Raw genomic sequence first — 72,089 nt, 5'->3', positions numbered from 1 at the left:
GGAACATGGATCTGCATATCTATGCAAGTTTACTTCTAAGGAGCTATATTCCCTTTGTGTACAATCAGTGACCCCCTGTCTCAAGTTCTGATTCTTTCCTTTATTCTCCAGCCAAGTCCAACTATATAACTCAGGTGCATTAACTCAACATGAATTAATCACCTCAAAATTTAATGTTAAAATGCAACTATTACCCAGTAAAGAAAGTTTAAACCTCATCAGAGAGAACATCAAGACCAGAACAAAGAGTTTAACTTTAACAAGCATTTAACCTTGTCAAAAGAATTGAACTTCAATGTTTTATCACTCACAAGTCTACAATATTTAAAATTTTGACATGTAAGCTGACATTCCTCTTTATCAATGTACATAATTCACATTGAGTTTATTTGTTTTGCTTATACACATATTCGTTGTTTCTTGGAACTTTGTTCTTTTCTCAGTTGTACCACTAACTAGGTGGATGAGTTTGGAGAAGTCATGTAAATCACCTCACTTCTCTGGAAGATAGAACCTACTTTTTAAAATAAGAGATAAATAAAGTAATCCAAGGTATCTTCTAGCTCCAAAATGCTATCTCCCTATTGCCAGATAATATTTTTCCCTTTATTTTGAATTGCCATAGTTGTAAGATTGAAATTTTAGATTCTCTGAGAACTAAAAAATTCTGACAAGTGTTTTATTTAGAGTGAACAAGTCTCTTTTATAAGGTTTTCCAATTATATATAAATACATAATAGCTCTATTGGAAAAAAGTAGGCTAAAAAACAACACATTCTACTACAACATCCATCACCAACGAATATATAATCATTGAAATGATACATTGTATTAGCACTTTCTCAAGGGGGAAAAAGATCTGTCTTAGAGAAAAATCTGTCATATGGAAGATAACATGGTGTAATGACTAGAGAACTGGTCTCAGCATCAAGAAGGCCTGGGTTCAAGCTCCACTTCTGACATATACCAGCTCTGTGACATCAGGACTCTCCCTGAAGTTGCCCTAGGAGACTCTAAGACTGTAAGCTGCAAAACAGTTAATGATCCTTATTGATAAAGATAGCATCCCATCGAAGAGTTCACTATAACCAAGATAACTATAAGTTTAAAAAAGGGAGTGTTCAAAGTGATACAAATCTGATGTCTCCTGCCCCATTTGATCCTTTTTTTAGGAAACAACAAATGAACAATTCAGCCAAAAGTATCCTTTCTTAAAAAAATAGTCATACTAAACACTTTTACATCTTTAAGGAGAGATGAAATATAACCAAGGTAAATTTTGTATTTGTATGTTTATTTTTTAATAAAAGTAAAAGCCAGATTTGGAAATCAGGACTGACACCTGAACTCCTATTTTTATATTGGACCTACTTGGTGGAATTCAGACTTGGAGACCCTGATAAATTATCTGAGAAGCATTCTTCCCAATGTTTTGTTGATTAAATAGAAGTGTTCTTTGTCCAATTGGGATGATTCCCTGTATTACCATGCTTTTCCAGTTCTGCTTCTAACTAGCCACATAACCTAGAAAATTTTTTTTCTCTCTTTAGAGCCTGATTTTTCTCATGTAAAAGGAAAGACTTGTATTAGATAGTTCTCAGGTGCTTGCAAGGTCTAACATTTTGTGATTATATATTTTATTTTTGTTTATGACCTCTGACTTGGATTTTAGGTATTGACTCTCTTAATTCTATGACTTCTGCTTTGATTGATTTTTTTTGATGAGGCAATCAAGGTCAAGTGACTTGCCCAGGGTCACACAGCTAGTAAATGTCAAGTGTCTGAGGTCATTTTTAAACTCAGGTCCTCCTAACTCCAAGGCCAAAGCTCTATCCACTGCGCCATCTAGCTGCCCCAGATTCCTGCTTTGAGAAGAGGCTAAATTCATTCATACCTAACTGATACCTCATTTGGTTCCCTTATTTCTAACATTTTTGTCCTGACTTTATAATCTAGACATATTCAAGTCTGTCTGTTTATCTCTCTGTCTCTCCTCCTTTTCCTCTTCCTCTTCCTTTTTCCTCTCCTCCTTCTCCTCTTCTTTCTTCTTGTTCCCACAATCTGTAAAAGAACATTTTTTTTTTTTACCAATAATTTGACAAAAATTAAGCTTGGGTTTTCAGTCTCAGGTTACACATTTCCGAAAATATGCTGTCTTTGTAAAAGTTGCTCCATTTGAAGACAGACAGAATTTAAACCAACTGGTATCCATCTATAAGTGTTATGTTGAAACTCCAATTAAATCTATTTTATTCAAAGGAATGCTAGACTCTCATGGAGTTGAACTGCAAAGGCAGGCCTTTCTTGAACCATTCCCACTGGGATCAATTATGCTACTTTATCCTAAAAAGTTCCTTTCTATCTAAGAAGATTCAGTAGGCTGGTGTAATACTCACAAATGTTCCTAAGAAGCATGTTTATAGCAAATTACTGTAGTTCATACCAATATTTTTAGCTGAGCAGCTGCATGCAGTCTTCAGTGGTGAGAAGAACTGTCAGATTTGATTCTTCCCTCCCCTTTTTTCATTTTTTCATATTATTCATAACATGATGAATGCTTGTTGAATTGAATTACTATTAAGTTTGTTCTACAAGATTAAATATTAACATTCCTTTTAGTTTTAGGCATTCTAGGCACGAATAGTAAAATATCAGCCATGGTGACAGATGAGTCTTTTTTGTTACTGTTTTTAATTTAGTCTGACCTCTAGGTTCATATGATTTAAAGTACCAGGAAGATTGAGAAAAGCAAACATTACATAAAGATACTGAATAAGGGATAAACCACAAATAACATAGCCAGAATGTAACTGATACCTTCTTTCCATTAGTTATTATTAGCTATAAATAAAGAGTAACAATTTAGATCTATCTGTCCCTCTGATGCTTATAAATTCCTCAAGTGGAAAATAGAAGTGGTATTTTTTTGCCATTTCATGGAATAAATTCTTCAAGTGGATAGTATAAGTGGTATTATTTCCATTTTAGAGATGAGTGAAACAAAGCTCAGAATTGTTTACTGATTTGTTTGTGATCAAGAAGTAGTAACAGTACTAGGATGCAAAAAACCTAGGTATCATAACAGAATTTCACAGCTAGAAGAGACCTCTAGTGGTCATGTGAATAAAGAAACTATAGAAGTTAACATAACACATGGAATATAATGAAAAATGTTGTTAATATAAAAAGTTGAAGAGACTTTAAGTTTCATGTGTTCCACCTCCACCCTCATTTTAAAAATGAAGAAAAAAAAACTGAGGTTCATAGGCATTGAATGGCTTGCCCAAAGCTTATAGTAAAGATGAAACTGAAACCTAGAATCTCATCTTCTCAATACAGAGCTCTTTCTGTTTTAACTCACTGGAGATAATATGATTATAATTTTTAACTCACAAATTATATTAATGCATTTGGCTTTAAGATTTGTGTCCTTTAGGGTAATGCAAAATGACCCAATGGCAGATTTACTAGAGTTTTACTATTCTGTTTGTCCATTGAGGGCACATTGCATTATTAAGTCCCTTCTTGTAATTCAATAACTGTACCCTTTGGATGTCCAGGATGGATCTGCGTTTCTTTTTTTTTAATTTTGCATTTTTTCCAATTACATGTAAACAATTTTTAGATTTTTTTTAATTTTTGAGATCCATCTTCTCTCTCTTCCTGTCTCCCCTTGCTGCTCCCTGAGAAAGCAAATAATTTGATATAGACTACATGTTCAGGAGGGTGGAGCCAAGATGGTAGAGTGCAAGCAGGGACTCGACTGAGCTCTCCCCAAATCTCTTCAAATGCCTCTAAAAAGCGACTTTGAACAAACTCTAGTGTGGGAAAACCCACAGAGGTACAGAGTGAGGCAGATTTCCAGCCTAAGACAATCTGGAAGGTCAACAGGAAAGGTCTGTTGCACCAGCCTGAGAGAGGAGCATCTAGTGCACAGAGTGCAGCACAAACCTGGCCTAATCAAAGCAGGAGCAAGCTTCAGGGGACTGAATTACCAGCAGCAGTGGCAGGTTCCAGTCTTCTTGGCCCACAGATACCACAGACAACTTAGAAGGTCAGTAGGAGGGGTTTGTCTGAACTGGGTGAGAGAGAAGTACAGTCCAGCACAGGTCTGCAGGGTGTGCCAATACAGCACTGGCACCAGTAAACCAGGAACAGGCCTTGGGAATGACTGAATCAGCAGCAGTACCAGGAGCAGTGGAAGTAGCAGAGGCAGCACTGCTCCTGGAGCTATTAGCCCATAGACTGAATGTTTGAAAGTCACCTATTTAGACTTCCATCCCAAATTGAAAATACCAAAATGAGATATTGTAACCAAATTCCAGAATTATCAGGTCAAGGAGAAAATCCTGTAAGCAGCCAGGAAGAAGTGATTCAAATATCATGGAGCCACAGTCAGGATTACACAGGACCTTGCAACTACTACATTAAAAGATCAGAGGGCTTGGAATATGATATTCTGTAAGGCAAAGGAAAGTATTTTATAGATATAGATTCTGAGGAAAATGGGGTTAAGTAACTTGATCAGGATCACACAGTTAGCGGGCATCTAAAACTGAATTTGAACTCATGAAGGTGAGTCTTCCTGACTTCAAGCCCAACACACTATTTATGGTATTACCTAGCTACCTTTCTTGAAGGTCAATAGAATTTTTCATAATATGTCCTTTGAAATTGTCTTGGATCAATGTATTGCTAAGTAAGAATAGCTAAATCATACACAGTTAATTATCATATAATATTGTTATTACTATGTACAATGTTTTCCTGGTTCTTCTCACTTCATTTGCATTAGTCCATATAAGTCTTTCCAGGTTTTCCTGAAACCTGCTCATCAATGCACAATGCACAATAGCATTCAATCACAATTATATGTCACAACTTGTTAAGCCAATCCTCAATTGATGGGCATCCTTTCACTTTCCAATTATTTGTCACCACAAAAAAAGAGCTGCTATAAGTATATTTGTATATATAGGTCCTTTTCCTTTTATTTTAATTTCTTTGGGATACAGGCCTAGTAATAGGGCATACAGATTTTTATAGCCATTTGAGCATAGTTCCAAATTAATAGTTGGATTAGTTTACAGTGATCCAATAGTGTCCCAATTTTTAGACATTCCTTCCTCTGTCTTATAGACCAAACTGATAAGTCTGAGGTGCTACCTCAGAGATGTTTTAATTTGCATTTCTCTAATTAATAGTGATTTAGGGTACTTTTTTCTCATGTGACTATGAGTAGTTTTGATTTTTTTCAATTGGGGAATGACTCATATTCTTATAGATTAGACTCAGTTCTCTATGTATTTGAGAAATGAGACCTTTATCAGAGAAATTTACAGTGAAATAATTTTTTTTCAGTTTTCTGCTTTCCTTCTAATATTAGTTGCATTGGATTTGTTCGTGAAAAACCTGTTTTATTTAATGTAATCAAAATTACCTATTTTGCTTCTCATAATGGTCTCTAGCTCTTTTTTGTCATAAATTCTTCCATAAACCTGACAAGTATGATATTCCATGGACTCCAAATTTGCTTATATCACCATTTCTGTCTAAAACATATACCTATTTTGATTTATCTTACTATATGGTGTGAAATGTTGGTCTATAACAAGTTTTTGACAAATTACTCTCCAATTTTCCCAGCAATTTCTGTCAAACAGTAAGTTCTTGTCCTCAAAGCATATATCTTTGTGTTTCTACCACTAGATTAATGTGGTCATTTGCTATTGTATATTGTGTGCCTAATTTATTCCACTGATCCACCACCCTATTTCTTAGCTACTACCAGATTGTGTTGATGATGACTGCTTTGTAATAGTTTGAGATCTAACACTGCTAAGACATCTTCCTTCATGTTTTTATTAATTCCCTTGATATTCTTGAGCTTTTGTTCTTTCAAATGAATTTTACTACTCTTTGTTCTATCTCCAATATATGGTTTTGGTAGTTTATTTGGTTTGGTAGTGAATAAGTAAATTAATTTAAGTAGAATTATAATTTTCATTATACTGCTCAGCCTACTCATGAACAATTAACATTTCTCCAATTGTTTAGATGTGATGTTATTTCTGTGAAGTGTTTTGCATTTTTTATAGTTCCTGAGATTGTCTCAGTAGGTACACTTCCAAGTATTTTATATAATTTATAGTTATTTTAAATAGAATTTATCTTTCTATATATTGGTTGGATTTTAAAAAAAAGAAATGATGATGATTTATGCGGTTTTATTTTGTAATCTGCAAATTTGCTGAAGTTATTAATCATTTCAACTAATTTTTAGTTGAATCTCTAGGATTTTCTAAATATACCATCCATCTGGAAAGGATGATAGTTTTGTTTCCTTATTGCATATTCTAACTCATTCAATTTATTTATTTTCTCTAATTGCTAAAGCTAGAATATCTATCACACCTCCTTCTCTTACCTGTCTTTCTCCTTACTTCCCTATGGGACAAAATATTTTTCTATACCCAACTGATAGGTATGTTATTCCCTCTTTGAGACAGTTCTGATGACAGTAAGGTTAAAGCATTACTTGACAGTCTCCACCCCTCAATCTTGCATTAATCTTATTTTTTTTTCAAATTTTTCCTTTAATGCTCTTATTTGATTTTTAAAATTAGTTTTGAGTTCTTTTACAAATTCTTTTTGGGCCTGTGACCAACTCCTATTTTTCCCTTGCAGCTTTGAATGAATTTTTACTTCATTGTCTTTTTCTCTGTGCCTTGATCTTCCCTGTCACTACAGTAACTTTCTATGGTAGGTTCTCTTTTTGTAGTTTGCTTATTGTATAGACTATTTCTTAACTTATAACTTTATATTAACATTTTTCTCTGCTCATTGCATAGATGTCATAAGTTTTAGGATTTTTATACTGCTTTCAGAGCTGGCTCTGGAGTCTGTAAGGAGAAGTGTGTTCTCTACTCTCTTAGCCTGTGTTCTGCACTATGAGTGACCAAAATCACTTTTTTCTACCCCAGATCTGTGGCCATGGCCCCTGGAACCCTCCCACTGCAACCACTAGTGAGATATTGCCCCTCTTAGCTCTGAGACTACAACCTGGAAGTGTTTATAAGCAATGCAACAGAGTCCTGCACCCAGTACCAGCAAAGGAATCTCTATAATCTCTTTTTGACCAGTTGCTTGACCCCCTTATTTTCTGTGGTTTGAAAACTCCCAAAGCTTATGCTTCTGCCATTGATGAATTGCCTCCAAAGCCTGTGGTTGGCACCCTGGTTCTTGGTCTGCACTGAGTTCCAAGTCTGACCATCATCCTAGTAAGACAGACCTATTTTCCTGACCTACTAAGGTGTTCTAGGCTGAAAAACTGTTTCGCTCTGAGTTTTTCTTGGTTCTACTACTTTACAATTCAATTTGAGGTATTATTTGAAATATGGAGGGAGATTTGGAAGAGCTGAGGTGAGCCTGTGCTTTAATTTCACCATTTTGGCTCTTCACCAGATCTATGTTTCTTGATATCTTTATCAAAGTTTGGTTAAGTTTTATTGTATTTTAAAATCCAAAGATATGCATTGGTTCTAAAGAAATAAATATATATACTGATATCCCTGATTCTCCAAAGCTTATCCAGGCAAACTGTCTTAACTATCCAGAATACAGCCCAGAATTCGTATATCTTTATTCTAGCTCCTTTAGCATAACAATCAAGAGCAAATAATTCGGCATACCTCAATGACTTTGGAAGGCATTACTATACTAATAATCCCTTCATTGAATGGTAGAATCATAGACTTTAGAGTTGGAAAGTGTCAGAAATGTCATTAGGTCCAACATCCTCAATTTACAGAAGAAATTAAACCCACAGCAGTGTAGTAAGTCACCTAAGCTCCCACAGATAATAAAATGAAAGCCCAGTGCCATAGAGATCAATATTTTATAGGAACCTGGAATACAAGATCTTCAAATCAAGGTAGGCTAGATGTGGTAAAGCTGGACATGGTAAGATTAAACATCAACATCTTCAGTGTTAGTGAACTTAAATGGATGGGAATGGGTGACTAATTTAGGTGATCATTATATATACTGCTATGGGCAAAAGTGGAGCAGCTCTCAGTCTAGAAAAGTGCATGAAAATCAGTACTGGGGTATAATCTCAGAAATAACAGGAATAAATCTGTTCTAATCCAAGACAAGCCATTTGACATCATGCTTACAAGTTAAAGCTCTGATGCCAAAGACGCCAAAGTTACTCAGTTCTATGAAGATGTACAATACCTTTTAGAAATAACATAAAAAGGGTCAGAGCCAAGATGGTGGAATGAAAGCAGTGACTTGCTTGAGCTCTCCCCCAAACCCCTCCAAATACCCATAAAAATGACTCTAACCAAATTCTAAAGCAGCAGAACCCACAAAAAGACAGTGAAACAAATTTCCAGCTCAAGACAACCTGGATGGTTGATCAGAAAGGTATATCGTGCTGGGTGGGGAGAGGAGCACAGTTTGGAGTGGGCACACAGGCCTCAGCAAACCTGGAGCAGGCCTCAGAGGACTAAATTGTGGGCAGCTCTGGTGGTTTCCAGACCTCTCAACCCACGAACACCAAAGACAACTTAGAAGGTCAGTGGGAAAGTCTGTTTCTGCAGTGAGAGAGAAGCTAGCTCTCAGCCCCAGTTCCTGAGCCTGGCCCTGGCATGGCAGCTGCCTCCTGAGCCTCTGGCCCACCAGTGGCTGATAAAAGGGGGATTGCAGGAATCTCTTTGCCAGTGCAGGAGCAGGAATCTCTTGCTTTGATTGTGCTTGGATCTGGATCACAGTTCTGAGTGGTGGTCCTGGGGCAAGGAAGAGTGCTGGCACGATGAGCTTGTAGTGGTGGTGGAGACAGAATCCTCCTCACAGTTCCAAGACAGAAAAGAGTGTTTGTGGTCACTCATAGACAAGAGCACAGGCCAGGAAAGGAGTAACACCTCACCCCTTATCATACCAGCTTGGAAGAAATGAAAATTTACAGGTCCCTAGAAGGATCTCTGAAAACAGCTGTACAAACCCCCAAAGCTTGGGACAATACATTCTCCACATTGGAAGCAGACTTCTACTTAATAAAGAGTTTATTATAACTCAAGTAATTGACTGGAATCAAACCTCACAAGACATGTCAGACCATAGAATCTTTTTTTGGTAACAAAGAAGATCAAAATATACAACCAGAAGAAGATGACAAAGTCAAAGCTTCTACATCCAAAACCTCCAAGAAAAATATGAATCAGTCCCAGGCCTTGGAAGAGCTCAAAAAGATTTTGAGAAGCAAGTAAGAGAAGTAGAGGAAAAACTGGGAAGAGAAATGAGAGTGATGTAAGAAAAGCATGAAAAACAAGTCAGCAGCTTGCTAAAGGAGATGCAAAAAAATCCTGAAGAAAATAACACCTTAAAAAATACCTTAACCCAAATGACAAAAGAGGTCCAAAAAGTCAATGAGGAGAAGAATGCCCTAAAAAACAAAATTGGCCAAATGGAAAAGGAAGTCCAAAGATTACTGAAGAAAATACTTCCTTAGAAATTAGAATACAGCAATTGGAAGCTAGTGACTTTATGAGAAATCAAGACACTGTAAAACAAATTCAAAAGAATGAAAAATTAGAAAACAATGTGAAATAGCTCATTGGAAAAACAACTGACCCGGAAAATAGATCCAGGAGAAAGAATTTAAAAATTATTGGACTATCTGAAAGCCATGATCAAAGAAAGAGCCTAGACATCATCTTTCAAGAAATTATCAAGGAAAACTGCCCTGATATATTAGAACCAGAGGGCAAAATAAAAATTGAAAGAATCCACCAATTTCCTCCTGAAAGAGATCCCCAAAGGAAAACTTCTAGGAACATTGTAGCCAAATTCCAGAGTTCCCAGGTCAAGGAGAAAATATTGCAAGCAGCCAGAAAGAAACAATTCAAGTATTGTGGAAACACAATGAGGATAACACAAGATTTAGCTGTTTCTACATTAAGGGACCGCAAGGCATGGAATATAATATTCTGGAGGACAAAGGAAATAGGATTGCAACCAAGAATCACCTACCCAGCAAAACTGAGTATAATCCTTCAGGGGAAAAAATGATCATTCAGTGAAATAGGGGACTTTCAAGAATTCTTGATGAAAAGACCAGAGCTGAATAGAAAATTTGACTTTCCAATACAAGACTCAAGTGGAACAAGAAGAGGTAAACAGGAAAGAGAAATCATAAGAGACTTATTAAGGTTGAACTGTTTACATTCCTGCATGGATAGATGATATTTTTAACTCATGAGACCTTTGTCAGTATTAGAGTAGTTGGAGGGAAAAAATTATATGTATGTATATCTATCTATCTATCTATCTATCTATCTATCTATCTGTATCTACATATAGATATAGATATAGATATAGATATAAATATAGATAGACAGCACAGGGTGAATTGAAGATAAAGGGGTCATATCTGGAGAATAAAATTAAGGGGTGAGAGAAGATTATACTGGGAGAAGGAGAAAGGGAGAGGTGGAACAGGGTAAATTATCTCACAGAAATAAAAACAGAAAAGAAAAGGCTCTTACAGTGGAGGGGAAAGTGGAAGTTGAGAGAGAATGAGTGAATCTTATTCTCACAGGAATTGACTTAAGGAAGGAATAACATAGACAACTCAATTGGGTATGAAAATCTGTCTTACCTTACAGGAAAATAGGGGGAGAAGGGTACAAGACAGCAGGGGAATGATAGAGAGGAGGGCAGATTGGGAAAGGGGTAATCAGAAGCAAACCCTTCTGAGGAGGGTCAGGGTCAAAAGAAAGAATAGAATAAATGGGGGGGATGGGATAGGATTAAGGGAAATAGAGTTAGTTTTTTCACAACATGACTACTATGGAAGTGTTTTCCATAACTGCACATGTATAACCTGTCATTGAGTTGCTTGTCTTTTTAATGAGGGTGGGTGGGCAGGGAGGAAGGGAGAAAATTTGGAACCCAAAGTTTTAAAAACACATGTTTAAAAAATTGTTGTCACATGCAGCTGGGAAATAAGAAATAAAGGAAATGGGATACAGAAATCCATCCTGCCCTACAGGAAAATTGAAGGGGAAGGGGATAAGAGAAGGGTGGAGAGATATAAGGGAAGGCAGACTAGGGGAAGGGATATTCAGAATGCATGCCATCTTGGGGTGGGGGAGGAGTGAAATGGGGTGAAAATTTGGAACTCAAAATCTTGTGGAAGTAAATGTTAAAAATTAAAAATAAATAAATTTAAAAAAAGAAATCACATAGAAAAGATATAACATTCATCCTAAAGGATTGAAATGCTAAAGTAGAAATCAAAAGATAATTGGAATAATAAACAAGTTTGGTCTTGGAATACAAAATGAAGCATGACAGAAACAAATAGAGTTCTGTCAAGATAACTTGCTGGTTATAGCAAACATTCTCTTTCAATAACACAAAAGATAACTTTACACATAGAGGTCACCGGATGATCAATACAGACTTCACATTGTCAGATATATATTTTGCAGACAGAAGTGGAGAAACTCTATGTAGTCAGTTAAAACAAGGACTGAAACTGATTGTGGCTCAGATCATGAGCTTTTTAATGAAAATTTCAGTCTTAAACTGAAGAAAGTAGGGAAAAATCATCAGATTACATAAATATGACATAAATAACATCCCTAATAAGTGGAAGTTATGAATAGATTTAAGGAATTACATCTGGTAGATTGCCTGAAGAATTTAGAAGTTTGCAATATTGTACAGGAAGCAAAAATAACAACTAAAACTATTCCAAAGAAAAAAGAAGAGCAAGAAAGCAAAATGGCTATCTGTTGAGGCTTTACAAATAGTTGAGGAAAGAAGAAAAGTGAAATGTAAAGATGAACAGGACAGATACACCAAACTGAATGCAGAATTCCAGAAAGTAGCAAGAAGAACCAAGGTTCTTAAATAGGCAATGCAAGGAAATAGAATATAACAATAGATCTCTTTAAGATAATTAGAAATATTAAGGGAATATTTCATGCAAAAATGTCAGTGATAAAAAAAATAGTAAGGATATAACAAAAGTAGAATAGATTAAGAAGAGATGGCAAGAATATACAAAAGAACCATACAAGGAATATTGTAACATCACTGATAACCATGATGGTGTGGTTATTGATCTAGAGCCACACATCCTGAAGAATGAAGTCAAGTGGACCTTAGAAATCATTGCTAACAATAAGCAAGTGGAGGTAATGGAATTCCAACTGAGCTATTTAAAATCCTGAAAGATGAGGCTGTTAAAGTGTAGCACTCAATCTGCTGTCAAATTAGGAATACTCAAGAGTGAACACTGGATTGCAAAGATCAGCATATGTTCCAATTCTAAACAAGGGCAATGGAAAGAAATGTTCAAATTACCAAGCAATTGCACTCATTTCACTTGCCAGAAAAGTGATGTTTAAGATTCTATAAACTAGGCTTCAGTTATATGTAAAACTAAACTTATAAGAAGTACAGGCTGATTTTTCAAAGAGGGAGAGGAGATAGAGACCAAATTACCAACATTTGGTAGATTATGGAGAAAGCAAAGGAGTTCCAGAAAAAAAGAAAAAGAAAAAAAACTATTTCTGCCTTACTGAATTCATCAAAGCCTTTGACTGTCTAAATAACAAAAAATGTGAAAAGTCATCAAAGAGATTATCTTATTTGTCTCTTGAGGAACCTGTATGCTAGTCAGGAAGCAACTATAGATAGAACTAAGCATGGAACAATTGATTGGTTTAAAATTGGGAAAGGAGTACAACAAGGCTGTATGTTGTCACCTTATTTATTTAGCTTAAGTGCAGAGTACATCATGAGAAATGCTGGCCCAAATGAAACAAAAGCCAGAAGTAAGGTTGCCAGGATAAATATCAACAGTCTCAGATTTATAGATGATAGCACTCTGAGGCCAGAAAGTGAAGATTTAATAAGTCTCTTGGTGAGGGTGAAATATTAGAGGGTAAAAGCTGGCTTGAAAGTAAAAAAAAAAAATTCTAAGATCATGGCAACTGGATCCTCACTTCCAGGAAAAGAGAGGGAGAAGAAAGGGAAGTAGTGTCTGATTTTATATTCTTGGCCTTAAAGATCATTGCAGGCAGTGACTGTGGCCATGAAATCAAAAGACATTCACTTCTCAAAAGGAAAGCTATGGCAAACCTGGACAGCACTAAAAAGAAGAGAAATTACCTTGCTGAAAAAGGTCCATAAAGTCAAAGCTATGGTTATTCCAATAGTAATGTATGGCTATAAGAGTTGGACAATAAAAAAAAAAGCTGAGTACCATAGAATTGACACTTTCAAGCTGTGGTGCTGGAAAAGATTTTTGAGACTCCCTTGGACAGCAAGGAGATTGAATCAGACAATACTTAAAAAAATTAGTTCATATTACTCATTGGAAGGACAAATACTGAATCTGAAGCTTAAATACATTGGCCACGTAATAAGAAGACAAGCTCATTAGAAAAGACCCTGATGTCAACAATGATTGAAAGTGAAAGGAGAAGGGACATGAGAGGATAAGATGGATAGATAGTGCCATGCAAGTAATGAACATGAGCTTGGAAAGACTTTGAAATACAGTGAAAGATAGAACAGCCTAGTGTGTAATGGTCCTCGGGGTCACAAGGTCACAAAGATTCAGACAAAACTAAACGAATGAAAAACAACAATCCTGAAACATTAGATTGAAGTGCTAATGGTTTTCAATGTTTGCTTACTTTTTTTGAATGGCCCCATCAAATATGCTTCAAATGGTTCATTTTCTTTTCAGCAAGAGGCTAGCAAACACATAATTATAATTTCAAACAAGTTCTTAACAAATTCAATCATTTTTATACATGTTTCAAGCAATGTATCATACCTGTCTGAAGAGAGTATGCATCTTCTTATAAAGGGAAAGAGCATTATTTCTTATCAGGCTCTCAATCACATAATGGTAAACAGCTGGTGATGCATAACCATTATACACATTTTAAACCAGGGCCCTATTCTCCTTAGCTTTATTAAGGAGCTTTAAAAGCAAGTCAAGATATTTTTAAGGTCGAAATTTTGTGAGCATGTGGAAATTTGACCAAAAAATTGTAGGAAAATGATACTATAATTTCAAATGAGGACTATGCTTATGCACCACCAGATGTTTATAGTTTATTGATTGAGCATCTAATTGACAAGGAATCATTACTGCTTCTCTAAAAAGGATGAAGCATACACTTTAGAACTGGTAGAAGGCCAAATGGGGATACTCCCAAATGTATCACAGAACTAATTTGGCCCTTTCCTTCTCTCTCTCTCTCTCTGTCTCTCTCTGTCTCTCTCTCTCTCTTTCTCTTCCTCTGTCTTTCTCTCCCACATTTTTATAATATACATAATTAAATATACATAATTAAATGCAAATGTTATCATCATCATTTTATAATATTTGTAGATTTCATCATTAAATGATCTCTTAAGTTTTACTGAAGGTTTTTTTTTCCTTTAAAATAGATGTTATTGCTGACTGCTGGTAAGATTGTTAAGTCAGTTTTCATGTATAAGCCAATGTCATCCTCTTCATCTTAAAGCACAAAAAAAATGCCCTAAAGTAAGTATGCAGCAAAAAACAGAGTAAATGAAAGAAATTTTTGAAAGGAAATCCTTACTGAAGAAACATGAGAATAATTAAAGAAACAGGTAAAAAAAAAGGGGTCCCCAGATATGATAAGGAAACATTTAGAGTAAATAAAAAAGATAACATCTCCAGAGAAAAAGAATAAATCTCCAAACAATAATTAGTATCCCAGAAATGAAACCAGAATACAAAACAACCCAATGAACAAATAAACATTGGTATAGATCTGAAGCTTACTAATATAACAAAAGGAATATTTATTGAAGACAATTTTAAATCATATCTGAAAGGCCTACATGCCTTTTAAAGAAGGATTTGAAAAGACTCACACTAGAATCAGTAATTTATAACAGAAGATGGTAAACTGAAGTAAAGCATTGGTTATTCTGAAAAAAGAGAATGACAGAGACAGAATAAAAATGCAGAGACACGATAAAAAATTATTAAGCAAAGTGAAACAAACAAACAAACAAACACAATAGACAAACTCTTGAGGTTTCTACCAACCAAAGTAACTATCCTTGAAGGCAGAGATCAGCCAGTCAATTTAAGGCTCTTTGGACTGTGGTGGTGGAGAAGGAGGTAAGGGGGAAAAAAAAACAAGTCTATTTCAGTGAATCATTAAAAAAATAGTCTTGAAATATTTTAGATTGTCATGTGCAGATTCACAGTATCCTTGGGGCATCATCAGATAGAAACTCCAAGTTTAATTCATCCATAAAATTTTTTAACAATTCCAAATTATGGAATCAAAGAAAGTGTATTGAAAAATGCCAGGCAGTTCATTTTTAAAAAAAAAAACAAACATTAGTATGAGTTCCACAGTAGTATCCATCAATCACTGTAATTTAAATAAAAGGCTAAGGCATGTTACAATAAAGAAACAATGTTAAATTGAAATTTACTAAATGGAAATTAGTATTTAAAAGCTGATTATATCTCTGTATGAGGAAAACTACTTTTGAAAAGTTATTATTTTTTCCCAGTTACATGGAAAAAACTTAACATTCATTTTTAAAACTTTGAGTTCCAAATTCTCTCCCTTTCTCCCTTCCCACTCTGTGTCATTGTAATTCAATATAAGTTTACATGTGTAGTTATAAAAAACATATCCATAAGAGTCATATTGTGAAGGAAAACATAGACAAAAAAACTCAAGATAAAGTAAAAAGAAAATTCATCAAGCTATATTCAGACACCTTTAGTTCTTTCTCTGGGGATAGATGGAAAATGGTTTTTAATAGAATCAATGAGATATTGATTTCTGGGATCCAAGACAGTGGAGTAGGCAGTAAGTTACTGTTGCTCTTCCATACACATCTCCAAATAAGCATAAAATAACACCCCAGAACAAATCCTGGAACAGAACATATACTGGAACAGCAGTCAGAGAAAGACCCCCAGAGCAGTCTTTTAGTGGGAGACTTGAAAGATCAGTAAGAAAGATACATCTTACTGTGTAAAAAGGGGAGCTCATTCCAGGACAGGAAGTTTCCCAGCAAGCCCCACCTCAGCAAACCCCTGGGAGTTCTTGAGACCCAGTGCAGTGGAGCAGGCAAATACCAGCATCAGGACCCCCCCACATACCTCAGCATAGCCAGGGGAACCGATAGACTCCTCCTCTGAGAGCCAACATGTGCTTTTGGTGTAGCACTGAGGAAACAGATATTCTTCAGCAGTTGACCTCCATGTGCTTCAGCACGGCTCCCAGTAGGAGGCATCCTCCAACAGCTTAGACTCTGCATACTTCAGAAAGGTTCCAGACTGACAGGCATCTTCCAGTGGCTGGACCTCTACGTGCTGCAGTGTTGCCTTGTGCAGGTGTCCTATAGCAACTGGACCGCCACATACTTCATCACAGCCCAGGGCAAAAAGGCACCCTCTGGTGGCCAGACCTCTACATGCTTCAGCGTAGCCTCAGGAAAAGACAAAAGAACTTCATTGGGTTGCAGCACACACAAGACACCACCACTAAGATGCTAGTTCAGAACCAGGTAATATGGCAAACCTTCTATGACCTCCAGCAGCAGCAGCACCAGTCACCCCCCAGCCCACCCTCTCAACACAGAACCAGACATGAGGATCCCCTGTGGACCTCAGGGCAACATCAGTGTAGTACCAGGTAAGCAGTCAGAGCCTGCAGCCTCTGACACAAGAAGCCTCACACAGAGCCCCTTTCACTGTGGGAGCAGAGATCAAATTTCAAAGAAAAGAAAAAGCCCCCCTCCAAAAAAAATAAAAGATGAACAAAAAGCAACAAGAAGAAAAGAATCTGACCATAGAAAGTTATAAGGGTGATAAGGAAGACCAAGACACAAACTCAGAGGAGGACAACAAGGTCAAAACACTTATGGGTAAAACCCCAAAGGAAAATGGGAAGTGGTCTCAAGCCCAGAAAGATCTCATGAAGAGCTCAAAAAGGAGCTTAAAATCATATGAAAGAGGTAGAAGAAAAATTGGAAAAATAAATGAGTGGTGAAAGAAAATTATGAAAAGAAAGAGTTAACAGCTTATTAAAAGAAAACAACTCCTTAAAAAGTACAATTGACCAAATGGAAAAGAAAGTATAGAAACTAATTGAGGGAAAAAAAATACCTTAAAAGTGAGAATTGGGCAAGTGAGAGTTAATGACTCCATGAAACAACAAGAATCAATCAAACAAAATCAAAAGAATGAAAAAAAAATGGAAGAAAAGGTAAAATACATGAAGTGAAAAACAATTGACTTAAAAAATAGATCCAGGAGACACAATATCAGCATCATTGGACTACCTAAAAGCCACAATCAAAAGGAAAACCTGGACAGTATCTTTCAATAAATTATGAAGAAGTGGCAGAGCCAAGATGGTGGAGGGAAAGCAGTGACTTGCTTGAGCTCTCTCCCAAACCCCTCCAAATACCTATAAAAAATGACTCAAAACAAATTCTAAAGCAGCAGAATCAAAAAAAAAAAACAGAGTGAAACAAATTTCCAGCCAAAGACAGCCTGGATGATTGATCAGAAAGGTATATTGCACTGGGCGGGGAGAGGAGCACAGTTTGGCATGGGCACGCAGGCTGCAACAACCCTGGAGCAGGCCTCAGAGGACTGAAGCACAGGCAGCTGTGGGAGTTTCCAGACTTCTCAACCAATGAATGCCAAAGACAACTTGGAAGGTCAGTGGGAAAAGTCTGTGACTATGTTGAGACCGGAGCTAGGACTCAGCCGCAAGTTTTGAGCATGGCTGTTTCCTGAGCTTCTGGCCCATAGACTGAGGGGGAATCAAATGGCTGATCAGAGAGGGATTAAAGGGTTCTTTTGCCAGTGCTTAGGCAGGAGTCTTTTGCTTTGCCCATGCTTGGATCTGGGTCACAGTTCTGAGGTGCGGTCCTGGAGCAAGGAGGAACACTGGTGCGGTGGAGCTTGTTGTGGCAGTGGAGAGAAAACTCCTCGCCCCTTATCATATCACCTTGGAAGAACTGAAAACTTTCAGATCCACAGAGGTATCTCTGAAAACAGCTATACAAACCCCCAAGGCTTGAGACAGTACGTTCTCCACATTGGAAACAGACTTTTACCTTAACAAAGAGTTTAAAACTCAAGTAATTGGCCGGATTCATGAGTAAGCAGCGCAGAAAGAGTCAGGTTATATTATCTTACTTTGGTGACAAAGAAGATCAAAACATACAACCAGAAGAAGACAACAGAGTCAAAGCTCCTACATCCAAAGCCCCTAAGAAAAATATGAGTCAGTCCCAAGCCTTGGAAGAGTTCAAAAGGGATTTTAAGAAGCTACTAAGAGAAGTAGAGGAAAAACTGAGAGTGTTGCAAGAAAATCATGAAAAACAAGTCAACAGCTTACTAAAGGAGACTCCCCAAAAACACTGAAGAAAATAGCACCTTAAAAAATAGCCTAACCCAAATGACAAAAGAGGTCCAAAAAGCCAATGAGGAGAAGAATGCCCTAAAAAGCAAAACTGGCCAAATGGAAAAGGAAGTCCAAAAGATTACTGAAGAAAATACTTCCTTAAAAGTTAGAATGGAGCAATTGGAAGCTAGTGACTTTATGAGAAATCAAGACACTGTAAAACAAATTCAAAAGAATGAAAAATTAGAAAACAATGTGAAATAGCTCATTGGAAAAACAACTGACCTAGAAAATAGATCCAGGAGAGAGAATTTAAAAATTATTGGACTATCTGAAAGCCATGATCAAAAAAAGAGCCGAGATATCATCTTTCAAGAAATTAACCAGGAAGACTGTCCTGATATTTTAGAACCAGAGGACAAAATAGAAATTGAAAGAATCCACCAGTTTCCTCCTGAAAGAGATCTCCAAAGGAAAACTCCTAGGAATATTGTAGCCAAATTCCAGGGTCCCCAGGTCAAGGAGAAAATATTACAAGCAGCCAGAAAGAAACAATTCAAGTATTGTGGAAACACAATCAGGATAATTCTGAATACCCCTTCCCCTAGTCTGCCTTCCCTTCTATCTCTCCACCCTTCTCTTATCCCCTTCCCCTTCAATTTTCCTGTAGGGCAGGATGGATTTCTGTATCCCATTTCCTTTATTTCTTATTTCCCAGCTGCATGTGACAACAATTTTTTAAACATGTGTTTTTAAAACTTTGGGTTCCAAATTTTATTAGATTTAGCAGCTTCTACATTAAGGGACCACAGGGCATGGAATATAATATTCCAGAGGGCAAAGGAGATAGGATTACAACCAAGAATCACCTACCCAGTAAAACTGAGTATAATCCTGCAAGGGAAAAAGTGGTCATTCAGTGAAATAGAGGACTTTCAAGCATTCTTGATGAAAAGACCAGTGTTAATTAGAAAATCTGATTTTCAAATACAAGACTCAAGTGGAACATGAAGAGGTAAACAGGAAAGAGAAAATCATGAGACTTATTAAGGTTGAACTGTTTACATTCCTGCATGGAAAGATGATATTTGTAACTCATGAGACGTCTGTCAGTATTAGGGTAGTTTGAGGGGAAAAAATTATATGTACATACATATAGATATAGATAGATAGACAGATAGACAGAGGGCACCGGGTGAGTTGAAAATGAAGGGGTCACATCTGGAGAATAAAATTAAGGGGTGAGAGAGGATTATACTAGGAGAAGGAGAAGGGGAGAGGTAGAATGGGGTGAATTATCTAAAAAAACAGAAAAGAAAAGGCTCTTACAGTGGAGGGGAAATGAGGGAAGGTGAGAAGGAATGAGTGAATCTTATTCTCATAGGATTGAACTTAAGGAGGAAATAACATACACACTCAATTGGGTATGGAAATCTGTCTTACCCTACAGGAAAATGGGGGGGAGGGGACAAGAGAGTAGGGGAATGATAGAGAGGAGGGCAGATTGGGAAATTGGCATATACTTCTGAGGAGGGACAGGGTCAAAAGAAAGAATAGAATAAATTGGGGGGGCAGGATAGGATTAAGGGAAATAGAGTTAGTTTTTCACAGCATGTCTACTATGGAGGTGTTTTGCATAACTGCACATGTATAATCTATATTTAGTTGCTTGCCTTGTCAATGAGGGTGGGCAAGGAGGGAGGAAGGGGGAAAATTTGGAACCCAAAGTTTTAAAAACACATGTTTAAAAAATTGTTGTCACATGCAGCTGGGAAATAAGAAATAAAGGAAATGGGATACAGAAATCCATCCTGCCCTACAGGAAAATTGAAGGGGAAGGGGATAAGAGAAGGGTGGAGAGATATAAGGGAAGGCAGACTAGGGGAAGGGGTATTCAGAATGCATGCCATCTTGGGGTGGGGGGAGGGGTGAGATGGGGTGAAAATTTGGAACTGAAAATCTTATGTAAGTAAATGTTGAAAAAAAAGTAAATAAAAATTACAAAAAACAATATAATAAAAAATAAACAAAAAGAAAATAAAAAGAAAAAATTTAAAAAAAAATAAAAGAGATTATCAAGAAAAACTGCCCTGATGTCCTGGAACCAGAAGGTAAAATAGGCATTGAAAGAATCCACCAATAACCTCAAGAAAGAGGTCTCAAGAGAAAAACTCAATAGAATCAATGATTTATAATCATTCCTATTGAGAAAACTACATATAATCAATGATTTTGAAATACAGTCTCAGCCAACAAAAGAAACATAATAGAAGTATACACATAGAAATAGTAAATGTAACAAACCCACATCTGGAACCTCAAAAGGGAATATGAACTGGTTTGAATCCCAAAAAGGAGGAGCTCAAGAAGAATTTTAAAAGTCAAATGGGAGAGGTAGAAGAAAAAAATGGGAAAAGAAATGAGAGGTATGCAAGAGAGTCAATAGTTTGGAAAAGGAAGGACAAAAATTAACTGCAGAAAACAAATACCTATAAAATACAATTGGCTGAATGGGGAAGGAGGTACAAAATCTAATAGAAGAAAAGAATTTGTTAAAAATTAGAGTTGAGCAAATGGAAGCTAACGACTCTATGAGAGAGCAAGAATCAGTCAAACAAAAACAAAAGAATGAAAAAATAGATGAAAATGTAAAGTATCTCATTGGTAAAACAACTGACTTGGAAAATCAATCCAAGAGAGACAGTTTAAAAATTATTGATCTACCTGAAAATCATGATGAAAAAAAGAGCCTGGACAGTATCTTTCAGGAAATCATAAAGGAAAACTGCCCTGCGGTCCTAGAACCAGAGGGTAAAATATCCATAGAAAAAATCCACTGATCACCTCCTGAAAGAGATCCCATATTGAAAATGCCAAGGAATGTAGTAGCCTAACTCCAAAATTACCAGGTCAAAACTGCAAGCAACCAGAAATAAACAATTTAAATATCATGGAACCACAGTCAGGATTACACAGGATCTTGCAGCTTCTACATTAAAAGACCATAGAGCATGGAATATGATATTCTGTTAAGGCAAAGGAGCTTGGATTGCAACCAAGGATCAACTACCCATCAAAAATGAGCATGATCTTTCAGGGGAGAAGATGGATATTCAATGAAATAGGGGGCATCCATACCTTCCTGATAAAAAGACCAGAGCTAAACAGAAAATTTGATCTTCAAATACAAGACTCAAGAGAGACATAAAAAAGATAAATGGGACAGAAAGTTACAACATGCTATTAATAAGGGCAAACTCTTTACATCCCTACAAGGGAAAATGACACTTGTAACTCTTGAGAACCTTCTTGTTATTACACCATGTTAAAGGGGTATACGTAAAGGGGGTTGATATAAATTGACTTTGATGTAATGATGAAAAAAATCTAATCAAGTGGGTTAAATGGATCCAAGTAAGTGAATTAATCTGATCTTACTAACAAAATGTACTGAGAGAAAAGGAAAGGAAGAGGCAGATGAGAGGGTAAATTACATCATCAGAAAAGGCACGAAATTTTATTATAGCAGAGGGAAAGGAGGGAGGGAGATGAGCATTGTTTGAACCTTACTCTCATCAGATTTGGCTTAAGAAGGGAATAACATAATCAGTTAGGTATAGAAATCTAATATGCCCTATAGATAGTAGGAGGGAAAAGGGGAAAGAAAAGAGAGGGGGCTAATAGAAGGGAGGTGGGACTGAGGGAGGCAGTGGTCAAAAGCAGAACATTAGTGAGGAGGGAAAAGGAGAAAGGAGAAAGAAAAGCATAAATGAGGGGGGGAAGGATGAAGAGAAAGATGCAGATAGTTATCATAATTGTGAATGTGATATATGAATGTAATGGAATACTATTGTGTTATAAGAAATGATGAACAGGCAGACTTCAGATAAACCTGGAAAGACTTGTATGGTTTGATGCTGAGTAAAGTGAGTAGGACCAGGAGAACGTTGTACATAGTAACAGCCACATTGAGTGATGACTGTCTTTGACAGACTTAACCCCTCTCAGCAATACAAGGATCTAAGACATCTCCAAAAGTCTCATGATGGAAAATGCTATCCACATCCAAAGAAAGAACTATGGAGTTTGAATGCATATCAAAGCATACTATTTGCTATTTTTTTTTTCTTCTGTTGTGTTTTGACTCCTCTTTCTGGTAGCTCCTCCTATTAGTTCTAATTCTTACTTACAACATCACTAATGTGAAAATGTGTTTAATAAGGATGTATATGTATAGCCTATATTAGATTGTGTGCTATTTTGGGGAGGGAGGTAGGGAGGGAGGGAGAGAAAAATTTAAAACTCAACAGCTTATGGAAGTGATTGTTCATAAATCAAAATAAATTTATAAAAAAAAAAGAAATAGTACATGTAAAGGTTACAAGGAGGAGCCAAAACTAGTGTCATTGAGAAGTGCAATTTTGTCTAAGGGACATTTATGGAGCAAAGGTGAAACAGCTATGGGAAAGATACTTGAAGAGTACCCAAACAGACCTGCCCTAGAGTAAAAGAGAGAGGAAGATTAGGAAATGAGACTTTTTTTGAGATTGAAATGCCACAGTTGAAACCCATTGCAACAAAAGGTTGATGAGTGGCATTAGAGGGTGGAGAAATGGGCTCATGGAGCACAACTTTATCTGGGTTGAGCTAGGGTTCACACACACACACGTGTTTGCATGTACATACATGTGTATAGGTGAGTGTATATATGCATATATTACATTTATACATATATACATAAGATAAAATAATATGAAAATATAAAGAAAAATTTGATTTAGCTGAGCAAGGAAGAAAGAAGGGATGTATCTGTGTCAGATGCTAGAGACAAAGATTGATTTAAGTAAAACAAGCTCTTTAAATATGTAGCAGTTACTTCAATTCTATTTGATTCAGGTTTAGAGATAAAACTTCTATTTGTGGTTTTATTTTATTCCATTAAATTTTAATGTAATAATGGAATAACTCACAAACAGGAATCATAACTCTAAATATGAATTGAATAATACCTAAATTTAAAAGAGGGACGAATGGAGGGAGAAAGAGGAAGGAGAATGTTGGGGGTGGTGGCAGACTGAGATATATAGAAAGTGAATAAAATCCCAAACCCAACAGTTTCCAGCATATAAGGAAAACATTTAAGAAACAGACAAAAGAAAGGCTAAATAAACATGGCATAATGAAAGGTCACAATTGCCAAATATCCCCAAAAATCTTTCTTCCAAAAGAACCACAAAAAATATTGAACAGAAATATGAGTGAGAAAGCCAAGAAAAAGTCACAATGAGTCCTTTTTTTTGAGTCGGGGGCAGCTTAGAAAGACAGAAAGAAACATCTGCAGACACTGAAGCTATGATCTGTGAGGTGGCAAGCAGTGGCCAGGAATGGTAAGGGACCTGAACCTTTAGTCTCAGAAAGAAATCCCAGGTGACCCATGTACTAACACTGTAAACAAGAATGGGTGTCATATGGCAGTTCTGTTGCTCATTACCCAATTCAATATCACAGTTTTATAGTCATGATTTCAGATGAGAAAAATAACAAAAACTGATCATTTGAAGATGTATAAAAAGGATAACTATATTATGCACAAAGGTTCCATGGATAATTTGACAATGTAATTAAAATTTATGGAACAATCACTGTAACATTTAACTTTAAAACAAACATGCTTCCAAATTCCATATAATACATATATATGCAAAATCAACTGCATATTATGTGCATCTAATATGCAGTTTATTTTGCTTACTCTCTTCCCAGAATCTCTTACTTTCCCCATTATCATAATTTCTTATATCCATGATTGTTGTATTTTCTACCCTATGTTTGTCAGTCTGTCTCTGTGCCAACTTGTCTGCCCCTGTTTCTACTAGAACTTTCATTCCACCATCACAACCTACACAAAGCTGTCATATGGAATCGTATCTTCCCTGAATTCGTTCAGTTATCTTCAATAAGATTTACTGTTGGCTCAATTTTTCAAGATGCTTTAATTTAACTGATCATTTTAAAAAATATATTTCTTGTTCAGTATATTTAATCTAATTTCTCATTTGGGGGAATTATTTATAAATCCATTCTGTATTTCCTCATATTCCTCTCATAAAAGTCAGAAGATCTATAAAACAAAAGCACCAGCTCATCCATTTGATCAATTATAGGTCTCTCCCAAGCCTATTGTTTTCATAATGTACATATTTACCTAGCACACATTATGTTTTCAGTCTTGTTATATTTTTTTAATTGTCAAGCATTCAATTTTCCTCCTTTATCTCTCCACTAAAAGAAAGAAAAAAAACTCATGAAAATTGAAAAGAACAGTACTCTTGAAACAAATAAACATATTCAAACAAAACAAGTTCCCATATTATCTATGTACAAAATGAATGTTTCATCCAGCATATTAGTCTCTCATCGCTCACTCAGGACATTGTATTACTGATCATAAATCATCTGGAATGATGATTATTCATTAGGTTAAGCAAATTTTTAAATATTTTTGTTTGTTTTTACAACTTTGAAATTATAGTATAAATTGGTCTCCTGGTTTTGCATATTACCCCCTACATCAATTCACACCAGGTGTACCTGCAACCATTTCTTTCATTATTGCTTTTAGCACAATAGTATTTTATTACATTCACATTTGGCAATTCATCCAACCATTTCTCAGTGAATAAGTACTTTTTTTTCCCGGTTCCTTAACTCTACCAAAGAGATGCTAATGATTTTTTTGTAAATATGGCTCTATTTTGTCTTTTTTTTTTATTTTTGGGGGGTATAGACTGAGTAGTGGTATTGTAGGATCAAATGATAGGCAATATCTAGTAACTTTGGGAATATAACTCCAAACTTCTTTCCAGAATGGCTATAGCAAATTCATAACATTATAGCTTCATTTTCATGAACAGTAATTTAAGAAGAAGGGAGGTTACTACACCAGAAAGACCTCCAAATCTAGAAAAAGTGGGTTCCATCTGATGGCAAGCACTTTTATTCATCCTTGCCCTAAGTCCAGTATCATTTCTTTGCAATTAAATTTCCTCAGTTTACATGTATTAAATTCCCTCAGCATTGAAATACTAGGGACTGCCTAAAGCAGGAGTTTGACAACAGTACTTGCAGCGATCAGTCAGCTAAGTGTACTCCACTTTAACACTGCTCCTACATCAGGAAAACTTTTGCTTCGTCTCAAGGATAGAACATGACTCCTGTCCTCCCCACCAAACCATGGAATCTTTCCCTTCTCCTTAATTTCTTCCTTTATCTCTTTTCTTTATATCCAAAAGCCAACAAGGAAGGAGAAGGATAAGAAATAACAGCAATAGCAACAACTCTCCTGTTTACATTGGCTGAACAGGAATATAACCTTTATATTCTGCCCCTTCTCTTTTGAAATACTTTAATTTATGCTTTCCATTATCCCCAAATGATGTTTCAGTAAGAAGGAAATCTGGATTCTAATCCACATAATATTTATTCAACTGTTCCCTCCTCTCCTTCTAATTCTTTTTTTTCATAAATTTATTTTTTTAGCTTTCAAAATTCACTTCTGTTAGATTTTGAGTTCCAAATTTTCTTCCCATCTCTCCCCTCACCCCAAGATAGAGTGCAATCTAATATAGGATCTACATATACATCCATATTAAACCTATTTTCACATTAATCATGTTGCATAGAGGAATTAGAACCAATGGGAAAACTCACAAGAAAAAAGAAACAAAAGGGGGGGAGAGGGAGAAAGAGAGAAAGAGAGAGAGAGAGAGAGAGAGTGAGAGAGAGAGAGAGAGAGAGACAGAGAGAGAGAGACAGAGAGAGAGAATAATATGCTCCAAACTGCATTCAAACTCCACAGTTCTTTCTCTGAATGTGGGTAGCATTTTCCATAATGAGTCTTTTGGTGTTGTCTTAGATCCTTGCCTTGCTCAGAAGTCTATCAAAGATAATCATCACACAATGTGACTGTTGCTGTCCACAATGTTTTCCTGGCTCTGCTCACTTCACTCAGCATTAGTTCCTGTAAGTCCTTCCAGGTTTTTCTGCTCATCATTTTTTCTTATAGAACAATAGTATTCCATTACATTCATATAACACAACTTGTTCAGTCATTCCCCAATTGATGGGCATCCCTTCAATTTCTAATTCTTGGCCACGAGAAAAAGAGCTGCTATAAATATTTTTGTTCATGTGGGGTTTTGCCCCATTTTTAGAATCTTTTCATGATATAGACCTAGAAATGGTATTGCTTGGTCAGTGGATATGCACAGTTTTATAGTCCTTTGAGTATAGTTTCAAGTTGCTCTCCAGAACGGTTAGATCAGTTCACAAGTCCTCCAACAATGCATTAGTGTTCCATTTTTCCCACATCTTCTCTAGCATTCATCATTTTCCTGTTTTGTCATATTAGCCAATCTCATAGGTGTGATGTGGTACCTCCAAGTCATTGTTTTGATTTGCATTTCTGTAATCAATAGTGATTTAGAACATTTTTGTATGACTATAAATAGCTTTAATTTCTTCATCTGAAAACTGTCTGTTCATATCCTTTGACCATTTATCAATTGGGGAATGACTTGTATTCTTATACATTTGACTCAGTTCTCTATATATTTTAGAAATGAGGCCTTTATCAGAGACACTGTAAAATGCTTTCCCAGCTTTCTGCTTCTCTTCTAATCTTAGTTGCATTGGCTTTGTATGTATACATATGTATTTAAGTAGGTATGTATGTATATGTGTATGTGTGTCTATTGTATACACACAAATATTCCCCTCATCAGCAGGCTGCATTTACTGAACTGGTTTTCTTTCTGCTCCTTTTCTCATGAGGTATTATGAAAGCAAAGAAATGAAGGGGCCAATATTATGAATAAAATTACCAGGCAGACAACACTTCTTTGTTAATTCTCATCACTGAATGTCCCAAAAGAATGAAGGAAACATGATGAAAGGTAATAAAGTAACTTTGTCCTTGAAGGCTTTCTCCAGAATGACTGACTGCTCTCTGTCAGATAGGATCTCTTTTATGTATTTTTTCTGTCTTTTTTAGAATAGCAGTAGAGGTCTGATAAAAAATAATTAGCAAATATATGTCTGCACTGAAATCGCTGAGACATTTTTTTTCATTGAGTGTCCATGAGAAGAAATAATCAAATTTGACATTTTTTATGATGTGCTATACCCTAGTTACATTGGGAAACCATAGATACTGAATTTCATAAATATACTAATATTATGGAATACATTTTAGCTCACATAATGCTCATGTTCTCTACCCTTAAATTCATCTACCCTTTCTTCTTTTCCTTCTTTTTACATTTTATTTCATACTATCTGTTTCCTTTTGTGTTCACATCCCATTCATGTTTCTTCTGGCCTCTTGAGTTGTCTAATGTTCTTATAGATAATAGAAATATGGAAGATGTAGGATTTAATGGAACACATAGAAATCAATCAAGGGTGATCTCCATGTGCCCTCAGTATACTTAATGTAAAACTGTAATGCCATGTACAATTTACATTTGATTCCTAGATTTGAAATGAGAGAAATAGAAGTACCTTCTCTTGGGACTTCTGTTCCTTATAAATAATTTCATTGCTAATTATCTTTGCTTCATTTATACCATTTCATCAAAACAGAGGGGAAATAGCCATTTTCCTTTTTTTTTGTTTATGTTATGTTTTTGTTTGTTTCTTTGTTTTATTGGGGGAGGGGGAGCAGGGAAGGGAATGTCAGGGCAGCATTTTAATGGTAAATTCACTGAGGTTACCATCAGAAGTCCTTCATCAAATCATTTTACTTCTCTATTGCAGAATATAGAAAGTGCTATTTTTTAAATTTCTTTTTGTTTATAATTTAGCCAAGTTTAAGCTGCTTCATTATATATTTTATATCAAACCATAAAGGATCTTTGATTTTGTCAGTGTGGACATTCTCTCCAGCTAAGCAGATCACAATATTATATATAATGCATAGTCTAAAACATACTCAGATGGCTCAGAGAGAAAAAGTGACTTGCACAAAGTCACATAGCTTTAAGTGTCACAGGCAAGATTGCAACCCATTTCTTACTGAATTCAGGTCTGGCACTTTACTATATCATGCTTCCCCCATTGTTCTTAATCAGATGAAGAATTAATATGTTCAAATAAAATATATTCATATATATATATATATATATAACACTATAGATACTTCTCTTTCTCTCCCTCCCTCTCTCTCTCTATCTATCTACAGTAGCTAGGTAGTACAGAGGGTAAAAAATAAAGGTCTGGGCCTAGAGTCAGGAAGACATGAGTTCAAATACAGCCTCAGAAACTTAATAGATTCGTGATGATGGGCAAGTTACTTGATTTCTATCTTTCTTCATTTCCTTAGCAAACAAATTGGGATAATATCCCAAATAAATTGGGATAAAAACAGGACCCACATCCCAGGATTATTGTGAGAATCAAATGAGATAATATTCCACATGTGGCCCTCTAGGTCCTCAAGTGTGGCCTTTAGACTGAATCCAAACTTCACAGAATAAATTCCCTTAATAAAAGGATTTATTCTGTGAAACTTGGACTCGGTCAAAAGGCCAGACCCAAGGACCTAGAAAGCTAAATGTGACCTCATGGTCGCAGGTTCCCCATCCCTGAATTTTATCTACCATCTAACTGCTAGTAGGAAGCTATTGTTACTCATACTGAGTTCTGGTCTGCTTGTGCCCTCCCTCTTCCACAAGGTTATCTTATATATGTTTTTAAGATGTTTTGTCTGTGTATTATATATACCTGTAAACGGGCATGCCATCTCTTTCATTAGAATAGACGTTCCTTTTGGGTAGACTGTTTCACTTTTCTCATATATTCAGTACCTAGCAGAATACTTGATCCATAATATGCACTTAATAAATGATTCAGTGATAACTATCATAATGCATTGTACTTATTTATAATTGTAGTCAGTCACTCAACTCACATTTATTAAGTGATTACAATGTACCTAGAATTGTGCTACAGGCTTCTTATGTTTTTTTTTTCTAAAAAGAGTCAAATGTAAAATTAATAATAAATGATATCCACAAATTCTATGCTCATCCAAACCCAAATTTCTGGTCTGCCTTCAAATGAACTGTTTTAATTTCATGCTGTTATGGACCTTTTTCTCTATGCCTGAAATCCCTTTCTGGACTTTCTCCATTGTCACAGCCTTATATGTTGCAAGTCAATACATTATTTAGACTCAGCTTAAATATCACTTTCTTTAAGGAGTACCCTTTCCCCACTGGTCTAACCTCTCATGTAAAATTTATCATTTGCTTGACTGAATTTCAATGTCATTTAGCTTAAACCTTTCTTATATACTTATGCATAAAATGATACCTTCTTATTGTATATATCTGTCTTAGCCATAATACTTGACTCTTTCATGTTAGGACCCAAGTTTTATTGTTATTACAGTTACTTTTATCACTTTTAATTTATTTTGGAGGGGTTAGCCAAGACTATAAAGCCCTGCACATCATAGTAAGTGGAATATATGTTTAATAAATATTTATTAAATCATAATGAATAAATTAAATATTTTTAAAATATCAAAATAATTTACATAAATGGCATTTCTATAAATAATACTAATTGTTCTTAATTTACCACTAACAGTTATATAGCACCTTGGAATTTACAATTTTTTCCACTGCAAAATATAATGTATGAAGTATAAGTATTAATATTCTTGTTGTATGAATGAGGAAATTGAGGATCAAAAATATTAAATTATTTGCCCATGGGGACACATCAAATAAAACTCTGTCCTGGGTCTATCATCCAGATCTTCTGCCTTCAGATTTATCATCTGAGCTTATCTTATAAGTGCTATTACATATAGAGTGTTTCAAATGGGATAAAATTCACTGTTCATTTAAACTTATAAACTTTTTGGAAGTCAATTTGAATTTATATGTTTGTTTATGCCAAAACAAATTGGAAGCTATTGTGTATCAGTTTGTAAATGTTCGTATGATACTTGGTTTTAGAATTTGCTGTTATATTAAAAATATAGGCATAGAGATTCATAAACTTTCCTTAAAAAATCACATGTGTTTTGGAAGTTAGGTTGATAAAAAGCTGACAACTGCCTTTCCTTGCCCTACACTATGCCAAACAACCCTCAAGGCAGCCTTGAGCTCTGACAAGGGAGGGAGGGAGCTAGCTTGTGAAATAATAAAAGAAGGGTCAAGGGTAGTTAGGGGATGCAAGAGAAACATAGACCCAATGGCTAGAAGAGTAAGAACAATACACTATTTTGTCAAATGCCACATTTTTTCCTGACAGAGATAAGATACTATCATAGAAATAACTACTATTTGGGGAACAACTGTTTAGCAAGTCTACCATGAATAAGGTCAGAAGCAAAAATGGGGAAAAAACCTTGTCCTTGCTTTGGGAAGAAGAGCTGTTATTTAGAGAGATGTTTGTGGTTTGGTGGATGGAGTTAACAAGCAGCCCAGGCATAATATCAGGTTTCCTAAAGCAGTGCTAGAGGTGTCCTTGGGGAAAGCAGTCAACATAGCAGTGTACACAGATCTGGAAGATATCAGATATTAAAGGAAAAGTAAGAACAGCTCCATATTCATATAGAAAACTAAAGAAAAGGAGCAGGAACCAGTAGAAGGATGTTGGTATAATTTCAAAAAGGTGCTGCTTTAACAACCCTCTAAGGTATTCCCTGACACCCTCACAAGTTTGTAGGTTGGGTCTGTGGCAGGGTACTGCTCCTAAATTCAGGGGCTCTTCTGTGGAATTTCACTCCTAAAACTATAGCTACCAAACCACTGCAAATTAAGATTAAGCAGGCACAATTAGCGCAAAACAATTGCAATTACTAGGATTTTGTGATAAGTATGGTAGCTATAAAATAACCCCCCAAAAAATCGGTGGTATTTTCTCCTATATACACAGTGTCTGTGGGAAGAATTGGCACAGATTTAAAGTATACTGGGAATGTGATGATCTAGCCATTTAAGGTACACATGTGGTCAATTCAACTCACACTTTCAGGGCTGCAATACCCAATGTTCTTTCTCTTCTTGTAGTATCCTTCTGCTACTCCCTACCTGGCACAGAATATATACTGTTTGGGTCACAACTGGAATTTCTGTATCTCCTTCTCTATATTGATAGACTCTTGATTTTTAGGGTTTCTCTCTCAAATCCATAGATAATTTCTGAGCTGCTTCCAGAGATCATGTTCAATTCTGGTGCTTTTTGCCCCCAAATCTCTGTGTCTGTATGCAACTCTATCCTTATTTTCCTACTGAATTGCTGTCTCCTACTGAGAGAAAAGTTCTAGAGCAAGACACTATGGAAGATTGGTGTTGTGGATAGGAGAAAAAATTCTTTTCACCCCCTGTTACCCTGTTGGTACTGATAGAAGGATAATGCACCTTTATTAAGTCCAGGTCTTGAAACAGCTTATTAACTCCCCCTCCCCATGATTATCACCAGTGTTTTCCCAGGCAATGGCTAGAAACCCTTCAAATTGGATCTGATAAACTTTTTTCACAGTGTTTAAAAAGATGAAATGACATAGGGACATTTTTGTGAATAACTTACACTTCATCACTTCTGTTATCTGTCTCTTGCTTTCTATTATTAAATCAAATGAACTAGATATAGGAGGCAGTGATTTTCCCTATACCACTACAAAGGAACTTTGAGTCTAAATTCTCCTCCACTGGAGTAGATTTCAACATATCAATGCCCTTTAATCCTGAATAATTCTTGTCTTATGTTCTTAGGATCATGGTACTTAAAGCTAGATGGGTCCTTGGAAATAATCTAGTCCCCAATCTCATATTTAAGACAAGATGAAACTCAGTACCTCAGAAGTGAAGTGACTCTGCCCAATGTCTCATAGCTATAAGTAGCAGATAAGGAATATTAACTCAGGACCATTAACTGAAAATATAGTTTTTGTTCCACTGTGCTACATATAAATTCTCCACAGATGAATACTCATTGTGATGAGTTGTTTTTCAGTTTTTTTTTACAATTTTGTGAACAGCAGTGTGATATTTGGGTTGTACATTGACATCCCTAATTCTTGCTAAGTAAGTGGAATATTTTCTTTACAAATTCTGTATGTCTTTGTCAATGTTCTAGAATATAATGGGATAGAAAAAAAATGTAACCCATGCCTGGTGATATGCTACATGCCACAGACATCCACCATATTTTTTTTGCCTTCACTATTTCAATCACCTAGAATTGAGATGCTTCTGATACTATCATAAACTATAATTATTGCCCATATAATTTCATCAGGAGACCATTGGTACTTAAAAATAGACAACTTGTCAAAGATATTTTGCAGTCTAGCTAATAGGTTTTTTTAATTTTTAAATACATAATTTATAAATATATTTTTTCTCAAACATTTTTATGGATTATGTATATATGTATATGTGTATATATATATATATAATATATATATAAACTCATAAAATTTTTCAAATTTGAAGGGATCTCTAAGGTAATCTGTCCTAACCCATGTCTGCAAAACATAAGTAACAAGTGATAACCTATTGGTATGCATTTGAGCACAGGCCATGAGGACACACTGGTTATATGTCTGTTCTCCTTATACAATACACTCCATTTGTTTAAACAGTTATAAGTATTATATGCTCCTCCCCCACCTTATTCAAGTCAAAATTTGCCTCTGTAACTTCTACCAACCCATTCTGTTTCTGTCAACGATGGCCATTCAAATATCTGAAACTATCTCAAGTTCAGGTTTAACATTCCCATTTTCTCAATGAACACACATATGAAATAGACTCTAGGCCCCTGGACCCCCTATCATTTACATGCTAGATAAATCTATTTTTAAGAGTTCTGATCAGGCAAAGCTATAAAGGGTCTATCACCTCCTTTTCCCTGGATACTATGTTTTCTTTCATAAATATTCAGGGATCACATTTGCTTTTGGCCTTCAAGTCACACCACTGAGTGCTATTAAATTTTCAGCCCTAAAAAAAATGTCTCTATGCAGTTCCAAAGAATTAGTGTCTAGGAATTCACCATATCTGAACCAGTGCTTATGACATTACTTTTTAAAATAATTTTATTGATCTATTTTTATGTTATCCTAGTTATCCTCAGTATCTCTTCCCTAACCCCTCATAGAGTGCCAACCCACATAACAAATAGTATTTTAAAAAAGAAGAGTAAAACATAACCACAACTGATCAATACATGGGAAAAGTTCCAAAATACGTGTAATGTTATACACTTATGGACCTATGACCATCACAAAGGGGTAGAATGGGAATATCTTCTCATATCTCTTGATTCAATTTGTGTTTTATGTTTATAATTTTGTTATATTCCTTTTTGAGTATTTTTTATATTTACATTGTTGTAGTCATCGTGTATATTTTTTTCATGGCTTTGCTTATTTAATTCTGCTAAAAAGTACCATAGAAAATAAAGTAATATCAATCCTAAACATATATGCACCAAGTGGTATAGCATCCAAATTGTTAGAAGAGAAGTTCATGTTACAGGAAGAAATAGACAGAAAACTGTACTAGTGGGGGACCTCAACTTCCCCCTCTCTGAACTAGATAAATCTAACCACAAAATAAATAAGAAAGAATTTAAGGAGGTGAATAGAATTTTAGGAAAGTTAGATGTGTTAGACCTCTGGACAAAATTGAATGGGGATATAATATGCTTTTTTCTCAGTGGTACTTGGCACATACACAAAAAATTGACCATATACAAGGGCATAAAACCTCACAATGTAATGCAGAAAGGCAGACATATTACATGCTTCCTTTTCAGATCATGATAAAAATAATTACATGTAATAAAGGGCCAAGTAGAGATAGATTAAAAGTTAATTATATTTATATTGGAAATTAATTGGAATTAAATAATCTAATCCTAAAGAATGAATGAGTCAAACAACAAATCATAGAAACAATCAATAACTTCATCCAAGAGAATGACAATAATGAGACAACATACCAAAACTTATGGGATACAGCCAAAGTAGTTCTTAGGGGAAATTTTATGTCTCTAAATGCTTACATGGAAAAAATAGAGAAAGAAGAGGTCAATGAATTGGGCATGCAAATAAAAAGCTAGAAAAAGAACAAGTTTAAAAATCCCCAATTAAATACTAAATTAAAAATTCTGAAAATCAAAGGAGATAAATAATAAAATTGAAATTAAGAATGCTGTTGAACTAATAAATAAAACTAAGAGCTGGTTTTATGAAAAAATAGATTAGATAAACCTTTGGTCACTTTGATTGAAAGAAAGAGGAAAATCAAACTAACAGTATCAAAAGTGAAAAAGGTGAATACACCACAAATGAAGAAAAAATTAAGACAATAATTACAAGGTATTTTGCCCAACTGTATGCCAATAAATTTGACAATCTAAGTAAAACAGATGACATTTACCGAATATATATATATATACATATATATATACATATATATGTATATATATTGCTCAGATTAACAGAAAAGGAAGTAAAATACTTAAATATCCCCATTTCAGAAAAAAAAGAAATTGAACAAGCCATCAATTAATACCCTAAGAAAAAAATCTCCAGGGCCAGATGGATTTACAAATGAATTCCAACAAATGTTTAAAGAACAGTTAATTTAATACTATATAAGCTATTTGGAAAAATAGTTGAAGAAGTCCTACTAAATTCTTTTTATCATACAAATTTGATGCTGATACATAAATGAGGAAGACCCAAAACAAGCAAAGAAAATTGTAAATTAATTTCCTTAACAAATATTTATGCAAAATTTTAAAATAAATATTAGCAAAGTGACTATAGCAACTTAACACAAGGATAATATATTACAACCAGGTGGGATTTATAATAAGATTACAAGTCTGACTCAATATTAGGAAAACTATCAACATAATTGACCATATCAATAAAAAAATTAATAGGAATTACAAGATTATCTCAGTTCATACAGAAAAAGCTTTTGACAAAATACAACACTCATTCTTATTAAAAAACACTAGAGAACATAGGAATAAATGGAATTTTCCTCAAAATGACAAGTAGCATCTATCTAAAATCATCAGGAAGCATATGTAATGGGAATAAACTAGAAGCATTTCTAATAAAATCAGCGGTGAAACAAGGATGTTTATTATCATCATTGTTATTCAATATTGTATTAAAAGGTTAGCTTTAGCAATAAGAGAAGAAAAAGAAATTAAAGCAATTAGGATGGGCAATGAAGAAACAAAGTTATCACTCTTTGCAGATGATAATGTGGTATAGTTAGAGAATCCTGGAGAATCATCTAAAAAACTACTTGAAACAATTAACAACTTTAGCAAAGTTGCGGGATATTGAAAAACCCACATGAATCATCAAGTTTTCCATATATTGCCAACAAAGCCTAGCAGCAAGAGACAGAAAGAGAAATTTCATTTAAAATAACTATAGACATTTAAAATATTTGGGAGTATACCTGTCAAAATACACCCAGGAACTCTATGAATATAATTACAAAGTATTTTCCACACAAATAAAGTGAGATTTAAATAATTGGAAAAATATTAGTTGCTCATGAGTAGGCCAAGCTAACAAAATAAAAATGACAATTCTACCTGAATTAATTTACTTTTTCAGTGCCATACTAATCAAACTACCAAAAAAAAAACCAGAAAAAATAATAATAAAATTCTTCTGGAAGAACAAAAGGTCCAGAATATCAAGGGAATTAATGGAAAGAAATGCAAGGGAAGGTGGCCTAGCTATACGAGATCTAAAACTGTATTATAAACAGCTATCATCAAAACCATCTGGTACTAGCTAAGAAATAGAGTGGTGGATCTGTGAAATAGGTTAAGTAGAAAAGACACAATATTCAAGCACTATAGTAATCTACTGTTTGATAAATCCAAAGACTTCAGCTGCTGGGATAAAAAAAAAAATCAGTAACAAAAACTGCTGAGAAAAGTGGAAAAATGTATGGCAGAAACTATTCATAGACCAACATCTTATAACATATGCCATGATAAGGTCAAAATGGGTACACAATTTAGACATACTATAAACAAATTAGAAGAGCAAGGAATAATTTACCTGTCAGATCTATGGAGAATGGAAGAATGTATGACTAAACAAGAGATAGAGAACATTATAAAATGCAAAATGGATAATTCTGATTATATTAAATTGAAAAGTTTTTTGCATACACAAAGCCAATGCAACCAAGATTAGGAGGGAATCAGAAAACTGGGAAAGAATTACTATGGCCAGTGTCTTTGATGAAGGTCTCATTTCTCAAATATATAGAGAACTGAATCAAATTTATAAGAATACAAATTAATTGATAAATGGTCAAAGGATATTAACAGGCAGTTTTCAGATGAAGAAATTAAGGCTATCTATAGTCACATAAAAAATGGTCTAAATCACTATTGATTAGAGAAATGCAAATCAAAACAATTCTGAGGTACCACATCATACCCATCACATTGGCCAACATGACAAAACAGGAAAATGATAAATGTTGAGATTTTGGAAAATTGGAACACTAATGCATTGTTGGTGGAGTTGTGAGCTGATCCAACCATTCTGGAGAGCAACTTGGAACAATGCCCAAAGGTCAACCAAACTGTGTATTCCCTTTGACCCAGGAATACCACTGCTAGGTCTATATCCAGAAGAGATCATAACATGGGGGGGGGAGTATCCACTTGTACAAAAATATTTATAGCAGCTCTTTTTGTGGTAGCAAGGAATTGGAAAATGAGGGGATGTCCATCAGTTGGAGAATGGTTGAACAAGCTGTTGTATATGAATGTAATGGAATACTATTGTGCTATAAGAAATGTTGAGCAGGCAGATATCAGAAAATCCTGGAAAGACTTACATGAACTGATGCTGAGAGAAGTGAGCAGAACCAAAAGAACATTGTACACAGTAATAGCAACATTGTATAATAACTAACTTTGATAGACTTAGCTCTTTTCAACCATGCAAGGATCTAAGACAACTCATCATGAAAAATGCTATCCACATACAGAAAAAAGAACTATGGAGTCTGAATGCACATCAAAACATACTATTTTCTCTTTCTCTCTCTTTTTTTTTGTTTGTTTCTTGTTTCTCGTGGTTCCTCCCATTGGTTCTAATTCTTTTTTGCAACATGACTAATGTGAAAATGTCTAATATGAATGTATATATAGAGTCTATATCATATTGCACACCATCTTGGGAAGGGAAAATGAGGAGGAAAGGGAGAAAATTTACAACTCCAAATATTATGGAAGTGAACGTTAAAAACTAAAAATAAATTAATTAATTTTAAAATGATTGCTTTTATGTACTTATTTTATATACTTCTTCTTTATTCAAACTACAAAAGTTCTCAGTGTCTATGCTTATGTTCTTGAATTCTTAAGCAAACCATCGTGTCTTCTTCAAAGAGTGTTTTTTTTGCAATTAAAAATGATTCTTAGCAATAAAAAACAAAATATGTCCATAAAAAATAGGCTGTGGTATATGAATGTAATGGAATATTTCTGTTCCCTAAGAAATGATGAGCAAGCATATTTCAGAAAAACCTGAAAAGATTTACATGAATTGTTGCTGAGTGAAGTGAGTAGAACCAGGAAAACATTGTACACAGTAACAGTAACATTGTGCAATGACCAACTTTGATAGATTTAGCTCTTTTCAGTAATACAATGATCTACAACAATTCCAAAAAAGTCATGATGGAAAATGCTATTTACATCCAGAGAAAGAACTATGGAGTCTGAATGCAGATCAAAGCATACTATTTTATCTCTTTTTTTATTTTTCATGTTTTCCCCTTTTGTTCTGATTGTTCCTTCATAAAATGATTAATGTGGAAATGTGTTTAATACAATTGTAGCTATATAGCCTATATCAGATTGCATGCCATCTTGGGAAGGAGGCATAAACATTTAGAACTCAGAATCTTATAAAAGTGTATGTTGAAAACTAAAAATGAATAAAAATTTATTTAAAAGAGATCCCTCTAAGCTAGATTTGTTTAATGCCTAAGGACATACAGGTTACACTGATTAGAAACTTTCCAGGGGATCCAGGTCAAAAGATTAATGTGAGAAGTTGTCTCCCACCATGTATCTCAAACAATCCATGTATCTTATCTGGAAACCACCTCCATACTAGCCTGTTAGTTGCTTTTTTTCCTAGTTTTTTTTCATAATTCTATACAATGAGTAACTTACATAGACTCTAGGAGAGCAGATCACTGCTCTTATTGGGTCACCCCTTCTTCCAGACAATTTAATAAACTTCTTTTAAATTATTTCAGGGTTTTTTTTTCTGCTGTGATAATCAACAATTCTCTAGGAATTTGTTCATCTTCAATTTTCCCCTACGTTTATCTTTCTGTTAAAAATTCAAAACAGAGATAAGAACAATAAAATCACCCATCACTATTGTTACTTTTTAAGACTTCCTGTAGTTCATTTAATATTTTTTCATTAATTTGGATGCCAAGGAATTTGGAGAATATGTTTATCACTTATATAGGTTTGTTGTCTATGCTTCCTTTCAACATAATGCAGTTTTCTTATTTAACATTTTGAATGTTTGTTTTTGCTTTGTTAAAGGACATGATTGCAACTTCTGCTTTCTTTAATTCATTTGATGCATAGTATATCCTCCCCATCCCTTCAGTGTTGTGTATGTATGTCTTTCTATTTTTAATGTATTTCTTATAAGCCACAGGTTGTAGGGTTTTGTTTTCTTATCCAATCTGTCACTTTTTTTGTTTTATTAGATTGTTTAAACATAACTGAACAAGTAAACAACAATAGCAATAACTTTACTGGTCTCTTTACTATGATTCTATTGTCTTGCTATCCTTAGTTGCTTCAGTTATTCATCTCTACTATATTTCTTTTATCTGGAGTACTCAATATGCAAATAATCTCTTCAGAATTTCTAAGAAAGCTTTAAACATTGTTCTGAACATTGGTTTATCTACTTCTTTTCAAGGTCTTTGAGTTTTCTTCCTCCTGAGATCTTCAATAATTTTATTCATCACCCTGCCTCCCCCCTTATTTTTTCCCTATTACTCCCATTCTGACTCCATTCACTGAAATAATGATTTCCTCAGAGGCTAGATCTTAAAGAGTCTCAGCCTCTTCCCAGACTGGGCAATTCATGGCTCGCCAGCCTATGTCTATGTCACAAGTGACTTTTAGAGGGTCAGAACTGGCTCCCGATGGATTTTAGGCTCTTTCCCATAGGCATAGTGGAGTGTTACCGAGACTTTCACAGCCCATTAGACACAACAAGCTGTCTCATTCCTTCTATTCCTCAGTTCTCTGGCCCAGAAATAGAGAGAGTTGCCACACCAGTCTAGATTAGTTTTGAGTTTGAATTTCCAAGGCTCTGGGAGAAAGAAAAGGGGAGGTCAGGATGTAGGGTTTAGCTTTATTTCAAGTCCATTTATGTATCCTTCCTCATTCTCTCAATTCCTATACTCTCTTACAAACATCTTTTGCATCACAGAATGCTGCCATTCTACTGGACATCTAGGCCACATCAAACTTCTATAGCTGAAGCCCAGATTGCTAATGCACTGGAAAGAGAAAGGACTGCCTGGGGTATGAGGTTGGATTTTGTTCCAAGCCCATGGGACAGATGGCTAGTACAACCTTAATGCTGGTAGTGTTGTGAGCATTAATTAGGCATTGGTTAATGGATTTTGGTTTAGTTTTGCTTTTAAACTCATTTTGGATTCCTGGTGTCCTAGATCTAGAGTTAGCTAAAGCTAGTTTATCTTTGGAGAATAATTTCTGTTTGGGAAAAGTTTGAGAGTTTGTAAGGATCAAATAAAATGCCTTGTCCTCCATCATGTTGGTCACAAGAACAATATAGGTTTAAAAATTCAAATATTGAACTTTACATATATCTCTATTAAGTTTTATCTTATTAGGCTTGTTTTATTTATTTAGATCATTTTGTATCCTGATTGTCATCTCATATATTAGTTATTCTATTCCTCACCTTTCTGATAATCACAATGTAGAAAACATACTTTTAAAAATATGTTTCATTAATATGTTCTGTTTTGATATCACCAACATCTCCCACTATATCTTTCCTTCCCTCTCCCAGAAGTCTATTGTTATGATAAAGAGAAAGGAAAAAAAAGAGAAAGAGAAAATAGAGAAAGAAAAAGAATGGTGTAATTAATCAACACATTTAAATGGCTGATGATACATCTATCTGTGTCTCTACATAGATACATATAGATATGGTTTAATATCTGTGGGATCATACTTATCCAAAGAATTGGGAGTAAGTAACTTTTCATATCTCTTCTGTAAGACCAAAGTTAGCCATCATAATTTCCCAATATTATTTCTATTGTTTGTTGTTGTTTTCATTTGTATTTTAGTAGTCCTTATGTATCTTATATACATTTGTCTACCTTTATTGTCATCCTTTCTTTCAATGTTGTAATAGTCCAGTATATTTACATTACTCAATTTCTTTAGGTATTCCTGGGTAACTGGGCATATACTTTGCTCCTAGGTATCTGTCATTACAAAAAGTTTTGCTACAAATGTTTTGGTCTATACTCAACACATCCTTCAACCTTTGATAGTAAGCTTCACATTTTCACTTCCAGTTTTTGAAGGAGTAAAACAATAGAGAAGCTACAGAAAATAAGGAGGTGAAAGAAATAACATAGGTAATTTAAAGAGATTGATACTAATGAAGCAGATAAGAATAGAAAGTTAAATTAAGGGTGAGGATTGGAGAGAAATAGAGGAAAGGCTGAAGAATAGTTTGACAGATGTACAAGTAGAGCTATAAACAAATTTCAGTCTTCATGAAAAAATGCATTAGATATTCTGAAGATTAATAACCTAATTGTCACTCAAAGAATTTTGCCATGAAACCACAGAAATTATCAGGTGACAGTTAACCCAACAAGGGTGAGAGGAAGAATTGGAAGACAATAATAATTGATGTTTTAGGGTTGTTGAATCAGCTATTTTTCAACCCTATAAAAACAATAGAGAGATCTGTTGTATTTCTGGGGCATATATCCAAGGTGTAACAAAGAATCTTCCAATACTTATTAAAATGGATGACAACTACTCATTTCTGGTGATTCACATGGGCACAAATCATAGTTCCAGAAAGAACTTTTCCAATGTGTTGTCTAAAAATATGAATCTTTGGTAAGAAACTGAGGACCATAGAGGCACATCATTTTCCTTACTGTTGCTTATGCAAGGCAAGCCATATAGAAGAGAAAAAAAATAAATTTGAGAAGTAAACAGCTGAGTTAGAAGGTAACATCAGAGAGTAGGATGTGTATTATTAGACCACTGCTTTAAATATGATAGATACCTGGTAAAAGATGGAAAACACCATCTGAAATGAAAGAATATATGGATAAAGGTCTCATTTCTTAAACATATAAAGAGCTTAGTAAAATTTATAAAAATAAGAATCATTCCCCAATTAATAAATTATCAAAAGATATTAACATTTTTGAGATGAAGTAAACAAAGCTATCTGTGGCCATATGAAAAAAAATGCTCTAACACAGTATTATTTAATGAAATGAAAATTAAAACAATTCTGAGGTATTACCTCATACCTATTAGATTGGCTATAGGGACAGAAAAGGAAAATGACCATTGTTGGAAGGTATGGGGGAAAATGAGACATTGATATACTTGCTGGTCAAGTTGTGAACTGATTCATTTGTTCTGTAGAACAATTTGGAACTATGCCCAAGTGGCTACAAAACTGTGGACACTCTTTCACCCAACAACACCACTACTAGGTCTATAAAAGGAAAATGACTTATATGTGCAAATATATTTATAGCAGCTCTTTTCTGGTGTTAAAGACTTATGAATTAAGGGGATGCCCATCAATTAGAAAATTGCTGAACAAATTGTGGTATGTGATTATGATGTAATACTACTGTGCTATAAGAAATGATGAGGATGGTCTCAGAAAAACCTGGAAAGGCTTACATTAACTGACGCAAAGTGAAATGCACTCTGTACAAAGTAACAGCAATATTGTACAATGATCAGCTATGAATGACTTAAGTACTACCAGCAATGTAATGATCCAAAATAACTCTGAAGAACTTATGATGAAAATGATATCCATCCTCAGACAAAGAGTTAATGGTCTGAATACAGATTGAAACATACTTAATTTTTTTTACTTTCTTTATTTTTTTGAGTTTTTTTTATGTTTTCTTTCACAACATCACTACTATGGAAATGTTTTGCCTGACTACACATGTATGGCCTATATCCAAATGCTTGCCTTCTTAATGAGGGGGTGAGGAGTGGAGAGGAAGGAAGGGAGAGAATTTGGAACTCAAAGTTTTAAAAAGTAAATGTTACAAATTGTTTTTAAATGTAACTGGAGAAAATAAAATACTTAATAAATAGAAGAGAGTGAGAGGAGAAGAAGTGGAGGCATAGATTATTGATGGTTTTTGCAAGGAGTTTATCAAAGAAATGGAGGCGAGATATTGGATAACATCTAGCAAGGCAAGTTCCTTAGTTGAGAGGGCTGAGGTAGGGGTTGTGACAGAAAGATTGAGGAGAGATGAAAAGGTTTGGAATAGCCACAGTGAATTGACTGAGAGAGTACAAAAGGATTTCCTGGCTACAGTGAGAGCCCAGGAGAGATTATGTAACATAAATTTATAGCATACACAATCAACATGGTTTTGTGATGTTACAAAATTTATTACAAAATAATGGGTGACCATAAAAGACAGGGAAGGGGAAAATGTATATAGATTTCTTTGCAAACGTTAAGTGTCTATATGAATGCTACCTATTCTTACTGGTAAAGCTAATAAATGCTAGTGATTGATGCTATTGTTATTACTCAACAAAAGTAATAAAAGTTTTTTTCATCATCCGCCATATATGTAAACTAAAGGGATTTAAACTAAAAATAAACAAACAACCATAAAATGAAGATGGGGGAGGGTGAAGAGTGTCATCAACCTAGATACTATAGAGAATAACTACAATTAATTCAAGTCAACAAGCATTTGTTAAGCCATGTCAAACATCTAAGATCTTGAAGGAAGAATAGCAGAAGTTGATAGGAGATAAAATTTATGAAACGAGCTTCTAGTAAAGTCATGACCTCAAATTAGTATGCAAAAAGTCTATTTTTTTGGGGGGGGAAGTCGGACTTTATTAGCCAAAGGCAGGCCTGGCACCTCAGGTGCTCTTGGGGGGGGCGGGGGGCGAGTTCGCTTCTTCTTCACCACCACTGGCTTCTGTCTCTGCAGGATGGCACTAGCCCGGTGCAGAGTGGGCATGCGGAGATCTTTCAGGTATTTATTCTTGGCGATAATGTGCCAGACGCTATTGAGGGTGGCCCGAGCATTTTTATTGATTATGGTCCTCACACAGGAAGTGGCAGGCTTCCTATGACTTGCCCAGCGCTTCAGCACCACCACGATGCCCTTGCCGTCGGCGGCCGGCTCGATGCCCACTGTCTTCCGGTGGATCAGCCCATTGTAGCGGAATGAGTTTCAGGCCTTGAGGTTGTTGGGCTCGGTGCTGTACGTCTGCTTGTTGCGCTTGATCAGAAAGCTGGAGCAGTTCCGAAGGACCATCCACTGCAGCTGGGCCAACATGGCAGCGGGGGGTTGCTCTCGCGGTGACTCCCGTTGAGGGCCACAAAAAGTCTATTTTAAGCAAGAATAACTAATGGTCCTAATGCAAGGAAGAAATTTTAACTTCACAGTTATGACTACGCCTTGGTGGGATAAAATCCATGACTGAATGAAGGTTCTAGATTAATATATGGTATATATCATGAAAAAGAAGCAAGATAGTTAAATGAAAGGGTAGGGAGGAGAGCGATTACATTGTATTTCAGGAGTTTATTGTATTATTATAGTTCAACAACTAGAGTTGGACAGCATTAAGAAACTTATTTAAGTAAAGGTCAATGGAGGGTAACAGAACTAATTTTTTTTGTCATTGCATCATCCCATAGACCACCTAGACAGATAGAATAAAATATATGACAAGTTTGGGAACTTACAAGCCTGGCACAGAAGTATGTTGTAATGGAGATGGAGATCTTCAAATATATGGAAATTGACTGGAGTTCTCTTCCTAAAACAATAACTTCTTTAGTTATCTTAATGAAAACATCATTCTTCAAATCTGGAAAGAAACAAATAAGGTAACATTTGATTTTGGATGTAATTCTTACCAACAAGGAAGACCTGTTTGCTGGTACAGAAATGCCAGAAAAGTTAGGAAGTGACCATAAGCTCTTAGAATTTGTGTTTTTTGTTGTTGTTTAGTTGTTTCAATCATGCCAACCCTTTGTGATTCTATTTGGGGTTTTCTTAGCAAAGTATCAGTATGGTTTACCATTTCCTTATCCAGCTCATTTTATAGATGAGAAACTGAGGCAAATAAGGTTAAGTGACTTATCGAGGGTCACACAACTAGCAAGTGTCTGAGGCCGGATTTGAACTCAGGAAGATGAGTCTTCCAGACCCAAGGACTAGTGCTCTATCTACTGTACCACCTAACTTCTCCAGAGTTTGTGACAGAGAAGACTAAATCAGGGTATTTTGCCACATGTACCACAGATGTCGTGAAAGCAAAGGAAAAGACAATCCTCATTCTGGACTACAGAGGCTGTCAAATCAGGAAATATGAAAAATGTTCAAAAATGAATTTCTGTAAAAGAGACAGATAAACAATTCTAGTGAACAGGTGAAATGGTATTTATCAATAGACTGATATGGATACAAATGAAAATCACAAACCAACTTTGATTCCTATGTTGAAAAAGAAAAAGAAATAAACAGAATATGGGAAATTAGGTAAAAACAAAAACAGAAAATGAAAATAAAAATGCAAGAGGGTTCTGTAAAAATAGTGTTAGGTCAACTTCTACTTACTTCCTAGATTGAACATAGTCCTTTGTTATTTAAGGGTCTTCTTAACATGGCCCCTTCTTATCTTTCAAGTCTCATTACCCTTTACTCCCCTCCACATAGTCTATGACCCAGTTTCACTAGCCTATTTTATGTTGCATACATAGGAAAACTCATTTTCCACCATCTCTGAGTATTTCCTTTGTTGGTCCACCGTGTCTGCAATGTTCTCTGTCACCAACCACTCCTCATAGATTTTGGGGCTTCCTTCATTACTCAGTTCAAATTTCATTTTCTGTATGAAATCTTTCCAGATGACTCTCAGTTGTTAATACCTTCCCTTCCAGAGTCCCCTCTCTCTATTCTGCATATATCTTGTATGTTCCTAATTACTTGCAGATTGTTTTACTCATTTGAATGTGAGCTCCTTTGAGGAGAGGAATTTTTTTGTTGTTGTTGTTTGGTTTTTTTTTTTTTTTTTTTTGACATTTCTTTGTATCCACAGAGTTTAGCATAGTCTCTGGAACATAGAAAGCATTTAACTAAATCGCTGACTGAATTCCCTTCCAGGCTTCACTCCAGTCTTTCTCTTCCATGCCCCAGAAATTTCATCCTGCCAATTCATTCCAGTCCTAGAAACCACATATTGGAATTTCTTTCTGCCCCTGTTGCCTTTCCCTGTGATTGGATGGTTCCTTCTAGAACTTCAATTTCACGAGTATGAAGGTCAGGTCATTTTTCATTTATCTCTGGGTTGTACAACATACTTTCTTTTCCATGTCTCAGCTTTATTTTATTTATTGCCTTTTCTATTAGAATGGAAGCTTTTTCTTGAGATCCAGGGCAGCCTTTTTGCTTTTATTTTTTATTCCTAGAGCTTAGCGCAATGCCTCAAACACGCTAAGTGACTGTTGGTTGACTAAGTGTTTCCAAATATTTCTTTAACAATGTATTTCATTTAGCAGAAATCAATGTCAAACTCACTAAGTCTCTTCCCTTTCCTCCTTTGCAGAAGTAGTGGGCTATAAATATGGAACTGCAAATAATGTTGAATTTTTAATATTTTAGTTATTTCTTTTCAACTGTTTTTCCCCTTTAAAAACATCTTTGTTGTAATACTTTCTGGGAAGGAAAAGAGAATAGATATGTTGGGAAATGTAAGTTATATGAAAAGATATCAACATACATTTTATTTTTCTTTTAAAAATATCAATCCCATTAGCTTATATTATTCAGAATCTATCATGTCCCATACCCTCACCCTGGTTTTTTTGGGGTGGAGGTAAATCTAGAAATATTTTCTGTTTTCTAACCCCTGTGAATGTTTCTTTGCTCATTGAAACATCACTGAAATTATCTCAGCAATCATCACTACCAGTTCTTTCAGTACCTGAGGATGTAATTTGTTTGAACCTTGATCCTTAAAGTAAATGTATCTTTACCATCTCACTTTGGTTTCCCAGTTCAATGATCATTCTCCTCAGAAGATAATAGAAACAAAATAAGAGTTTAATAGCATGTACTTCTCCTTTAACCATCAGTTTTCCCAAACACTCCAATAAATAGTTCTAACAGATATGGGCTTTCCCTCCGCTCTGTCCACCAATGTTATAAAATTAACAAGCTACTTACTTTGTTCCTTAATTCACCCTGGTCTTACTTGTTCTTAAGACTATCATTATAGGACAATGCAAAATTTTTGCACATGTCCTCCATTTCTTGACTTTATTTTCATCTTTTCTGCATGACTTTCTACATAGTTTTATTTAGGGAGTACTATCTTTTCCTTTGAAATAGAATATATATATTTATTCTTCAGAACATTTTTTTCTTAGGAGGCTCCCTCTCCCCCCCACACACACACCATGAATTCACACACATACAAATACATACACATAAATACTATCCTGGTTGAATGCCAAACTATTGAGTCTTATGCATCTTTTTTGTCTTATCATGTGCTATTAATTGGGATTCGACACCTTCTTTTCATGTTCTAATGGAAAGAGAAACTGTACAGGCTGAAATCTAATTCATTTTACTACTTTGTTAACAGAGCTCTAGATACCACCTTATATATCCTTGGTTGCTTAGAGACAGTATCCAAGTAGAAGGACTATCCTGAAACATCTATATCTATCTTCTTACATTGGTCTTTAAATAGATATTTAATAATAAATAGATAGGTATTACATTTATTGCAAATATATTTTAAATAATTTATTCTCTTTTGAAAAGTAAAGTTGATGTGACTTTGGTGGATGTTTCAGGGATTAGCAATCAGACTAAATAAACTCTCAGTTCACTTCAAGCTCTAAAGTCTATGATTTTTTGTCACGATGACTAGATAGACCTTAACCTGTAAGGTCCTTAATATGTAATGAACCAGAGGGTATATAACAGCAATAGTCTAAATGTTCTGGTTAAAGCAGTAGGTCTTCAGACTTCAATATGAATTCTAAGTGAGTTGCAATCTAAAATTGGGAATACAGACAGTGGTGACTTCAATTATAGCATATCCCTTAAAGATATAGTTTTCCCAGCTGGGTAATGGTAGGAGTTATCCCATTCCCCCATTTTCTACCTCTATTTATCTTTCTCATTAGCCTCTTTACTTCCAGTTTTTTTTCTTATTTCCTCAGTTCTTTTCTTCATTGCTCATATTTTACATAAACTTTTTTTTTATAATCTTGATGGTCTCAAGCTTAATTAAGAGAGAAATGGTATCTAGAAAGGTAGTGATAATCTTTCCACTCTCTGCTCTGCTCAGACCAATCCTCATTATCAAAAAGCCTGGGTCAGATTCCTTGTTCCTAAAGGCACATCCCAGTTCCCCTGTCACAAACTGCTTGAAACTCTGAAATGTGGACCACTGCCAGTGGCTTGGAGCTAGAATGGCTACAGGTGTTATAGAATATTAAGGCTATGGATATTTAGAGCAAAGCTAAGTCACAGTCATACCCACTAAAGGTAGAAAAAAAGAGAAAGGGAAAAGGGAAAGAGAAGAGAAAAATGATGTGTCATTATATAAGGCTCTTAGGAAAAGAATGTCAGTGCTTTCTCAACTAACACACACTGCTTTTAGGGAGAATGACCTTGTGGTTCCTATTTATCTCCTTACCTAAGACCTGCTAATATATCACTAAAAAAAAAGGTACTAGATAAATTCCTAGAAAGTAGAAGATTATTTTTCTGTTGTTAATTCATTCGATTTTTAGAAGCCTTTAAGCTTCCTGTAATCTCTTTTAAGTGTTCCAGATTTTTTTCAAATTATTTTTGACCCTGCCATTTCAAATTTCAATTATTTTCCCAAATTATTTTCAAGTGTCATTTCCATTAACAAGGTTTTTAAATTCTAGTAATACTTAAATATCATTTAAAAAATGGTACAGGTTACTTTTCTCAAATTGAAAGTGGTATTTTACATATTATTCCTAATGCCTTTTTTAATTTAACCTCACCTGTATGGCATGGAGGAAAATATACATAATATTAAGAGTAGCAGTGTGGAATATACTATTAGAAATAGCAGTCTTAGTAAGAGTTCACAAGGTCTTAGAAGGAGAGTTGGAAAGCATTTTAGAGGCCATCTTATTCAAACCATTCTCATTTTAAAGAAGAAATTATAGTTCAGAGAATTTATGAGACTAACCAACAATCAGAAGAATCTGAAGATAAATCTAGGTCCTCTGACTAAATATGTATAACTCTTTCCATGATATTGCTCTGTCCCCCTTCATTCAAGGAAGAATCAAGGAATTTGATGCAGAAGCATTGGATTTTAAGTGAAATAAAGAAAAAAAAATAAGTTAGAGTAGTTTCTGTTACTCTGGCCAAATCCAATGTGATAACATTTAGTGATACAATCATTGAAAAAGAAAACAAAAGAAAGACAACTTTGTTATTTGGCTACCTGGCCTGACTTAAGAGATATTGACTTAGGGATTTCTGGGAGTATAGCCAATATGGAGGAGTAGAACAAGCACTCAGTCAACCTTTCACAACATTCCCCTCTGAACAACTTTAAAATAGTGCCTCAAATTGAAATTTGAAATGACAGAGTCAAAAAAAAATATTCAGGGTGAGACATTCTTCTAGGCCAAGATAATTTAACTGGTTGGATAGATAGATCTGTTACATAGGGGTGAAGGCTGGCCTGAAGCTTATGTGAATACAAGACCAGTGGTGGGAATAGGTAGTGATGACAAAAATAGCAGCAGCTTCAAGAGCTCTTAAGACATAAATAATAAGGGTATCTGGCAACTGGTCAGAAAGAGATTACAGGGAATCCCTGTGCTAGCATTGTACGTGGGACTGGAAGCTGATTGACAACTACATTGCATATATTCACTTCTGGGTTATATTTCAAGGTTAGAGAAAAATAATTTCAGGCAACAGAGAGCAAGGACCCTAATGAAGGACTTTAAGTCATGAACTTTCAGGGATTGTAAAGAGAAGTAGTTTCCAGTCCTAGGGGAGAAGGAGACCTGAGGAACAGTCACAAGGGATCAAGGGCCCCAAAGTGTAGTATTCATTGCAATCCCAAGGGATCTGAAGTCCTTTCTAGTTAAGGACCAGAGCTCAGACCAGGATAGCAATGGCCAAACATCTCTTCAGATAACACCAACTTGGAAGTGCTGAAAAATTCCAAAACCCCCCAACATCAGTGCAAAGAAAAGTCTAAATCTTGGGACAGTACCACCCACACTCCTCTCCCCATGCCATGAATAGAGTATAACTTTAACATAAATTCAAAGTCAAATAATAGGGTGTGAAAATGAATGAACAAGAAAAGAACCTGACCATAAGACACTAATATGATGCCAGGGAAGATTAAGACACAAAATATGGTAATAAAGTAAAAGCATCTACAAGCAAAGCCTCAAAGAAAAAATACGAATGGGGCATAAGCCCAATAAGAATTTCTAGAAGAGGGAAAAAATGATTTTCAAAGTCAAATAAGGGTGGAAGAGGAAAAATTAGGTAAATAAATGAGAACAAAGGAAGAAAATTATGAATAGACAATTAAAATCTTGGTAAAAGAGGCAAAAACATACTGAAGAAAATAAGACCTTAGAAAAACAAAATTATCCAAATGGGAAAAAAGAGGTAAAAATTTTGCTGATAAAAATAATTCTTCAAGAGATAGAATTGGCTAAATAGACAAAGAGGTACAAAAGCTCCTTAAAGAAAATAATTCCTAAAAAATTAGAATTGAGCAAGTGGAAGGTAATGACCCCATGAGACATAAAGGAACAATAAAACAAAGCCAAAAGAATGGGAAAAAAATAAAATGTGAAATATCTCATAAAAAGCTGACCTGGGAAATAGATAGAGGAGAGATAATTAAAGAATTGTTGGACTACCTGAAAGCCATGATGAAATAAGAAGCTTATACATCATAGTTTATGAAATTAACAAGGAAAACTACCCCAATATAGTAGAAACAAAGAGTAAAATAAAAATTGAAGGAATGCACTGATCCACCTAAAAGAGATCCCAAAATAGAAACTCCAGGGAATCTTATAGCCCAAATTCAGAGAACCCAAATCATGAAGAAAAGAAGAAAAAAAAAAAAACTTCAGGTAGCCAGAAAAAAAAAATCAAATATTGTGAAGGTACAATCAGGATGTCACAAGATTTAGCAGGTACTACATTAAAGGAGTGGAGAGCATGGGATATTATATACCAGAAGACAAAAGAGCTAGGATTACAACGAAGAATCACCTACCCAACAAAATTGAGTATAATCCTTCAAGAAAAAAATTACTATCTAATGAAAGATAAGACTTTCAATCATTCTTGATGAAAAGACCAGAGGTGACTAGAAAATTTGACTTTAAAATATAAAACAGAAAAGAAGCATAAAAAAGTAAATGTAAATTAGAAATAATAAGAGACTCAATAAAGTTAATTTGTTTATATTTCTATATGGTAAGTTGATACATGTAACTTTTAAGAACTTTGTCATAATTAGTACAGTTAGAAAGATTCTATATAGACAGAAGGAATGACAATACATTGATTATGTTGGGATGATATGAAAAAATGAATGGGCAAGATAGAGGAATGTCTTGGGAAAAGGGGGAAAATAAAGGAAGAATGGAGAAAATTCTCTTACATAAAAGAAGCACGCAAAAACAGTGTTAGAATTGAGGGGGAAATGATGAGGTTGCGTTTGGGTAACACTTGAACCTCACTCTGATCTGTGTTGGTTTAATTGGGGGGGGTAATGTACATTTTTTCTTGCCCCTCTAATTTATTTATAGTACCACCCTTTATATCTAACTTTTCCATTTTTTTTTCATTTTCCATATTCCATTTCCTTTTCCCATTTTTCCATTTTGACCTTTTCTTGGTATATTGTGTGAGATGTTAAGGTATGCCTATTCTCTATCAAGCTGTTTTCCACTTTTTCTAGCAATTTTGTCAAATGTTGACTTTTTGCCCAAAACCTTAAATTTTTGAATTTATCAAACACTAGAGTACTGTGGCCATTTACTATTGTGTATTATGTACCTAATATATTGCACAGATCCACCACTTTGTTTTTTGGCCATTAATAAATAGTTTTCATGATTATTGCTTACATCTTATAAAATTTACCCCATGTATTGCTTAGGAAGGAAGGAAATACAGGTTAACCATTCCCAGTCCCCAGAGCCCATTTTCATATGCCATCATTACTAATATATCACTAGTCTGATTGAATTCTCTGGACATGCTCTAGTTTGCCAATGTCTTTATTAGATTAGCAGAACACAGTCACAAAGCTGTGTCTTGCATGAGATCAAGGGACCATAGGTTTTATTTTGTGTTTTAAATAAGCTTCATTGAGGCTTCCTGTTTTTATACTACACCCTATTGAGCTTTTTCTTGTTACAAAGGGAAAAAAAAAACAGTTAAGTTATAGTATAGTATATTTATACTATATACTATATACTATATATATAGTATATATACTATATACTATATACAATTTATAGTATAGTAGCCATAATTAATATCGAATGCAAATTTTTCTGCTATAAAGTTTCCACTTCTTACTCACTTCAGAACTACTTGTCAACTATATTTATAAAGGACAGGGTTGGGGGGGGGAGAGAAAGTACATTTCATCATCTGTTCTCTGCTACCAAGATTAAGACTTTAGTTGTTTTTTGTTTGTTTGTTTTATTAAGTACAAAGTATCTTTAAGATGATTTGGTATAATCTGTTCACTTTGAATATGAAGAAACTGAATCTGATATTCATGCAATCATTTGGTCACATAGTTATCATAGCTGAGTAATCTGAACTTTCAATAAAATGTCCCATGCACCAGCATGAATTAGTGAATATAAGTGGTCAGCCAAAGACAACAAGTGTGTTTGTGGGGGCCTATGTGTATATGTTATTTTTTTTAGCATTAATAATTAATTTTGAACTGTTCTTTTACAAAGGCTCTAGCATTTGTGAGTCTAAGTTTTATTCTTTTTTTAAAATCTATTGAGATAGCAAGTAAGAAAGAAAATATAACATTAGGAAATTTCAGGGAGGTTGTTATGCATTTTAGTGTATCTGGATACATGAGTGGCAAGAAATTCCCATAAAGACAATGCATTTGGATGAGAATAGTTGGCGAGAAGTCTTTAAAATTCTTGGCCTTTTGCCAACACCAGAAATGTTACAAATAGATAGGTAACATGCTAGTATATGAATCAAACAGAGGGAACATTTAATCAGGTGAAATATTTCAAAGTGGCTTAGAGTGATTTTTCAAGTGGTTTAAAATTTTCACAGTTTAAAATTTTATAAAAATGTACCATTTTATGAGAAATTGAACTTGGGAAACAATGTTTATGGATTTTATTTTCTTCAAGTTCCATATTGGGTTCAGGATCATTGGTTAAAAGGAAGACTCACAGTTTTCATAGATAAAATCCAGAGATAAACATCCACTGCTGTAAATTCAGGTCTAGAAGAAATAAATAGGAAGATGGGTACAGATTTCCACCTTAGAAAACCACTGTTTTGGGAATAAAATACATCAATTATTCTCAGAGTCAAGTTTTAATGACTGCATATATAATGTGGGAAGATTTCATAAACAGTTATTCACATAACTGGGCAGCACGATGGTGCAGTGGATAGAGTGCAGGGGCTGAAATCAGGAAGACACATGTTCCTGAGTTCAAATCTGGCCTCAGGCACTTACTTGTTTGTGAACCTGGGCAAGCCACTTATACCCTGTTTGCTTCAGTTCCTCATCTGTAAAATGAACTGGAGAAGGGAATGGCAAACTAAGCAACTACTTTTGCCAAGAAAAGTCGAAATGAGGTAATGAACAGTTGGACACAACTGAAACAACTGAACAAACTGCCCTACTCTGGACACTCTGTTTCTATTACTTTGTCTTAAATCATTAGATTTTGTTGGGGAGGGAAGTTCGTTAAATCACATTATCATCTCCTATCAAGTTTCTGGGGCTCTAAATCTCCAACATTTAAATTTTTAATTAGTTATCTAATCTGAGGTCAGGTCTTACTGATGGCAATTAGCCCTTACAAACTGGCCTTATGAGGTCAGCTACTTGATTTTCTCCAGATACTACCTGATAGGCACATATAGATCTCTTACTGTGCAAACCAGCTTACCCAGAGAATGGAGATGAAATATTGCTTGTAAAGTTCAGACTTCAATAGGTAGGTTATGAGGGAGATCCACCAACTAATCCAAACAGACAATAGAGGGTAGAATCATCACATTGTGGGCAAGGAAATCATCTTTCACAAGACAAGATGAACATTTTAACTAAATGCTAACAAATTGTTTTTGCAAAATGGAAAGCAAGCAGCCAGATCAGAGTAGCAGCCTAAGAAGGACATATAAATATGATCACTGACCATTTTAGGTTACTAACTTCCAAGAGGAGTGATATAAAGTGATGAATTGTCATCTGTGTTACAGCAGTGTTATCAATTAGGGAGCTTATAAATTTGATTTTATTTTCTATATACTTGAGAAATAAGGCCCATATAAGAAACACTGGCAGGAAAAATTTGTTTCTCAGCTTTCTGATTTCCTTCTTATTTTAGTTGCATTGACTTTGTGGAAAAACTTTGTAATTTGATGTAATCAAAACTATTCATTTTCCATTTCATAATATTCTCTGTCTTCTTTGCTCATAAATTCTTCTCTTCTCCATAGATCTGACAGGTTAGCTATTCCTTGCCCTCCTAATTTGCTTATGGTATCACCCTTTATGTTTAAATCCTGCATCCATTTTAACCTTATCTTGGTATACAGTGTAAGATGTTGGTCTATGCCTAGTTTCTGTTATACTGTTTTCTAGTTTTTTGAGCAGTTTTTGTCAAATAGTGAGTTCTTATCCCAGAAGCTGGATTCTTTGGATTTATCAAACAGTAGATTACTATAGCCATTGACAATTGTTTCTCTGTACCTAACCTGTTCCACTGATCCACTGTTTATTTCTTAGCCAGTACCAAATAGTTTTGACAATTGCAGCTTTATAATAGTTTTAAATCTGGTATAGCTAGGCCACCTCCCTTTGCATTTTTTTCATTAATTTCCTTGATATTTTTGACCTTTTGTTCTTACAGATGAATTTTGTTATGATTTTTGCCTTCCAACTCTACGAAATAATTTTTGGTAATTTGATTAGTGTGGTATTTAATAAGTAAATTAAATTAGGAAGATTTGTCATTTTTATTATACTAATTTGGCCTACCCATGAGTAATTCATATTTTTCTAATTGTTTATATCTGACTTAATTTGTGTAAAAAAGTGTTTTGTAATTGTGTTTGTATAGTTCCTGGGTTTGTCTTAGTAGATAGACTCCCACATACTTTATATTGTCTACAGTTATTTTAAATGGAATTTTTCTATCTCCTGCTTCTGGGTTTGGTGGGTAGTATATAGAAATGCCAAAGATTTATGAGGGTTCATTTTACATCCTGCAACTTTGCTAAAGTTATTAATTATTTCATTTAATTTTTATCATATCATCTGCAAAGAGTGATAGTTTTATTTCCTCTTTGCCTCTTCCTTTAACTTCAGTTTCTTTTTTTCTCTTATTGCTAAAGCTATCATTTCTAATATAATATTAAATGATAGAGGTGTTAATGTGCATCCTTGTTTCACTCTTGATCTAATTATGAAAGTTTCTAGCTTATCCCCATTATATACAACACTCGCTGATGGTTTTCAAGAGATACTACTTATGATTTTAAGGAAAACCCATTTATTCCTATTCTTTCTAGTGTTTTTAATAGGAATGGATGCTATATTTTGTCCAAAGTTTTTTTCTGAATTTATTGAGATAATCATTTGCTTTCATTAATTTTGTTATTGATATGGTCCATTATGCTGAAAGTTTGACTAATATTGAACTAGCCCAGTAATTTGTAATTGTGTTCATAGAGTTCCTGGTATTATCTTGGCAGACAGACTTTCCAATATTTTATACTGTCTACAGTTATTTTAAATGGAATTTTTCTTTCTATCTCTTGGTGCTAGGCTTTCTTAGTAACATATAGAAATGCCAATTATTTATGTGGGTTTATTTAATATCCAGCAAGTTTGCTAAAGTTATCTATTTCAAGTAGTTTTTAGATGATTCACTAGGATGGGTGTTGTATTTTGTCAAAAGATTTTTCAGTGTCTACTGAGATAATCATATGATTTCCACTAATTTTGTTACTGATATGATTAAATATATTGATAGTCTTCCTAATACTGAACCGGGCACATATTCCTGGTACAAATCCTATCTGGTCTTAGTGTATTATCCTCATGAAAAGTTGCTGTGATGTCCTTGCTAATATTTTATTCAAAATGTTTGCATCAATATGCATTAGGGAATTTGTTCCATAATTTTCTTTCTCTGCTTTGGCTCTCCCTGGTATAGGTATCAGCAACATATTTGTATCATACAAAAGAATTTGATAGGACTCCTTTGTTTATTTTTCTAAATAGTTTATATAGTATTGTAATTAATTATTCTTTAAATGTCTGGTATAATTTACTTGTAAATTCATCTGGTCCTGGAGATTTTTTCTTATGGAGTTCATTAATGTCCTGTTCAATTTCTTTTTTCTGAAATGGAGCTATTTAAGTATTTTATTTCCTCTTCTGTGAATCTGAGCACTTTATATTTTTGTAAATATTCATCCATTTCACTTGGGCCATCAGATTTATTGGCTTAAAGTTGTGCAAAATAGCTCTTAATTATTGTTTTAATTTTTTCTTCATTGGTGATTAATTCACTCTTTTCATTTTTGATACTGATAATTTGGTTTTCTTCTTTTTTTAATCAAATTAACCAAAGATTTGCCCATTTTATTGATTTTTTCCATAAAACCAGCTCTTAGTTTTATTTATTATTTTAAGAGTTTTCTATTTCAATTTTATTAATCTCTCCTCTGGTTTTCAGAATTTCTATTTTGGTACTTAATTGGGGATTTTGATTTTCTATTGCATGTCCATTACAATGATTTCCTCTTTCCCTATTTAATTCATGTAAACATTTAGAGACAAAAAAAAATTTTGCTATGATCTGCTTTGGCTGCATCCTATAAGTTTTGGTATGTTGTTTCGTTATTCTCTTGGGTGAAGTTATTAATTGTTTCTATGATTTTTTGCTTCACCTACTCATTCTTTAGGATTAGATTATTTAGTTTCCAATTAATTTTTAGTCTTTATTACACATAATTTGTATTGCAACATGGCCTGATAAAGACACATTTAATATTCCTGCATTTCTGCATTGGATTGTGAGGTTTTTATGCTCTAGTATATGGTCAATTTTTGTGTAGGTGCTATATATTCCTTAGAAAAAATTATATTCCTTCCTATCACCATTTATTTTCTCCAGAGGTTTATCATATCTAACTTTTCTAAAATTCTGTTCATCTCCCTAACTTCTTTCTTATTTCTTTTGTGGTTAGATTTATCTCATTATGAGAAGAGGAGTATGAGGTCCCCCACTACTATAGTTTTGCTGTTTATTTCTTCCTGTAACTCACTTAATTTCTGCTCTAAAAATGTGGATGCTATACCATTGATGCACATATGTTTAGTATTGATATTATTTCATTGTCTATGGTACCTTTTAGCAGGATGTAGTTTCTTTCCTTATATTTTCTAATTAGATTTATTTTTGCTTTTGCTTTGTCTGAGATCGGGATTGTTACCCCTGCTTTGTTTTGTTTTTTTTTTTGTTGTTGTTTTGTTTTTTACTTTAGCTGAATCATACTATATTCTGCTCCAGCCTTTTACTTTTACTCTGTGTGTACTGCTCTGCTTCAAATGTGTTTCTTGTAAACAACATATTGTAGGATCCACTCTCCAAACCTCCTCTGCTTTATTGGAGAGCTCATCCCATTCACATTCACAGACATGCTTACTAGCTGTGTCTTCCCCTTCATCCCATTTTCCCCTCATTTATGCTTTTATTTCTCCTTTCTCCTTTTCACATCAAGGGTTTCTGGAAAAAAAAATTAAAAAAAATAACAGGAAGCCTTTGGCTGATGGTTTTACTTAACAAAGAAAATCCTCATAGTGATAAAACTGATTAGGAATCATAGAGGAATGACCTCTCTCTTAACTTTTATCTGATATTCCAGTAATGGGAACAAATGAGAATAATAAAGTAAAAGGGATGAGCTTTAAAAAAAGGTATGATTATATCTTTCTACATACTATTATTTAGAAAACTCTAGAGAACTTTGTCAAATCTACAAATTTAGTCATTCCCCAAATGATAAATGGTCAAAGGATATAATCAGTTTTCTAATGAAGAAATCAAAGCATTATATAGTCATATAAAAATGCTCTAAATCATTATTGATTAGAGACATGCAAATTAAAGCAATCTTGAGATATCATTTTATACCTACAAGATCAAACTTAAATGATTGAAGGGGAAAGTGTTAGAGAAGATGTTGAAAAACTGGGACACTAATTCATTGTTGGTGGAATAGTGAACTGATATGGTGGGGATAGACATCAATTTGGGAATAGCTAAACAAGTTGAGGGGGGAGCGAAGTCAAGATGGTGGAATAAAAGCAGTGACTTCCTTGAATTTTCCCCTAAAACCCCTTCAAACATCTGTAAAAAATAGCTCTAAAATTATAGAGCAGCAAAACCCACAAAAAGACAGAGTGAAACAAATTCCCAGCCCAAGACAACTTAGAATGATCAGCAGGAAAGGTCTGTTGTCCTGGGCTGGGAGAGGAGCAGAGTTCAGCTTGGGCCCCACAGGCAAAGAATGGGCCTCAGCAAACCTGGAGCAGTCCTCAGGATACTGAATCACAGCAAGCCATAGTGGTTTCCAAACACAGAAAACATAGAAAACATAGAAAGTCAGAGGAAAGGTCTCTTGGACCTCATTGAGAAAGGAGCTTAGTCTGGCCACAGTCGTGGCACAGCTCCAGGGTGGTGGCTGCTTCTAGATATCTTGTACCACTGACAGAGGAGGGATAAAGTGGATGATCAGAGAGAGATTGCAGGGATTGCTTTGCTGGTGCTAAAGCAGGCTCTTGCTTTGCCTGTGTTTTTGTCTGGGTCCCAGATCTGGGTGGCGGTCCTGTGAAAAGGAGGAGCATTGGCTTGGTACAGCTAGCAGTGATTGTGGAGAGGGAATCCTCCTCATAGCTTCAAGGCAGAAAGGAGTACTTGTGGTCACTTATAGACCAGAACACAGGCCAGGAAAGGAGTAAACACCTCACCTTTGATCATACCAGCTTGGAAGAATGGAATATTTATAGGTCCCTAGAAGTATCTCTGAAAATAGCTGCACAAAACCCTTAAAGCCTGGGACAGTACATTTTCCACATTGGAAACAGACCCCTACTTTAACTTGAGTTTAAAACTCAAGTAATTGGCTGGGAACATGAGCAAACAGAACAAAAAAAAAAATAAGTCAGATTATAGAATCTTAATTTGGTGACAAAGAAGATGAAAAGAAACAACCAGAAAAAGTCAACAAAGTCAAAGCTCCTACATCCAAAGCCTCCAAGAAAAATGGGAATCAGTACCAGGCCATGGAAGAGCTCAAAAAGGATTTTGAGACTCACCAGCAGGTTACTGAAACAGTCCAGGTTTCTGGGAGCCAAGATGGTGGAGTAAGAAGTAAGTCTCTCTTATCTTCCCATATTACCCTCTGAAAAACAAGAAAATATCACCCCAGAAAAAACCTTGGAACAGCTGAACCAGAAGAAAGATGGGGGGCAGCAGTGTGGTAGACCAGGTAGATTGAGGGATTAACAGGAAAGTCCCCTCTAGCCCTGGGGAAAGGGGAGCAGTTCATAATGGGAGGTGTCCCAGCAAACTAGCGGAAAGCCCCACCTCAGCATACCAGGGGGAGATCCTGGACCCCAGGTGGTAGAGCAGGCAAAAACCAACACCAGGACCCCTAAATGCCTCAGTAAGGGCAAAGAAACCAATGGAAACCAGCTTGGAAAACCACCAGGTGCCTTGGCATTCTACAGCAACCAAGACTCCCAGTGCCTGAGCAAAACTCTGGGAAGCACTCCAAGGGGCTCCAGGATGAGAAACAACCTGCAACATTCATCTGAAAGGTGCTGAAGAAAGCAAAAGGAAAAAAAGGCACAAGTGAGCAGGCAACCTCCAGGGGCCAGACTACCCAAAACTACCCCACTAGAGTTAAAGTGTTGCTGATTCCAGCCCAATGCCAGGTAAGCTGACAAAACCCTACAGGAGCCAACTGCAAGTATTGTAGGCACCAGCACACAAAGTCAGTGACCAGGACCTGGGCTCCCAACACAAGAAGCTTGGGGTCAGTGACCCCTGCTCCTAAGCAGGAGAGCTCAATTACATTAAAGGCCAGGAAATAAGCAAACACCATCAGCAAAAAGAAAGGTAACATAGATTCTTATTATAGGAACAGTGAAGATCAAGGCAGAAATTCCGAAAAAGACAACATTGTCAACAAACTCACATCTGGAACCTCCAAAGGGAATATGAACTGGTCTGAAGCCCAAAAAGCCTTCTTGGAAGAGTTCAAGAAGAATTTTAAAAGTCAAATGAGAGAGATAGAAGAAAAATTGGGAAAAGAAATGAGAGGTATGCAAGAGAGAATCAATAGCTTGGAAAAGGAAGGACAAAAATTAATTGTAGGAATCAAGTCCCTAAAAAAATGCAATTGGCCAAATGCAGAAGGAGGTACAAAATCTAATAGAAGACAACAATTTGTTAAAAATTAGAACTGAGCAAATGGAAGCTAATGACAATGAGAGAACGAGAATCAGTCAAATGGAAACAAAAGAATGAAAAAATAGATGAAAACATAAAATACCTCATTGGTAAATCAACAGACCTGGAAAAGTGATCCAGTAGTGACTATTTAAAAATTATTGGTCTACCTAAAAATCACAAAGAAAAAAAGAGCTCATACAGCATCTTTCAGGAAATCATCAAGTAAAACTGCCCTGAGGTCCAAGAACTAAAGGGTAAAATAGCCATAGAAAGAATGCACTGATCACCTCCTGAAAGAGATCTCAAATTGAAAACTCCAAGGAATATAGTAGCCAAATTCCAAAATTACCAGGTCAAAGAGAAAATACTGCAAGCAGCCAGAAAGGAACAATTTAAATATCATTGAACCACAGTCAGGATTATGCAAGACCTTGCAGCTTCTACATTAAAAGATCATAGGACAGGCAATATGATATTCTGTTAAGGCAAAAGAGCTTGCATTACTGTCAAGGATCAATTGCCCAGCAAAAATAAGCATGATCTTTCAGGGAAGGAGATGGATATTAAAGGAAATAGGGTATTTCTAAACCTTACTGATAAAAAGACCAGAGCTCAACAGAAAATTAGATCTTCAAATACAAGACTCAAGAGAGAGATAAAAAGATAAATGAGACAGAAAGAAACAACATGTCATTAATAAGGGCAAACTGTTTACATCCCTACAAGGGAAGATGACACTTGTAACTCTGGAGAATCATATTGTTTTTACACCATGTTAAAGGGGTATACATAGAAGGAGGGGGTGTAAGTTGACTTTGATGGAATAATTAAAAATAATCTAATCAAGTGGGTTAAATAGATCCAGGTAAGTGGATTAATCTGATCTAACTAAGAAAATTTACAGGTGGGGTGGGGGGGGCAGAGTCAATGTGGCAAAGTAAAGCAATTACTTGCTTGAGCTCTCCCCCAAAACCCCTCCAAATACCTGTAAAAAATGTCTCTAAATAAATTCTAAAGCAGCAGAACACACAAACAGACAGAGTGAAGCAAATCTTTAGACTTAGACAACCTGAATGGTTGATTAAAAATGTCTATCATGGCAGGCCAGGAGAAGAATGCAGTTTAGTGCAGGAATTCAGGAAAAACAGGCCTCAGGGTACTGAATCACAGGGATCTGTGGTTGTTTCCAGACTTCTCAACCCACAAACACCAAAGATAACTTAGAAGGTCAGTAGGAAAAGTCTGTGACCACAGTGAGAGAGAAACTCAGTCCCATCCCCAGTCCTGGCTGGAGCCCTGGGGTAGGTGCTCGTTACCGAACTTCTGGGTCACAGACTGAGGGGGAATCGAGTGGATGAATAGAGGAGGATTACATGGATTTCTTTGCTGGTGCTGAGGCACGATTCTCTTGCTTTGCCAGTGCTTGGATCTGGGTCACAGGTCTGGGTGACAGTCCTGGGGTGAAGAGGAGTTCTGGCATGGTGAAGTTTGTAGTGTGGTAGAGAGGGAATCCTCCTCACAGTTCCAAGGCAGAAAAGAGTGCTTAGTCACTCATACACCAGAGCATAGGCCAGGAAAGGAGTAAACACCTCACCCCTTATCATACCGCCCTGTAAGAACTGAAAATTTACAGGTCCCTAGAAGTATCTCTGAAAATAGCTGCACAAAACCACCAAAGCTTGGGAGAGTATATTCTCCACACTGGAAGCAGATGCCCTACCTTAACAAAGAGTTTATAACTCAAGTAATTGGCTGGGATCATGAAAAAACCTGCACAAAAAAGTCAGATTATAGAATCTTCCTTTGGTGACAAAGAAGATCAAAACATACAACCAAAAGAAGACAACAAAGTCAAAGTTCCTACATCCAAAACCTCCAAGAAAAATATGAATTGTTCCTAGGTCATGGAAGAGCTCAAAAAGGATTTTGAGCAGCAAGTTACAGAAGTAGAAGAAAAACTGGGAAGAGAAAAGAGAGCGATGCAAAAAAAAAAATCATGAAAAACAAATCAACATCTTATTAAAGGAGACCCCAAAAAATTACTGAAGAAAATAACATCTTAAAAATAGGCTAACTTAAATGGCAAAAGAGGTCCAAAAAAACCAATGAGGAGAAGAATGCCTTAAAAAGTAGAATTAGCCACATGGAAAAGGAAATCCAAAAGCTCACTGAAGAAAATGCTTCCTTAAAAATTAGAACAGAGCAAGTGGAAGTTAGTGACTTTATGAAAAATCAAGACATTGTAAAATAAGACAAAAAAATGAAAAAATAGAAAACAATGTGAAATATCTCATTGGAAAAAACAACTGACCTGGAAAATAGATCCAGGAGAGATAATTTTAAAATTATTGGACTATCTGAAAACCATGATCCAAAAAAGAACCTAGACATCATCTTTGAAGACATTATCAAGGAAAACTGTCCTGATATCCTAGAAACAGAGAGTAAAATAGAAATTGAAAGAATCCACCAATCACCTCCTGAAACATATCCCCAAAGGAAAACTCCTCAGAATATTATAGCCAAATTCCAGAATTCCCAGGTCAATGAGAAAATATTGCAAGCAACCAGAAAGAAACAATTCAAGTACTGTGGAAACACAATCAGGATAACACAAGATTTAGCAGCTTCTACATAAAGGTACTAGAGGGCTTGGAATATAACATTCTGGAGGTCAACAGAGATAGGATAATGACTAAGAATCACCTACCCAGCAAAACTGAGTATAATCCTTCAGGGGAAAATTGGACATTCAGTGAAACAGAGGACTTTCAAGCATTCATTTTTTTTTGAAAACTCCATTTTATTTTATTTTTTATTAATTTATTTTGATTTATAAACAATCACTTCCATATGTTTTTGAGTTTAAAAATTTTCTCCCCCTTCCTCCCCACCACCCTCCCCAAGACAGCACACAATCTGATATAGGCTATACATATACATTCCTATTAAATATATTTTCACATTAGTGATGTTGTAAGTAACAATTAAAACCAATAGGAGAAACCACCAGAAAGAGGAAACAAAACTCAACAGAAGAGAAAAAAAAAACAATTAGTATGCTTTGATCTGCATTCAAATTCCATATTTCTTTCTTTGGATGTGGATAGCATTTTCCATCAAAAGGCCTTTGGAGATGTCTTAGATCCTTGTATTGCTGGGAAGGGTTAAGTTTATCAGTATTAATCATCACACCACATGGCTGTTATTGTGTACAAATGTTCTCTTGGTTCTTTGCCTTATGGAATATCATGTTCCACGCCCTATGGTCTGTTAATGTAGAAGCTGCAAGGTCCTATGTAATCCTGACTGTGGTTCCATGATATTTAAATTGTTTCTTTTTGGCTACTTGCAGTATTTTCTCTTTGAACTGGTAGTTTTGGAATTTGGCTACTATATTCCTTGTTGTTTTCAATTTGGGATCCTTTCAGCAGGTGTTCGGTGGATTTTTTTCTATAGCTATTTTACCTCTGGTTCTAGGACCTCAGGGCAGTTTTCCTTTATGATTTCCTGAAAGATACTGTCCAGGCTCTTTTATTCTATTGTGATTTTCAGATAGACCAATAATTTTTAAATTGTCTCTTCTGGATCAATTTTCCAGGTCAGTTGTTTTAACAATAAGGTATTTTACATTTTCATCTATTTTTTTCATTTTTTTGTTTCTGTTTGACTGATTCTTGCTGTCTCACAGAGTCATTAGTTTCCATTTATTCAGTTATAATTTTTAACATATCATTTTATTCTGTTAGATTTTGTACTTTCTTCTCCAGTTAGCCAATTGTATTTTTAAGGGATTTATTTTCTTCAGTGTACTTTTTTTTCCAGTTGAACAATTGTATTTTTTAGGGACTTGTTTTCTTCAGTATACTTTTTTTCCAGTTAGCTGATCTTGTTTTTTAAGGACTCTTCTACCTCTCTCATTTGACTTTTAAAATCCTTCTTGAGCTGTTCTAAGAAGGATTTTTGGGCTTCAGACCATTTCATATTCCTTTTTGAGGTTCCAGATGTGGGTTTATTAACAATGTTATACTCTTCGGAATTTCTGCTTTGATCTTCACTATTCTCGTAATATGAATCTAGGGTATGTTTCTTTTTGTTCATGGTGTTTCTATATTCTCTGGCCTTTAAAGAGACTGGGCTCTCCTGCTGGGGAGCAGAGGGCACTGACCCAAGTATCTTCTGTTGGAAGCCTAGGTCTTGGTCACTGGCTTTGTGTGCTGGGGCTCTGATATTGGCAATTGGAGGCTGTAGGGTTCTGACACCATACCTGGTGTCGGGCTAGAATCAGCAAGAGTGGAACTCTAGGGCAACTCTAAGTTGCCTGCTTTTCCTTTACTTTTGCTTTTTTCAGGTCCTTTCAGATGGATGTTGCAGGATGTTTCTCCACCTGGGGCCCTTTATAGTGCTGCTTCCCTTATTTTTGCTGAGGCACTAGGACACCCATTTGCTGTAAAATGATGAGGTACCTGGTGGTTTTCTGGGCTGGTTTCCACCAGTTCCCAAGCCCTCACTGAGTCACTCAGAGGTCCAGTTGTTGGTATTTACCTTTTCCACTACCTGGGTTTCAGGATCTTCTCCTGGTGTGCTAAAGTGGGGCTTTCTGTTAGCTGGCTGGGATGCCACCTGTTCCATACTGCTCTCCTTCTCCCAGGGCAAGAGGGTTTTTCCCATTAATCCCTCAAGTTACCTGGTCTGCTGGACTGGTGTTCCCTGTCTTTCTTCTGGTTCGGCTATTCCAGGGTTTTTTCTGGGGCAACATTTTCTGGGCTTTCAGAGGTTTATAGGGGAAGGTGAAAGCAACTACCTTTTTGCTCTGCCATCATGGCTCCCAGAAGCAAAAGTCATCAAGCATTCTTGATGAAAAGACTAGAACTGAATAGAAAATTTGACTTTCAAATACAAGGCTCAAGAGAAGCATGAAGGGGTAAACAGGAAAGAGAAATCATAAGGGACTTATTAAGGTTGAACTGTTTACATTTCTGCATGGAAAGATGATATTTGTTACTCATGAGACCTTTGACAGTATTAGGGTAGTTGGACGGGAAAATTATATTTATGCAGATAGATAGATAGATAGATAGGGTGAATTGAAGATGAAGGGGTGATATCTGGAGAATAAAATTAAAGGGTGAGAGAGGATTACACTGGGAGACGGAGAAAGGGAGAGGTAGAATGGGGTAAATTATCTCTCATAAAATAGACAAGAAAAGGCTTTTATAGTGGAGGGGGAAATGGGGGAAGGTGAGAGGGAATGAGTGAATCTTATTCTCATTGGATTTGGCTTAAGGAGAGAATAACATACACACTCAATTGGGTATGGAAATTTATCTTACCCTACAGAAAATATGGGGGAAGGGGACAAGAGAGCAGGAGGATGATAGAGGAGAGGGAAGACTGTGGGAGGGGATAATCAGAAGCAAACACTTCTAAGGAGATACATGGTCAAAAGAGAGAATAGAATAAATTGGCGGTGGGATAGGATAAGGGAAATATAGTTAGTTTTTCACGACATGACTACTATGGAAGTGTTTTGCATGACTACACATATATAATCTGTATTGAGTTGCTTGTCTTTTCAATGAGGGTGGGTGGGGAGAGAGGAAGGGAGAAAATTTAGAACCCAAAATTTTAAAAACAAATGTGAAATATTGTTTTCACATGCAACTGGGAAATTAGATGTACAGGCAATGGGGTATAGAAATCTATCCTTTCCTATAGGAAAATTAGAAGGGGAAGGGGATAAGAGAAGTGGTGGGGGGGAGATATAAGGGAAGGCAGATTAAGAGAAGGGTTATTCAGAATGCAAGACACCTTAGGGTGGGGGGAGGGATGAGATGGGGAGAAAATTTGGAACTGAAAATTTTGTGGAAGTGAATGTTGAAAACTAAAAATAAATTAATTAATTAAAAAAATAAAATGCACTGAATAAAAAGAAAAGGAGGAGGCAGACAAAGGTAAATTATGTTACAGGAAAAGGCACAAAAACCTGTTAGAGTAGAGGGAAAGAAGGGAGGGAGATGAGCATTGTCTGAAACTTACTCTCATCAGATTTGGTTCAAGAAGGGAACAACATAATCAGTTGGATAGAGAAATTTAACTTGTCGTATAGGCAGTAGGAGGAAAAAGGGGAAAGAAAAGGGAGGGGGAATAGAAAGCAGGGAAGAAGTAGTAAGGCTAAAGCAAAAGATAAGGGAGGAGGCTAAAAGAAGGGAGGCTGAACTGAGGGAAGCGTTGGTCAAAAGCAAAAGACTAGTGAGGAGGGAGAGGAAAAAAGGAGAAAGAAATGCATAAACAGGGGAAAATAGGATGGAGAGAAAGAAACAGATAGTAATCATAACTGTGAATGTGAATGCGATGAACTCTCCCAAAAACAGAAGCAGATAGCAGAATGGATTGAAAACCATAATCCTACAATATGTTGTTTACAGGAAACTCATTTGAAACAGAGCTACACACACAGGGTAACGGTAAAAGCCTGGAGTAGAATATATTATGCTTCTGTTGAAGCAAAAAAAAGCAGGGCTAGCAATCCTGATCTCAGACAAAGCAAAGGCAAAAATAGATCTTATCAAAAGTGACAAGGAAAGAAATTACATCCTGCTAAAAGGCACCATAGATAATGAAGTGATATCATTACTAAACATCATTGCGCCAAATGGTATCGCATTCAAATACTTAGAGGAGAAGTTCAAAAGTTACAGGAAGAAATAGACAGCAAAATTACACTAGTGGGGGACCTCAACCTCCCTCCCCTCTCTGAACTAGATACATCTAACCACAAAATAAATAAGAAAGTAGTTAAGGAGGTGAATAGGATATTAGAAAAGTTAGGTATGGTATACCTTTGGATAAAATTGAATGGCAATAAAAAGGAATATACTTCTTTTTCTCAGTGGTACATAGCACATACACAAAAATTAACCATGTACTAGGGCATAAAAACCTCACAATCCAATGTAGAAAGGGAGAAATATTAAATGCATCTTTTTCAGATCATAATGCAATAAAAATTACATGTAATAAAGGGTCATGGAAAGGTAGACTAAAAATTAGTTGGAAACTAAATAGTCTAGTCCTAAAAAATGAAAGGATCAAACAACAAATCATAGAAACAATCAATAACTTCATTCAAGAGAATGACAATAATGAGACAACATAACAAAACTTATAGGATGCAGTAAAAGCAGCTCTTAGGGAAAGTTTAATATCTCTAAATCCTTACATGAATAAAATAGAAAAAGAAGAAATCAATGAATTGGGAATACAACTAAAAAAACTAGAAAAAGAACAAATTAAAAATCCTCAATTAAACACCAAATTAGAAATAATGAAAACCAAAGGAGAAATTAATAAAATTGAAATTAAGAGAACTATTGAACTAACAAATAAAACTAAGAGCTGGTTTTATGAAAAAAATCAATAAAATAAATAAACTTTCGGTTAATTTAATTTTAAAAAAAAGAAAGAAAAAACCAAATTACCAGTACCAAAAATGAAAAGGGTGGCTCCACTAACAAGGAAGAAGAAATGAAAGCAATAATTAGGAACTATTTTGCCCAACTCTGTGCCAATAAATTTTGTAATCTTAGTGAAATGGATGAATATTTACAAAAATATAAATTACCCAGATGAATAGAAGAGGAAGTAAAATACTTAAGTATCCCCGTCTCATAAAAAGAAATTTAACAAGTCATTGATGAACTCCCTAGGAAAAAATCTCCAGGGACAAATGGATTTATAAGTGAATTGTATCAAACATTTAAAAAACAATTAATTCCAATACTATATCAACTATTTAGGAAAATAGGTGAAGAAGGAGTCTTACCAAATTATTTTTGTGATACATATAGAGTCAAAACAGAGAAAGAAAATTATAGACCAATTTCCCTAACGAATATAGATGCAAAAATTTTAAATAAAATATTAGCAAATAGATTACAGCAACTTATTACAAGAATAATACACTATGACCAGGTAGGATTTATATCAGGAATGCAGGGCTGGTTCAATATTAGGAAAACTATCAGCATAATTGATCATATCCACAACAAAACTAATAGAAACCACAAGATTATCTCAGTAGATGCAGAAAAAGCTATTGACAAAGTACAACACCCATTCCTATTATAAACATTAGAGAACATAGGAATAAATGGAGTCTTTCTTATAATAATAAGTAGAATCTACCTAAAAACCTTCAGCAAGCATCATATGCAATGGGGACAAGCTAAAAGCATTTCCAATAAGATCAAGGTTGAAATAAGGATGTCCATTATCACCACTGCTGTTCAATGTATTACTGGAAACATTAGCTTTAGCAATAACAAGAAAAATAAATTGAAGGTATTAGAATAGACAAAGAAGAAACAAAGCTATCACTCTTTGCATATGACATAATGGTATACTTAAAGAATCCTAGAGAACTGAGGAAAAAACTATTTGAAATAATAAACAACTTTGGCTATAAAATAAACCCACATAAATCATCAGCATTTCTATATATTACCAACAAAGCCCAACAGCAAGAGATAGAAAGAGAAATTCCATTTAAACTTACTGTAGACATTATAAAATATTTAGGAGTCTACCTCCCAGAACAAACCCAGGAACTATATGAACACAATTACAATACTCTTTATACAAATAAACTCAGATCTAAATAATTGGAAAAACATCAGTTGCTCATGGATAAGCTGAGCTAATATAATAAAAATGACAATTCTTTCTAAGCTAATTTACTTATTCAGTGCTATACCAATCAAACTACCAAAAACTTATTTTATAAAGCTAGAAAAAACAATAACAGCATTCATTTGGAAGAACAACAGGCCGAGAATTTCAAGGGAAGTAATGAAAAGAAATACAGGGGAATGTGGCCTAGCCATTCCAGATCTTAAATTGTATTATAAAGCAGCAATCATCAAAACTGGTACTGGCTAAGAAATAGAGTGGTGGTTCAGTGGAATAGGTTAAACATGCAAGACACAGTAGTCAATGACTATAGTAATCCATTATTTGATAAACCCAAAGACCTCAGCTTCTGGGATAAGAACTCAACATTTGACAAAAACTGCTGGAAAAACTGGAAAATAGTATGGCAGAAACTTGGCATAGACCAAAATCTCACACCATATACCAAAATAAAGTCAAAGTGATTTTAGATATAAAAGCTGATACTGTAAGCAAACTGGGACAGCGAGGAATAGATTACCTATAAGATATATGGAGAGCACAAGAATTTATGACCAAATGGGAGATAGAGAACAATATGAAATGCAAGATGGATAGCTTTGATTACATTAAATTGAAAAGTTTTTGCACAAACAAAGCCAATGCAACAAAGATTAGAAGTAAAGTAGAAAATTAGGAAAGAATTTTTACAACCATTGTCTCTGATAAGGGCATAATTTCTAAAATATATAGAAAATTAAGTCAAAATTATAAGAATATAAGCCATTCCCCAATTGACAAATGGTCAAAGGATATGAACAGACAGTTCTCAGATGAAGAAATTAAAGCCATCTATCGTTATATGAAAAAATGTTCTAAATCACTATTGATTAGAGAAATGCAAATCCAAACAACTCTGAGGTACCTTATCACACCTATCAGATTTGCCAAGAAGACCAAGTAGGAAAATGATAAATGATGGAGAAGTGGGAAAATTGGAACACTAATGCATTGTTGGTGGAGTTGTGAAATGATCCAACCATTTTAGAGAGTAATTTGGAACTATGCCCAAAGGGCTATAAAAATGTGCATACCTTTTGATCCAGCAATAGCACTTCCAGGGCTGTATCCCAAAGAGATCATACAAATGGAAAAAGGACCCACATGTACAAAAATATTTATAGCAGCTCTTTTTGTGGTGGCAAAGAATTGGACATTGAGAAGATGTCCATCAATTGGGGAATGGCTGAACAAGTTGTGGTACATGAATGTAATGGAATATTACTGTGCTATAAGAAATGGTGAGCAGGCAGACTTCAGAAAAACCTGGAGAGCCTTGTGTGATCTGATGCTGAGTGAAGTGAGTAGAACAAGGAGAACACTGCACACAGTAACAGCTATGTTTTGCGATGACTAATATTGATAGACTTTGCCCTTATCAGCAATGCGAGGATTTAAGACATCTCCAAAGGCCTCATGATAGAAAATGCTAGCCATGTCCAAAGAAAGGACTATAGAGTTTGAGCAGATGGAACCACACTATTTGCTATTTTTTCTTCTGTTGTGTTTTGTTTCCTCTTTCTGGCGCTTCTTCCTATTGTTTCTAGTTCTTGGTTACAACATCACTAACGTGAAAATATGTTTAATAGGAATGTATATGTATAGCCTATATCAAATTGCGTGCTATCTTGAGGAGAAGGGTGGAGGGAGGGAAAGAAACATTTAAAACTCCCAAACTCATGGAAGTGATTATTGTTAAATCAAAATGAATTAATAAAAAAATAAAAAGGATTTTGAAAAGCAAGTAAGAGAAGAAAATTGGGAAGAGAGATGAGAGTGATGTAAGAAAATCATGAAAAACCAATCAACAGCTTACTAAAGGATACCCAAAAAAAATTGAAAAAAATAACACCTTAAAGAACAGGCTAACCCAAAATGGTAAAAGAGGTTCAAAAAGCCAATGAGGATAAGAATGCCTTAAAAAGCAGAATTGGCCAAATAGAAAAGGAAGTCTAAAACCTCACTGAAGAAAATGCTTCCTTAAAATTTAGAATGGATCAAATGGAAGCTAATGACTTTATGAGAAATCAAGATATTATAAAACAAACCAAAAGAATGAAAAAAAATAGAAGAAAATGTGAAATATCTCATTGGAAAAACAACTGACCTGGAAAATAAACCCAGGAGAGATAAAGTAAATAGTATTGAAATACCTGAAAGCCATGATCAAAAAAAAAAAAAAAGAGCTTAGACTTCATCTTTAGAGAACTTATCAAGGAAAACTGCCCTGATGTTCTGGAACAATGAAGTCAAAATAGAAATTGAAAGAATCTACTGATCACCTCCTGAAAGAGGTTCCCAGAGGAAAACTTCTAGGGATATTGTAGCCAAATTCCAGAGTTCCCAGGTCAAGGAGAAAATATTGCAAGCAGTCAGAAAGAAACAATTCAAGTACTGTGGAAACACAACCAAGATAATACAATATTTGGCAATTTTTACATTAAGGGACCAGAGGGCTTGGAGTATGATATTCTTGAAGTCAAAACAGGATTACAACCAAAAATCACCTACCCAGCAAAACTGAGTATAAACATTCAGGGGAAAAAATTGTCATTCAGTGAAATAGAGAACTTTCAAGCATTCTTGATGAAAAGACCAGAGCTGAAAACAAAATTTGACTTTCAAATACAAGACTGAAGAGAAGCATGAAAAGGTAAACAGGAAAGAGAAATCATAAGGGACTTATTAAAGTTGAAACATTTACATTCCTA

The 72,089-nt window shown here is 35.1% G+C and overlaps 1 pseudogene; it reads right to left on the bottom strand.

Annotated features, from left to right (window-relative positions):
• Nucleotides 1-16,303: 16,303 nt before the first annotated feature.
• On the bottom strand, nucleotides 16,304-44,161 carry LOC114026589 (annotated as a pseudogene).
• Nucleotides 44,162-72,089: the final 27,928 nt, after the last annotated feature.

This window comes from Vombatus ursinus, unplaced genomic scaffold (genome assembly GCF_900497805.2).
Source record: "Vombatus ursinus unplaced genomic scaffold, bare-nosed wombat genome assembly UNPS02014841.1, whole genome shotgun sequence".
NCBI lineage: Eukaryota > Metazoa > Chordata > Mammalia > Diprotodontia > Vombatidae > Vombatus > Vombatus ursinus.
This window is presented reverse-complemented; position numbering and strand designations above follow the sequence as displayed.